The sequence below is a fragment of the Trichosurus vulpecula genome, chromosome 4 (assembly GCF_011100635.1).
Source record: "Trichosurus vulpecula isolate mTriVul1 chromosome 4, mTriVul1.pri, whole genome shotgun sequence".
In the NCBI taxonomy this organism is placed as follows: Eukaryota; Metazoa; Chordata; class Mammalia; order Diprotodontia; family Phalangeridae; genus Trichosurus; species Trichosurus vulpecula.
The window spans coordinates 308,908,529-308,980,617 of record NC_050576.1 but is presented as its reverse complement, the minus strand read 5'-3'; positions in this window follow the sequence as shown (position 1 = coordinate 308,980,617).

The following is a 72,089-nucleotide window of genomic DNA, read 5'->3' as shown; positions in this document are numbered from 1 at the left end:
TCTTGGGCTATACTGCTGGTAAAATTTGAGTTTGAGACACAAACTCAGGGGTTCTGATGTCAACACCAGTACTTTTGTACTACATCATCCTGTGTTTTGTTTTGTTTTAGAAGACACAATCCCTTATTTAAAGGAATTTGCAGTTTAAGAAGGTTTGAAATATTGAACCGAAAATTTATGCAAAATAAACATGAAGGAACATTGAGAAGGCTTATGTTATTGGGCTAGAATAATGAGTAAGGTTATTCCAGAACAGCTTCCCAGAAAATAAAAATCTTAATCTAATTATTCATATTGGTGGTGATATTATTAATAAGAAAATCAAATCATATTCATATGGGACTTTAGGGTTTACAAAGTGCTTTTACCCACGATAGAGTTGTGAGGTAAGAAATGCAAGCATTGCTATGTTCATGTTAAAAGGGATACAGAAAAGATGGAAAGTCAAAGGGACTTATCTTTCCCAGCACCTGGGGTGTCATTCTTAATTGTATGAGGAGAGTTATTCTGTGCACACTGAGATTGCAGATGGAGACAAACCAAGTAACTTCTTAAGTACCTCCAGAACAAACTGTGGCCAATGGACATTAGGATGAGTTACAGCAGCAGATGGAAGGTGAGCAGACATTTGGTGTCATCACCTGGTTCTTTATGTCAATGTCCATAAAAACAGTGTTTCAGTAAATTCCTGTGGATCTCTGGAAAATTATCTTGTATTCACCTTGCTGCTCCCATTGGATATGTGGGCAAAGAAAGTATCAGTGGGAAGAAAAAAATTCCATAGGTGATATTTTCACAACACCTTGTAAGCTAAGTAGAGGACAGTCTCCTAGACACTGTGGGCTCTAACTCCAGCTCAGAGTATTCAGGTACCTTGGGCATTGTATGAGAATGAAGAAATAGTGGAAAACATCTTCCTCGTATGTGCATGCTCTCTCTCTCTCTCTCTCTCTCTCTCTCTCTCTCTCTCTCTCTCTCTCTCTCTCCAAAAAAAAAAATGCTGGCACATGATTTTAAAATATAAAATCTATTCAAGGTCATCCCTTGGGAATTAAGAGAAGAATGTCTCCCCTAGGAAATCTGAGATCTTCTAATCACACTGCAGAAGGCATTCTGCCAAAATGTGTGCTCCTAGCATTTCTTTGCCTGAATTTTATTCCCATTTACAAATGAATGTTTCAAAGTGATTTATCAGCAGTCCCTTAATACTGAGTCCAATCCGAGCTGATAAGCCAGGTACCATGAATTTATGAGGACTCCCAAGGTATTTCCTACTTTAGCCTGGCTTTTAGTCAAGGTTTTATTATGGGTTATTTCTCTCTCTCTCTCTCTCTCTCTCTCTCTCTCTCTCTCTCTCTCTCTCTCTCTCTCTCTCTCTCTCTTCCAATGCATAGAGACCACAGCAGCCCCTTTTGTCTATTGTTTGTATCCCCTTTAAGATGAATATCATATGTGCTTGATTCTTTTCTCCCAGCACAATTTTTTTCACCCTCTAGCATTATTTTTCTCTCTTCAAAACATCATTGTAAATGTGTGAATACATTTGGTCAATTGCATACACATCTGGACAGTTATGAGCACATCTGCTGACCTGCCCCAGAAAGAAGTCAGTATTTGCATATCAACAAAAGGTTAGCTGGAGTCAACTAAACATCCTGCTGTGCAGGGCTCCTATCAGCCACCTGTCCACTCTTACAAGCTACACCTCCACTTTGAGTCCTGATTTCCTATGTTGCAGCATGGGTGCCATCATGTAGAATCTGAACACTGCTTTTGAATCTTTACTTCTCTTTGAATGTTAATGGAGTAAATAAACAAATATATGTTTGTGTGTATGTATGTATGTATATATGTGTGTATATTTCATGTGTATTATATACACACACATAGAAATGTGTGTGTGTGTGTATGTGTACAGACATTATAATTGGCATTCCTTCTCTTAAACATCTTGCCTAAAATCAATCTCTAATCTGGAGTGCTCGTCACAGAGAATATGACATTGACCTTAATTGAATTAAAACAGAATTTTGAGACAACTCATGTACATAACTCTCTGTGATTAGGAATTTGTATGTTAGTTAAAGCTCCATTAACTTGGAACTGAACTCTAGTCCTTTGAAAATGCCAGCCCCACAGAGGCCACAGACATAGCTGAGTTGCTTGTTTTTTATTCATTAGTATATGTAAAGTCACTGGACAGCCTTGGATTCCTGTCAAAGGGCAAGCTAATGAGTCCTGGCACATTTCATATACATAGATATATATGTGTACATATCTGCAAATATGTGTATGTACATATGCATATATGTGTATATGTACATATGTGTGTATATATGTATATACACATATGTGCATATTTCATTCAATATCAAAAGAAAACTGCTGCTGGAGAAATCATAACTGATTGTCACACATATGTCATGGCAACACACCTCTTTTTGAAAAGAATATGAATAATCTATTAAGCAGCTACTTCCCGCTATAAAGAAATGCCTGTCTTTTTTTTAAAGCCTTCCTTGAAATCCGTTGGGTTGATATGTGATCTCCCAAAAGGAGTGCTTTCACTAATCTCTATCCAAAACCTGTTCTTGCATTTGTGTAAATCTCCTTTGTTACCCTAATGAGAGAGGCACGTGATGCCCTGAAAGGTAATAGTGAATCAGAAATGCTTGCCTAAAGCTGAAAGTATTAGCATCTTTGAATTTCAGAAAGCATGGACAGATTTTCAATTAAATTCACTGATTTGGAGGTACTGGAGAATTGTACGTGGTTTTACCTACATATTAGCTAATAGTTTGGAAGGCAAGAAAACAAAGAAATAGGACAGGCTTAGGGAGAGAAGGGAAAGATGATAAATCAGGGGAGACTGGGGACCTAAATTAGTTGAGGAAAAAGGTACAGTAGGCATACTAAAAATGAAACTAAAAAATTATTAAAAAATTTTCCTGAGATTCCTAGCACTTCCTTTTTCTGAAGTCTGAAACACCACGAAAGCTGTCTTGTGCTATTTATGCTTCTGTTCTCAGCAGGAAATCAAGGGCACACACACCTGAAAGTTCATCATTTAAAACTGAAACAGAAGTTAACCAAACTTCACCCAGTACTGCAAAGCAGTCTGGTTTCAAATTAGAATTCACTCTAACCAGCTTGATCATTTCAATTGTTGAGGTTAATTTGTGTCTCACGTTTTTTCTCTCTTTATTCTTTTCCCTTTCCTTTTCCCTCCCGCCCTTTGCAAAAAAATAAATAACTAAATTCTATCTCACTTTTGAAGAGTGATAATTATGTTTCTTTCGCTTGTGTGAAAGACCTTGGTAACTCACTCATGCCTGAGGCTTTTTGAGTTATGGGTCTTTCACCTCTATGACAGAAACATAATAACCATGCTTCACAGGTGAGATACTCAGAGATTGTGAATGGGAAGATGGAGTTTCATTTCGTTTCCTTTTTGCAAAGTACCTGCTGCTGGAGATTGAAAGAATCAGCTTTGAATTTCACTTCCCTCTCAAGGGTGCTGATGCCTCAGATGAGTTTCCAATTATATAGGGATATATTTGTCCAGGTAGCAGCTTGGGGCTCAGGAGATGGGAAATAGAGCTGTGTATCTATAACACACACACATTTTAGAATTGTTCATGTGCTAAGAAAGCAGCAGAAACATCCGGAGAGTTATGTTGAAATATATACCCTTTAAGAAAAGATGGACACAAGTTAATGGTAGAAGATAGCTAGGGAGAAGGGAAATATTTATATGGACAAATTTGAGTAAAAATGAATATTTTTAAAATACTTGTTTCTGACCTTTTTTAGCTGCATCATAAATTAAAGATGATAGGATATAGCAACCGAGTTGTTGCTTGGGCAAATTAGAGTTCTCACATTGCTCCATCTACCAATTAATATTCATTTATCCTAATAGTAATACCCATTTTCTTTCTCCTATCCCCCTTGCCTAACTCTCAAGAAAGAGGAAGAAAAACATGCCATCTAACTTAAATCAGAAGTCCTTCTTCATTCCAGAGAATGGGCTGGGAAAGGCTCTTTGCAGACTTGGGGATTTTGACTGAGACTCCTGAGACTCAAAGGAGCCAGGGAAGCCAGAAGGGAGAAGTGATGAGTAAAAGCATTCCAGGCATACTAGGGGCAGCTATGGAAAACACATCCAGCCAGGAGATGGAATATTGTGCGCAAAGAGGTCAGTGTTACTGAATCACAGAATCTGTGGAGAGAAGGAAAGTATGAGGCTTTGGTACTGACTGGCCTCAGTCTCACAACTGGCCTCACTCTCTCTCCCCCTAATCTCCACGTAGTAATAAATACAGCATCTTTATATGACACTTTTCATCCAAAGAATCAAAACAGCTCACGTTAACTCTTTCGGAACACCTGTAAGGTAAAGGAGCAAAATAGGCTTCCCATCTTGTGGACACAGAAGCCATTAAAAAAAAAAACTAAAAAAAAACCTAAGGTCATAACAGATGTCGATGACAGAGCAAGGCCTGCTTCTCTGGTATCCACATCAATAGCATCAGCAGGAGAAGAATCAGCTGCAACTACTAGGAATGGAAAACAAATGAGTGGCATCCACTAAGCTGGGCACTGGGCAGCAGCCACTCTAGTTAAGACGGCTCCAGCTGCTCAAGCCAGGAATACACAATTGCTCCGCTCCTCGATGACACCACCAGGGTGTTTAGGTGAAGCAGGATCACACTTGAAAAAAACAATTCCCTTTACATAATGACTGCATAGAGCTAGGTAACAAGAGACCACGGAAGAGCAAGAAAAGCTTTGTTTCACACTTATTCTTATCAACAAAACAAAAATAATAATAGCATTTACATCACATCCAAGGTTTTTACTTCTCACAACAATCCCAGGAAGTCTTTAGCCCAGGATGAATAGCACACTGGCCATGAAGGGAATATGCATTAATGTAGTGCCTACTACGTGCCAGAACTATGCTAAGTGCATTAAATGTATCTATATCTATATATGTATATACACACACATATATATATGCACATATATCCTATCATATTTTATATATATATGTATATATATATATGTGTGTGTGTGTGTGTGTGTGTGTGTGTGTGTGTGTGTGTGTATGTATGTAAAGTTTAATTCCCTGCAACCACTCCGTGAGGTAGATGTTATTATCTCTGTTTTACAGTTGAGGAAATCAAAGCAAACAGAGGTAAAGTGACTTGCCCAAAGTCACACAACTACGAAGTGTGTGAGCCAGGAGGAAAGTCTATATGTGCTTCACTTGATGGGACTTGGCCTGCTGGTGGGGAGTGCAGTTTGGGGTGCGGGGAATTAGAGGAATACACACAGTAGGAAAGCAATCAGTAAGCTTTTGCTATGTACCTACTGCATTCCTCATATTATGTTAGCTGCTAGGGTTACAAAAACAAAAATAAAATTATTTCTGCTCACAGAGAAATTATATTCTATTAAGGGGGACCTACATACATATAAGTCCGTGGAAAACATAGACAAAACAAATACAAAATAATTTTGGACAGCGGTAACAACTGCGGGGATCAGGAATTGTGTAGGAGGTGGAACCTGAGCTGAACTTGGAAGAAAATGAGAGATTCAAAGAACCCAGATTCCTGACTTAAAGCAAGTTGTCTTTTCTTTTTAGACAAATACTAAAACTTAAATACATAATAAGAAAAAGAAACATAATAAATGTAAATATTAAACATAAATATAAAAGAAAACAGAAAAAAACATCATGCATAGTGGAACATAGGAGAGGATTCAGAATATATAAGCAATAACTTATCATTTCAAGAAAGCCTACATATTAAATATTGTACCTTATGGTGAAAGCTGTCCATCTTTTTTTTTTTGACTCCTTGTAGGTTTTCTTTTGTTCTCTGCTTATACTTTTTACGTTGTTCTTTTTTTTCCCCTTCCTCCCTGCTACCCACCATCCCAAGGTTACAATTGAGAATGGATATATTTATATATAGGTATTGATATATATGTATACATATATTCACATATATGTATACATGTATAAATATATTCACATATATGTATACATGTATAAATATATACTTTCCCTAAAAGATTTTACTCCTCATCTTGTTTTATGTTTGTGAATATCTCTTTTATCCTATCTCTCCTAACTCCTCTACTTTACTTCTACCTGCTACTTTGGCCTCCTAATACTTAACCTACCCCCACTCCAGCAACCCCTTCCTTATTCTCCCATTCCCCTAAATCTAAATACCCTTCTATATCCTCCATTAAACCTATTCTCTCACCCTCCCTCTAAAGATCAATCCTTTATCTTCTCCCCCTCCCTATCCTTTTAGAGTTTTTCTTTCCTAAATTTAGGAGACTTTAATTCTCTTCTAGATGTATATGTATTTTCCCACCTTAAACCCATTCCCAATGAAAATTGGTTTCCAGAACTAATGGTCCCCCTCCCCCATCTAATTCCATTGTATTAGTTCTTCCTCTTGCACTTCATTTGTATAAGATTATTTCTCTTTTAGCTGTTCTTGAACATTTTTACTTTTTGAAAGCCATATCATACTCAGGTCTACTCCAGTCCTTCCTATAAGCTATCTAATTACTAGTAACAGTCTTACACATGGGTTTTATATTTACCATACATAAAAGGTAAACATTCTATCCTTATTTGGTCCCTTGTAATTGGTCATTGGTAGGTACCTTATATTTCTCTTGGCTCCTGTATGTCGAATCTTCTATTGAGTTCAGGGTTTTGTTTTGTTTTTTATAACAGAGTCCTGAAAGTCTGACAGTTGATGAAATGTCCATTTTTTTTTCATTCAGAATTATGCTTAGCTTTGCTGGGTATGATATTTTTGGCTGGAGGCCCAGTTCTTTTGCTCTTCAATATATAGTGTTCCAAGACTTATAATCTTTCAGTATTGCCAACACTAGGTCTTGTGTGATTCTAATTGTGGGACCCTCACATGTAAATTGTTTCTTTCTTGTTGTGCGTAATATCTTGTCCTTGATCTAGGGGTTTCAGAATTTAACTATAATATTTCTGTCAGTTCTCCTCATAGGATCCCTTTCAGGTAGTGATCCATGGGTTTTTTTCTATTTCTACTTTCTCCTCTTGTTCTAATGTTTCAGGACAATTATCTTTAATTATTTCTTGTATTATAGTATCAAGATTTTTTTTTAATCAGAACTTTCAGGTAGTCCAATTATTCTTATGTTTCCTCTTTTTGATCTATTCTCTAAATCTGTTGTTTTTGTGATGAGATGTTTCACATTCTCTTCTATTTGTTCACCCCTTATGTTTTGTTGTATTTCTTTAAAATTTCTTCATCTCTTATAACTTTGCTGGCTTCCCCTTGCCCAATTCTGATTTTCAAGGAGTCATTTTCTTCCTTAAGATTTTGGATCTCCTTTTATAATTGATTGACTTTCTTGTCATAATCTTCTGGTTTTTTGTATCGTTCTTATTTTTCTTTTAAAAATTTCCCCCATCTCTGTCATTTGATTTTTAAACTCTTTTTTTAAGTTCTTTAATGAATTCTTTTTGGGCAGGTGACCGTTTGACATTACTCTTTGGGGCAGAATGGAATTTCTTTGTTTCAGAGTCCTCCTGTGAAGACGAACCCTGGTCTTCTCTATTCCCATAGTAGCTCTCAATGGTTGGATTCTTTCTCCTTTGCCTGTGCATTTTTTCTTGTAATAATTTAGTTTTTATAATGACCTCTAATCCTGGGGTATGGGGCTTGGTGCCTCTGGTCTTTGATCCTCTTCATTTCTCCCCTCTGTCCTTGAACTCAAATCAAGACCTCTAGTCTCCTGTAAATGCTCACAGCCAGGGGCTGTCTGCCCCAATGCTTCTGCACTCACCAGGCTTGTGCTGGTTCCTTCTTGCCCTGCTGCTCCCCTCAGCACAGCTGGGTCTGGAATTCCCTGTCAACAGAGGTTCCCTAGATCCTCCCCAGGTCAGATGCCCAACTTCCATCACTGTCCCAAGGGGTAAAAAGTTCTTGTGGCTGGGGCTGAGGCAGCCTCTCAAACCAACTAATCCCAGGGTTTGCTGCTTGTTTAAGCAACTTGCCTGTAGTTGTTAAAGGGGACCTAGCCTGGAGGTCTTTACTCTTCACAGGGAAGAAATCTCCCAGCATTTTTCTTGAGGAGTTCTCCAAATTGTCCCAGGAGAACCCCTGTTCTGCCCCTACTCTTATTTCTTTCACTGCTCTATGTTTGCCCAGAAGTGCTATTTTATCTCTTTTGGGAAGGAAAATCTTGAGAGCTTGAAATTTTCTGACCAATCCCTACATCTTCCCAGAATCCTCTTGGCAAGTTTTCTTTAAAGGGCAACCACTGAACCAAGGCTCATGGATGGGGATCTGACTTTTGTGCATTCCTGAAATTCAGGCATTCCTGAAATATCATCAAGGGAAGTGATCACAAGACTATGGGAATCAGGGAGATTCACACCCATCGTGTTTGATATCATTTTCCTCCAGTTCATTCCTGGGAGCCATTATTGCTTCTGCTAATCTTGTCCATATGGACTTGGGTAATGTGAGAAATGGTGGGAAGAGTTTTATTTTCACAGGATAGTGATAGCAGATTGTAAGTCAGGTGACTTGTTCTAATCAGAGCTGTGATCTAGAAGAGACTAGGCTTCTGATCAAGTGAAAGGTTAGAAGCTTGTACACATGCTTAACCGGTCATTTGAGGAGGGCATGATGCAGGCAGTCAAGGGGTTGCATCTGGCCAATGAAAAGCCAGTGGGGAGATTTGAATTGGGAGTCAATAAAAGGACTGGTGTTGTCTGAGTCCTTGTACTCTCCTGTACTCCTTTCAGGGGATGTACCCATTTATTCAGAATGAATAAATGTAAAATATAATTAAAACCTTCCTGGCTTTCAGAGTATTGTTTATTCCTAGACAGCGTAAGAATATTTATGACAGGTGAGGAGAGCACTCTTTTGTCTTTAGGTTTCCTAAGAGAGAAGAAAACTTGGATTAAAACCTCCAAAGTCTCTGTATTTCCATGGATATGTAGAATTAACCTAGAAAGGTCTCCTAAGAGATAGAAAGGGGTAGAGTCAGCACGGGACTGTCCCAGGGTATTGATATCTGGAGGATATGGAGGGCTTCATCTGCACAGCAGTCTATAATTTTCTTGCATTTTGCCTTGCAGATACCACAATCTTTATTCTTTGGTGTACCCCACAGGCCTAAGGCATGACAACCCTTGAAACCTTGTAATCTTCAGAATCAACAATAAAATTCTGAGATGTGGCTCTTTAAGTACTTCATAACCTAGCTCCTTCCTACATTTCATCCACTTTACTTTTCTCCACATGTTCTGTGATAAAGTGATACTGGGGTCTTTGCTTTTCCTCAGACCAAAAATTTCACTTTCTGACTCTGGGCATTTAAACTGATTGTCCTCCCTTCCTGGAATTCTCTCTGTCCTCATCTCTGTCCTTCAAGTCTCAGCTAAAATCTTCCCTTCTGCACGGTCCTTCCTGTTCTGCCTTTAAGTTACCACCACCCCTCTGTGAGTAACCTCCAATTTATCCCATACATACCTTGTTTGTAGATCATTGTTTTCATATTGTGTCTCCCATTAGACTGTTAGCTCCTTGAGAGCAGATACTATAATCACCCTTTTATTTTTTGGCTTTATATTTCTTGCTCTTACCATAGTACCTAGCACATAGTAGGAATTTAATAAATATTTGTTGCTTTGCTCATTGACCTTGTTTAGCCCTACTTCTAGATTCCTTTTGTTATAAAGTCCTCTCCTTGAACAGTTTTCTCTATTCCTAAACCCCATAGGCACTGCAAATAGGTCCCTCTGGAGGACTGGTTTAGACCATTTCCTAACTATTTCCTACACATATGAGGCTGAACTATCTTCTGTGCTGCCATTGCCAACCTTCTGCACCTTTCTCCCCAGCCTACCCCAGGGGGAGTTGGGGCGAGGGAGCAGAATTGCTAGTTATGTATACAGTAAAATTAGGCACAGCTACTGTTAGAAAAGACCTACCACACATTAGGCATTAGGTTAATCTGTCCTTCATATGAGAGTCTTAGATAACATCTGTTGTCTTCTATCTCTACTTTATCAGTATAGTTCCTATGGAAGAAGAAAGCATTCTTACAGGGTATTAAAACACACACACACACACACACACACACACACGCACACAAACAAACCCACACCTCATTAAAAAAACAAGATTATGGGCAAACGAATCTTTATATAAAAATACAAAGACATACTCCAAAACTTTGACCCTCAAATTCTCTAGGATTCTTTTTCCCATTGCCATAAACAGTGGTAAAATGTAATATGATCTAGTATACATTTGTTTGACCAATTAAAATATATGCCAGCCAGATCCTTAATTTCCATGATTGAATGACTACAAGGAGCTAGGTTCTTTCTATTTCATTTGTCTGGAAGTACACAGTGACATTCCTTTTCACATAGAATAATCTCCAGGAATAACAGAGAATATTATTACTCATCCCCCTCATCTTAGCAATAGTCTGCTTTCCAAGAAGAGTCATAAAATGTTAGATCTAACATCTAGTCCAATGTCCCTATTTTCCAAGTAAGAAAAATAAGATACAGGGAGTTAAAAAGACTCTATGAGTTGTTCCTTATTCTGACTTGACTATCTCCTACTCCTTCCCTAGAATTTAAATTAAATCTCCTTGGTTGAAAGGGTACTAGTGTTCTTCAGGAAGCAATGAGGTCTGTTTCCTCTAAGAATTTTAAAAAAGCAAAACATTATAGAATCATTAAGACTGTTACTGGTTCAGCCAGTAAATGGAATATAAACATACATGGGTTCCTAGAAAATCAGTTACACTGAAGACAAACAGGCATTCAAAAACAAAACAACAACAACAAAGATGACAACCACAATAACAAAAGATATCCAGCCGACAAGTAAGAAAATATGCATTACGTTTTGCTTGTTTAAGCTTCGGGATGAGCCCTGAGCTCGTCTAGCTCAGGGACCAATTTCTCCCTGCCCTAGCTGCCCTGCAAATGACATCCTTACCAGGCCATTAAGAAAACTACAGTGACTTCCAGCAAGACCACCTGCTAGGTTTTAGTCCTGGGACAATTAGATCCATTGGAAATAATGACCCATAACTAGAATAAAAAGCATTAATAACATCACATTTACTGAGGATAACAGCCCAATAATGCATAACACCATTTCGTATTGCAGGGACCCAGTTAATCAACAGAATTGGTACAAAAAGCAAGAGCAAATAACAGGGACAGAGTGGATAATTAATGTAAAGGAAACATGTTAGAGATGGCTGCATTTCCCTTTAGAACCAAAAGAAGACAATGGAAAGTAACAGATAAACACTTGGCTGAGTTTTAGGAAGAGTGAATTCTATTTTGTTTACACTGATAACTCATGGTAGACAGGAAAGTGGCAGAGTAGTGAGTATTAGGGTAGGACAGGTCTAGAAGAGGCAAAGTGATATGAGAGAGAACTTGGCTTGGTATTGATTAAAATCCCACCTATCTAACTTACTAGTTGTGTGACCATGTACAAACAGATTAACCTCTATTTGTCTCAGGACTTGAAGATGGTGCACTGGAAGGGCATTGGACCAGAAGTCAGAAGGCCTTCATTCTGATCCTTTAGTAGTAAGGGAATGAAAGTGAGAATTACAAAAACATGGAACTAAATTATCATCACCTACCTACCCTTAGCTTGGCTGGGAGTAGGGAAGACATGAATTCAAATCTAGCCTCAGACACTTAGACATTTAATAGTTGTGTGACCCAGGGCAAGTCAATTGACCTCTGTTTGCCTCAGTTTCCCCTGTGTAAGATGGGATCAATAACAGCACCTACCTTTCAGTTTTATTGTGAGGATTAAATGAGATAATATTTGTAAAGCACTTAGGACAGTGCCTTGCTTGTTGTATGTGCTTAAAAATGTTTGTTCCCTTCCCTTATCCTTGATGACCATTATTCCAAATGGAATGAAAAATCATTTATTGAGGTTTTATTATGTGCTAAGCACTGTGATAAGCAAAAGTAATATAAATGAAAAAGCAAAATCGTCCCTAGTCTCAAAGAGAACACATTTTAATTGAGGGAGACAAGACATATAGGAGAATTCAGAGGCAGGACAAATGGTAAGACCTAGTCCTCCATCTTGCTAGACTAATTATAGTTAATGACTTCTTGCTCACTTAAGTAGTATGAGAAGCCACAATCAGCTCCTTAGCTGGATAACTAAAGTGTCCTGGGCCCATGATGTCAGGAAATGCATGAGTTAATCCTTCATGGGTTCTGCGCAAAAAACAGGCTGGGGCTTGGAGGAAGGAGTCTTGAGCCCTCTGCTGCCGAGCAGTGAGTTCTGGCTGACTGGAGTCCAGTTGCATTAGAATCCACACTATTTAACGCTCCTCATACTGAAGAGCAAGCTCAGAAACTTTTTGTAGGGTTCAAAAACCCATTAACCTGGAATCAAGAGATCTGATTGTGGTCTTGCCTCTTTCACTCCCTATATAAAGTATGTCCATACCTAACTACTTAGGCAAATCAACCTTGTATACTTCATTCAAAAATAAAAGGCAACAAATACTAAAACAAATTTGACAATCAAAAGCACTCTATAAATGCAAAGTAGAGCTATTTGGAGGTTTTTACTTTTGTTAGCTCTTTTCTTGGGAACTCTCATATTTTTACAAATTTTATTACCCTTATTATAGCCCCCAGCAAGCATCTAGTTACTGACTAATATTATATAGGGACAGAAGATCTGGCAGTTAGCAAAGATAAGGTCAAATTCCACATGAACAACTTCCTTGATTTGGAACTTGAATCAATTTATTTCTGGTTTTATTTTATACCTAATAAATAACCACCTCCCAAACCAATGGGAGAAGAAAATGACTGTAAAATCGGTTGCAAACTCCAGGTCTTATAGAACAGTTGTCATTTGCATAAATTTCCATTTAAGTAATCGATTCCAGTATTTTCCGTTTAAAAAATATGATATTTAAATGATTAATTTGGAACTGAGCCTGTGAGTTAATATTAGGGGCAATATGGTAATGTTCTTAAAGGACCACATGTACTTATGTAGTGCTTTAAGGTTTATAAAGGCGTCTTTTGAAATCATCCCATGTGATTCTTAAAGAAACCCTGTGAAGTATTATTGTCCCCATTTTAGAGATGAAGAAACTGAGGGTCAGAGAACTAGCCCATGGTCGTAAAGCTAATGAGCATCAGGAAGATTTGAACTTGTCCCCTGAAAGGGCAACTGGGTGGAACAGCAGAGTCAAGAAGAGTCATCTTCCTAAGTTCAAATCGGGTCTCAATAGGGGCAGCTAGGTGGCGAAGTAGAGCAGCAGCCCTGGAGTGAGGAGGACCTGACTTCAAATGCGGCCTCAGACACTTGACACACTTACTAGCTATGTGACCTTGGGCAAGTCACTTAACCCCAATTGCCCTGCCTTCCCCCCTCAAAAGAAAAAACAATTCTGGTCTCAAACACTTACTAGCTATATGACCCTAGGCAAGTCATTTATCCCTGTTTGCCTTAGTTTTCTTATCTGTAAAATGATCTGGAGAAGGAAATGGCAAACTACTCCAGTATCTTTGCCAATAAAACCCCAAATGGGGTCACAAAGAGTTAGACACAACTAAAACTACTGAACAACAACAACAACAAGAACTCCTGACAAGTCTGGCAGAATGTTGAGTGGGAAGAGAATTGGTGATGAGTACAACTAACAAGCAGTGTGAGTATAAGCAAGTCAATTCACTTCCCTGGTGTCAATTTTCTCAATTATAAAAGGAAGGGAATTGTTGAATCTGAGTAGAACATTTGCCTGATTTCCAGGAATTTTGTGAAATGTAATTTGTGCTGCACTTCCACGATCTTTAAAAATACAGTTAGAAAAGCCCAAGACAAGTATGGGGGGTAGAAAGCTCTATGAAGATCATAGGTCAGTGGATCTTATGGGGAGTTAATTGTCAAGAGGATGGAGGTAGATACCAAACATGCTGATGTTAGTGAACAGCACAGATTTCTAACACCTGCACACCAAAAAGTTTTCAGGTAAAGTCCACCTTGGGCATAAGCAGGTGCATAGGATTCTTCCATCTCTGATTCTGTGCAAATGTGCACACATGGTTGTATATGGTTTCTGAAGTCACAGATCAGGATGGATTTAATATGTTCACAATATTATGAGATGCAGTGAGGGACAGTATTAGAGGAACAGAAAACTTGCAGACACACTTAAAACCACATCCCACAGCAAGAGACGTTGTCTTATTACAGCAACAATGTAGCCAAAAAATAAATATTTTTAAGATCTATTTTTCCAAGGACTCAAACAGGGAATCTCCCTAATGGGAAAAATCCCCTAATGCAAGTGAACACTTCATTTAATGTAACTATAACTGGATGACAAATATCCAATGGTTTTATCCAGTAGATAAGGAAATAAATAAGCCATTAGCTAAGTTTTCTAAACTGGCCCTGCCATCAGTACTGGGTTCCGGTGCTGTTTGTTTGCATGAGTTAACTTTCACTTTGTTTAAAAGAAATACGTTTGGTCCCCCTGAGTCCTATTAAAAATAAGGCGATCAGAATCCACTGAGAGGCAAATTTTCCAAAAACCACAGTACATAAGAGTTAGGGCTTAGAAGCCTTGCATCTCCTTCCTATTCTGCTCCCCTCTTCTGCTAGTCTGGTTGCTCAGATACTATATATATGCATACTCATTATCATTATTTTGAAGGGAAAAAAATCCATGATGACCCATTTGTTTTAATCAAGATATGAGGTATTGAGTTAATTTTCAAGAGGATGATGGTGGGTACTAAATGTGCTGATGTTAGTGAACAGCACACGTTCTTGACACCTGCACACCAAACTCTCTGGAGCCCCGTAGATTCTAATCTCTTTACATGTTGTGGTTTCCATTTTAGTATCAAAATTTTATTTAAATCAAATTGGAGATTAGTCCACTTGAAGGACAATTTAACAAAAGTTTGTTTTTCTTATTCCAGCAAATTCCAGTAGCAACCTCAACACCTGGAGCCCTGAGAATTACATGTTACATATTCCCAAAGTGAAATAAAATATCCAAACCAACTGATATTTTGTTTTGTTTCATTTTGTCTTCTGGAAGGAAGGAAACAAGGAAGGAAGGAAGGAAGGAAGGAGGGAAGGAAGGAAGAAAGGAGGGAAGGAAGGAAGAAAGGAGGGAAGGAAGGAAGGAAAGAAGGAAGGAAGGAAGGAAGGAAGGAAGGAAGGAAGGAAGGAAGGAAGGAAGGAAGGAAGGAAACAGGGAGGGAGGAGAGCATAGGAAGGAATAAGTGAATACAGAAAGAAAAAATAGTTTCTGATCTATAAACTGAGGGAGTTGCATAGAGCATCTCTAATATATGTTACAGATCTAAATCTATGATACTATTAGTATGGTATTGGAATCATACATGGAATATGCACATCTAGTCAATACAATATATGTTCTTTGAGGGCAGGGAATGCTTCCTTTTTGTCTTTGTACTCGCAGTACCTGACACAGTGCCTGATATGTAGTAAGTAATAAATGCCTGTTGATTAATGAAAAAAGCAATGTAAAGAAGAAAAGACAAAAACCATGCATTCACACTAACAACTTTCAGTCAGGTCAAATTTTAGACCAGTATAATTGGAAATGGACCATACATTAAGCATCCTCCCCATCGACTCCAACTGAAAGACAGAAGATAATGGAAAAGCTGATAGATTCTTGTAATGAAGGCAAATGTGATTGAAAATAGATGTAAAAATTAATGCTATCTGGCTGACACCATTTAAATAGACAATAGCTCTATCAATAAAAAGAAGCTTTAACAAATGTGCTTCCTGACAGAAATATATTAACCACTTTTCATCATCTGGAACCCTCATAAATCAATAATACATAATATTTACTCTATCCTGCTGGGGTGGCTTTTTATATTTCTAATAGAATTCATTTAATTCAGGTTGCCGTAGTTACAGCAGAGTTCTGGAATGAGTTTTGTTTCATTATAATTACTTCGTGTTAGTATATAAACAGCTGAACCCTACCTTCAACCCGCAGCATTCATTTGTGAAGAAAGACAACTCGTTCCCATAAGGAAATTGAACCAAAACTCAAAATACACCTTTGAGCTATCGTCCATCTCAAGAGAGTGGGCAAATGTTTTCTAGGCAAATGATGTTTCTTTAACATTCGTTTCTGAAAAAGTACATGAGTGGGAGTTCAATTGTTGACTAAATATAATAAGAAGTTTCATGCTTTAAGGATGATAGTGATAATAATAAGAAGAAGAACTGAAATTTATATGTTATTTGAGCTTTGTAAAGTTCTTTTCATGCATCATCTCATTTGAACCTCACAATGACAATATAAGGAAGGTACACAAACCCCATTTTAAGAATGGCAAAAGTAAGATTCACAGAAATTAAGTGAATTGCTTATGGTCACAGTGCTAGTAAATTTCAGAGACCTTCTTTACTCCAAATCCAGAATTATATCCACTGGAAACCCATGAAAAGTGCTCTCGGTTTAAACACAGGAGGTCCTGGGTTTGAATCCTTGCTCTGCCAGCTAAGTGATGTGGGGACAAGCTATTCACCCTCCACCAGTGAAATGAGATGGTTGGACTAAATTATCTCTAGGTTACAATAGAGATCTAAATTTATGTTCTTAATAGTATAGTATTGAAAATCAACTAGGAATGTGTCTACAAAACCACCAGTTGATCCAATCAATTCACTGAGCAGTTAATTAGACACAGCTGAAAACAGAGAAAGAGAGCAAATGGAATTTTTCCCCTTCTCTCTTCTATAAGAATAGAAATAAAAGGAATAGTAATTCAAGCCCAAAAACAGGATAAAGATAATGATAATATTCCTATAGTGCTTACTGCATGCCAGGCACTGTGCTAAACACTTTACAGTTATCATCTTCAGAGATAGGTGCTATTATCTCCATTTTACAGATAAGAAAATTGAGACAGAAATTAAGTGACTTGTCCAAGTTATACAGCTAGTAAGTGTCTGAGGACAGATTTGAACTCTTGACTCTTTGCCTAGCATTCTATCTACTAGCTGCAATGGCGGGGCAAAAATGTTAAGAAAGCAAAAAGTAGAAATATATTCTTATTGCAAAAAAAAATCTCCAAATTATCTTTGAACCAGATTCTCAAAGGGGAAAAAATATAAATTGACCAAGCCACCATGAGTGCGCTACCAATTTGGGCACAAATAATAATAGCTGACATTCATAAGATGTTTTTAAGGTGTGCAATGGGTTTTGTAGAACATCATCTCATTTGATCTTCAACCAAATTGTGATGTTTGCAACACAAATCTTTTTTGTCTCCATTGTATACATGAGGACACAAGGGTTCTGAGAGAATGAATAACTTGTCCAATGTCACTTGCTAAATCGAGCAGGAAGCTGGGACTTGTGCCTGACTCTTCTGATACCAAGTCCAGCCCACTTTGCACTCTAATATACCAGCTTCTCAGCATACATAACAACTCACATTTATATAACGTTTTACAATTAATAAGGCATCCTCTTTAAAACGTCATGGGAATAGGATTCTTTCGATTAAAAAAAAAGCTGTTGGTCCCTGTGTCAGTTAAGTAAGAATTTGTCCCTTTTCAAAATGTCACGATGCTATGAGTGAAAGGCAAAAATAAAGACAATATGTCATCTTGCAATATGGAAAGACAAGAAACTAATGCCAACTAAACTTCAGACTCCTGAACGGCAGCGATTGGATGGATCAGTGAATTTCAGGGAGCTAGCGGTCATATAAGCATGTTGCTCTTTTTTGACTGAATTTTTATAACTGCAGATGACTTAAGTTAGCAATGAAAAATAGAAAGGAATATTTAACTTAGTAATTTATTACTCTTTCCGGCTAAAAAGGTCCTCTTTCAGTCAGCAACATTTTAAAATCTCCCTTTGAAACTTTTGCTTCAGTACAAGATAATGGATATGGAGCTAGAAAGGACCTTAGATGCCATAAAGTTCAATGCCAACATTTCACCAATGGAGAGACTGAGGGACCAAAAGATTAAATGCTTTATCCCAGGTCAGACAGTTAATATGTATCTGAGTGACTTTTTAAAAAGTGAGGAATTGAGGTTTGATGAGACTGATGTAATTTCTGCTTTAGTTATTAGCTGTGTGGTTGTAAGGGGTCATTTTATTTTTCTGTGCTTTAATGCACCATTTTAAAAATAGGGTTGATAATACCTTACAACACAAAGTTGTTCTGGGATCAAATGAGATGATGTACATAATTACACATGAATAACAACTATTATTCTTAGTTGTATGAATCTACTACCTTTTCTAATTGCCTTTCTCCACCCTACTATGGTCCCATATATTTCCAATCCCAACACAAAACTTGCATTCTAATAAACCATTCTATCATTCCCTACATATACCATTTGCTCTCTCAACTCCTTGTCTCCTAAATAGACCATTCGTACTCTCCATTCTATGCCATTATTTCACACTGTCCCCTCTTTCCTCTCTACCTGAAATTCCCTTTCTCCTCTCCAACAGATCCTACGCTTGCTTCAAAGACCAACCCAACTTTTACCCTCCCAAAAGAATTGCCTGTTTACTCTAACCCAGTTCATGTTAATCTTTTGCTTCTCATCATCTCTTTGAATCTATATATATCATTGCATACTTTGGTGTGTTTTTGTTTTAAAAATTATTAATGATGTTAATTATTTCCCTAAGTTTGAACCATCATTCAATCCTTTGATCCTACAACTCTTTAATGTGGGTATTATTCTTTCTCCCATCCTACAGAGGAGACAGAAGTCAACATGGTCATACTGAATATTCTTTTTAGGTATATTGTCGTATTTTCTTTTTGAGGATTTTATTTCAAAATGTTGATACATTACTATTTAGGGATGTTGTTTTATAAATCTCTTTCTTTCTTTGCCTTAGACATTAGAATTGTATGCCTATTCATAAAAAGGAATTTGGTAAAGTTCTTTCTCATTTTTGAGAAGAATATACAATATGTAATATAAATAATGAAGCTAAAAATTTCATTTTCTGAAATTTTGTAGTTAGTTCTCCTCTTTGAAAAAAATTCTCAGTTTTGTTGGCAAATAACTGTTATATACTAAGTTCTGACAGTTCTTAATTTTTCTTTGTTGCGATTTTGACTCATTTATTTTTAATGAGTTTGACAATTTGATGATCCTTCCTCTTTTCATTTGTTACTCAAATATTTTATATTCATTAGTCTTCTCAAAGAATCAGAATTTAGTTTCATCAATCATGTAGTTTTCTTTTTTAATGTATCTATTTCTCTTCAAGATTTTAAGATTTTCTGCAAGATGGCAGCTGGAAAGCAGCGACTAGTGTGAGCTCCCTGCCGAGTCCCTCCAAAAACCTATAAAAAATGTCTCTGAACCAATTCTAGAACTGCAGAACCCACAAAACAGCAGAGCGAAGCAGGGCTCCAGCCCAGGACAGCCTAGATGGTCTCTGGGAGCTGGGAGCTGGGAGCAGAGCAGAGCCCAGCTAGAGCGGCTCCGACCAACCAGACCAGGAGCCGAGCAGAGCGTGCCCTAGCACCCCGAATCAGTGAGCTGCGGCAGTTACCAGACTTTTCAACACACAAACACTAAAGACAACAGAGAAGGTTAGTGGGAAAAGCTGCGGGAGTGGAAGGAGTTCGAGGTTCGGCCACTGCCCCCGGGGCAGCAGAGGTGGGCAGCTACAGCTACTGTTGCATCCAGCCCCAGGCCCACCTGGTGGGAGGAATTAAGTGGCGGATCAGAGCAGGAGTGCACAGCCTGCTGAAGATCTAAGCCCAGTCCAGGTTGGGGGGTTCTTGGGGAAGGAGGAGTGCTGGTGTGGCAGAGCTGGCGCATCCCCCCCCCCAAACGTAGAACATAGAACTCTTTAGTCTACAAGCAGTCATACCCCACTGAAAAACTCAAGGGTCAAGTTAGTTGGTTGGAAATATGGCCAGGCAGTGAAAACACACCCAGATTCAGTCTCAAACTTTGGATTTTTTCTTTGGTGACAAAGAAGACCAAAACATACAGCCTAAAGAAGTCAACAAAGTGCAAGAGTCTACACCAAAAGCCTCCAAGAAAAACATGAGCTGGTTCCAGGCCATGAAAGAGCTCAAAAAGGATTCGGAAAAGCAACTTAGAAAAGTAGAGGAAAAATTGGGAAGAGAAATGAGAAGGATGAGAGAAAACCATGAAAAACAAGTCAATGACTTGGAGACCCAAAAAAATACTGAAAAATACACTGAAGAAAACAACACCTTAAAAAATAGACTAACTCAAATGTCAAAAGAGCTCCAAAAAGCCAATGAGGAGAAGAATGCCTTGAAAGGCAGAATTAGCCAAATGGAAAAGGAGGTCCAAAAGACCACTGAAGAAAATACCACCTTAAAAATTAGATTGGAAGGGACAGAGCTAAGATGGCCATATGAAGGCAGTGCCTTACTGGAGCTCTCTCACAAGGTCTGTCAGATTCCTACGAAAACGTGAATTTGAGCAGATTTGAGAGAGTCAGAAACCGCGAGCAGTCTGCATGGGGCAAATTTCTGAGCCCAAAGAGTCTGAAAGGCCGAAGGCACAGATCTATAGGCTCAAAGAGGGCTTGACGTGAGGAGCTGCTCCAGACCAAAGCAGAAGCCGGCTGGGAAATCCACGTGAGAGACAGGCTGGTAGAAAGCTGGGCACCCTAAACTGGTGGAGATCCCCAGGCCTCCCAAAACAGGACCGCAGTCTGTGGAAGCGAGGAGAGGCAGCACAACACCACTGGCTGGGAAAATACCTACTCCTGAGGCTTGCAGTCCGAAGGAATGAAATTCGGCTTCCAGGAGACATAATGGCCAGGTAAACGGCTCTAATCCCTCTCCCCCCTCACCTGGAGAATTCCTCGGGGCAAAAAAAAAAAGAAAGCTGGAACAGAGGAGAAAGAAGTGGGGCTTCAGTGGTCAAATAGTAGAAGTTCATTAGTCTCAGAGGGGCAGAGTCGGCAGGGGTCAACACCAGGAGCCCAGACGTAATCTTCCTCCCCCGCGGGAAGTGCCAGAGATCAGCTCAAACAACAAACAGCTGAGACCATCGCTGAAGAGCAACAGTGCTTGAGAGCACCCATAGGGAGTGGGATGTCAGGGAGCCAGACCCCTCCCCCACAACTCAGGAAAATGAAGGCTATAATTCTAGACTCACAATCCCCAGAATAAGAAAGCTGGGACAGAGAGCAATGAGCCCCAAAGGCAGAAATTTTTTGTAAAGCCAGGAAAAGGCAAACCAACAAACATGAAGAACAAAAAAACCGAGGACAATAGATTCTTTTTATGGAGACAGGCAGGATCAAAATACCAATATGGATGAGGACAGCAATGACACTGTAGATACATCAGATACCTCAAAAGGTAATGTGAACTGGTCTCCAGCCCAAAAAGCACTTCTGGAGGAGCTAAAGGAGGATTTTAAAAACCAAATTAGGAAGCTAAAAGAAAATATGGCAAAAAAGATTGGCAAAATGGCTACGGAGATTCAGAATCTAGAGAGAGAAAATGACGCCCTGAGAGGCAAAATCAACCAATTGGAAAAGGAGACTCAAAAGCAAAATAAAAAAACTAACTCATTAAAAATTAGAGTTGAGCAAGTGGAAGCTATTGAATCTATGAGGCATCAAGAAACAAAACATAAAGAATGAAAAAATAGAAAAAAATGTGAAATATCTGATTGGCAAAACAACTGTCCTGGAAAATAGATCCAGGAGAGACAATTTAAAAGTTATTGGTCTGCCAGAAATCCGCGATGAAAAAAAGAGCCTTGACAGTATCTTCGAAGAAATTATCAAAGACAACTGCTCAGAGGTCCTAGAACCAGAGGGCAAAATAGTCATTGAAAGAATTCACCGATCACCCCCTTAAAGAGATCCCAAACTGAAAACACCAAGAAATATTATAGCCAAATTTCAGAACTATAAACTAAAGGAGAAAATACTGCAAGCAGCCAAAAAGAAGCAATTCAAATATCATGGAACTACAGTCAGGATCACGCAGGATCTCTCAGCTTCCACATTAAAAGACAGGAGAAAGTGGAATATAATATTCCGAAGGGCAAAAGAGCTGGGACTACAACCAAGGATCAACTACCCAGCAAAACTAAGCATAATTTTCCAGGCAAGGTGATGGACATTCAATGAAATAAGGGAATTCCAGACCTTCCTGATGAATAGGCCAGAACTCAATGGAAAATTTGATCTCCAAATACAAAACTCAAGAGAGACGTTAAAAGGTAACCGGGGGGAAACCCTCACAAACCTTATTAACCAATAAGGGCAGGTTGTCTTCATCTTTATGTGGGAGTATATCATCATATGTATGTTTTATATATATATATACATATATATGTCAGTCTTGAGAATGGTACAGTTATTATGACAATTGAAAGGGATACACATAGATTGTGAATGCCTGTATAAATTAACTGATGTAAAGCTAAAAAACGTAAGTAGGAGATGTAAAGGGAGGGCTATGAGAGAAGAGGTAAGGAGGTAGTAGAAAAGGGTAAATTACACCAAATGAAGAGGCACAAAAACATATTATAGTAGAGGGAAAGAAGGGAGGGAGAAGAGCAGTATTTGAGCATCACTGTCATCTGATCTGGTTCAAGAAGGGAATAACATACCCTGCTAAGTTTAGAAATCTAACTTGACCTACAGGAAGTAGAAGGGGAAGGGGAGGGGGAAGGAGGGGGCTGGTCAGAAGGGAGGGGAGAAGTAGCAAGTGGGAAACAGTAAGATAAGGGAGGGGAATAAAGAGGGAGGGTAAACTGAGGAAGGCGGCAGTCAAAAGCAAAACTTTGTTGAGGACGAGAAGGGGAAAGGGAGAAATAAAAACATAAACAGAGGGAAATAGGATGGAGAAAAAGACACAGTTAGAAATCATAACTCTGAATGTGAAGGGGATGAACTCTCTCATAAAACAGAAGTGGATAGCAGAATGGATTAAAAACCATAATCCTACAATATGCTGTTTACAAGAAACACATTTGAAACAGGGGGATACACACAGGGTAAAGGTAAAAGACTGGAGTAAAATACATTGTGCCTCAGCTAAAGTAAAAAAAGTAGATGTAGCAATCCTAATCTCAGACAAAGCAAAAGTAAAGATAGATTTAATTAAAAGAGATAAGGAAGGGCATTATATCCTGCTAAAAGGCACCATAAACAATGAAGCAATATCATTGTTTAACATATATGCATCAAGTGGTAAGGCATACAAATTCTTAGAGGAGAGGTTAAGGGAGTTACAGGAAGAAATAGACAGCAAAACTACAATATTGGGAGTCCTCAACCTCCCCCTTTCTGAACTTGATAAATCTAACCTCAAAATAAATAAGAAAAAAGTTAAGGAGGTAAACAGAATTTTAGAAAAGGCAGATATGATAGACCTCTGGAGAAAACTGAATGGGGATAAAAAAGCATATACTTTCTTCTCAGCGGTACATGGCACATACTCAAAAATTGACCATGTACTAGGGCATAAAAACCTCACAATCCAGTGCAGAAAGGCAGAAGTAGTCAAAGAATCCTTTTCAGATCATGACGCAATAAGAATTATTTTTAATAAAAAACCATGGAAAAATAAGCTAAAAACTAATTGGAAACTAAATAATCTAATTCTAAAGAATGAGTGGGCCAAAGAACAAATCAGAGAAACAATTAATAACTTCATTCAAGAGAATGACAATAATGAAACAACATACCAAAACTTATGGGATACAGCAAAAGCAGTTCTTAGGGGAAGTTTTATATCCCTAAACGCTTACATGAATAAAATAGGGAAAAAGGAGATAAATGATCTGGGCATACAGCTGAAAAAGCTAGAAAAAGAGCAAACTGAAAATCCCCAATTAAATACCAAATTAGAAATTCTGAAAATCAAAGAAGAGATTAATAAAATTGAAACCAAGAAAACTATTGAATTAATAAATAAAACAAAGAGCTGATTTTATGAAAAAACCAATAAAATTGATAAACCTTTGGTCAATTTAATTAAAAAAAAGAAAGAAGATAATCAAATCACCAGTATCAAAAATGAAAAGAGTGAGTTCACCTCTAATGAAAAGGAAATCAAAACAATAATTAGGAATTATTTTGTCCAATTTTATGCCCATAAATTTGACAATCTGAGAGATATGGATGAATATCTACAAAAACATAAACTGCCCAGGCTAACAGAAAAGGAAGTAAAATTTCTAAATAACCCCATCTCAGAAACAGAAATTGAGCATGCCATCAATGAATACCCTAGGAAAAAATCTCCAGGGCCAGATGGCTTTGCATGTGAATTCTATCAAACATTTAAAGAACAACTAATTCCAATACTTTGTAGACTATTTGGGAAAATAGGTGAAGAAGGAGTCCTACCAAATTCTTTTTATGATACAAATATGGTACTAATACCCAAACCAGGTAGAGTCAAAACAGAGAAAGAAAATTATAAAGCAATTTCCCTAATGAATATTGATGCAAATTTTTAAATAAAATATTAGCAAAAAGATTGCAGCAACTCATCACAAGAATAATACACTATGACCAGGTAGGATTTATTCCAGGAATGCAAGGCTGGTTCAATATTAGGAAAACTATTAGCATAATTGACCATATCAACAACAAAACTAGCAGAAACCATATGATCATCTCAATAGACGCAGAAAAAGCCTTTGACAAAATACAACACCCATTCCTATTAAAAACACTAGAAAGCATAGGAATAAATGAAACCTTCCTTAAAAATATAAATAGCATCTGCCTAAAACCATCAACAAGCATTATTTGTAATGGGGATAGGCTAGATGCATTCCCAATAAGATCAGGGGTGAAACAAGGATGTCCATTATCACCCCTACTATTCAATTTGGTACTAGAAATGTTAGCTGTAGCAATAAGAAAAGAAAAAGAAGTTGAAGGAATTAGAATAGGAAAAGAAGAAACTAAATTATCACTTTTTGCAGATGATATGATGATTTATTTAGAGAATCCTAGAGAATCAGTAAAAAACTACTTGAAATAATAAACAACTTTAGCAAAGTTGCAGGATATAAAATAAACCCACATAAATCCTCAGCATCCCTATACATTACTGACAAAGCCCAACAGCAAGAGATAGAAAGAGAAATTCCATTCAAAGTTACTGCAGACACTATAAAATATTTGGGAGTCTATTTGCCAAGGCAAACCCAGGGCCTATATGAACACAACTATGAAACACTTTTCACGCGAATAAAGTCAGATCTGAATAAATGGAAAAATATCAGTTGCTCATGGTTAGGCCAAGCTAATATAATAAAAATGTCAATTTTACCTAAATTAATCTATCTATTCAGTGCCATACCAACCAAACTACAAAAAAATATTTTACAGAGCTGGACAAAATTATAACAAAATTCATCTGGAAAAACAAGAGGTCTAGAATATCTAAGGTATTAATGAAAAGAAATGTTAGAAAAGGTGGCCTAGCCATACCAGATATTAAACTGTACTACAGAGCAGCAGTCATCAAAACTACCTGGTACTGGCTAAGAAACAGAGTCATGGATCACTGGAATAGGAAGGAATACAAGATGGAGAAGTCAACAACTATAGCAATCTACTCTTTGATAAACCCAAAGAGGCCAGCTTCTGGGCTAATAATTCACTATTCCACAAAAATTGTTGGGAAAATTGGAAAATGGTAGGACAAAAACTGGGCATAGACCAATATCTTACACCATATACCAAAATAAAGTCAAAATGGGTTCATGATTTAGGAGTAAAGGTTGATACTATAAGTAATTTGGGAGAGCAAGGAATAGTTTACTTATCAGATTTATGGAAAAGAAAAGAATTCATGACCCAACAAGAGATAGGGAGCATTACAAAATGCAAAATGGATAATTTTGATTATGTTAAATTGAAATGTTTTTGTACAAAAAAAGCCAATGCAACAAAAATTAGGAGGGAAGCAGAAAATTGGGAGAAAATCTTTACAACTAGTATCTCTGATAAAGGCCTCATTTCTAAAATATACAGGGAACTGAGTCAAATATGTAGGAATACAAGCCATTCCCCAACTGAGAAATGGTCAAAGGATATGAACAGGCAGTTTTCAGAGGAAGAAATTAAAGCTATCTATAGGCATATGAAAAAAATGCTCTAAATCACTACTGATTAGAGAAATGCAAATCAAAACAACTATTAAATACCACATCTCTCCTGTCAGATTTGCTAAAATAACAAAACAGGAAAATGATAAATGCTGGAGAAGATGTGGGAAAAGGAACATTGTTGCATTGCTGGTGGAGTTGTGAGCTGATCCAGCCATTTTGGAGAGTAATTTGGAACTATGCCCAAAGGGACACAGGGATGTTCATACCCTTTGACCCAGCAATACCATTTCTAGGGTCGTATCCCAAAGAAATCACACAAGGGGGAAAAGGACCCATATGTACAAGGATATTTATAGTGGCTCTTTTTGTGGTAGCCTAGAATTGGAAATCAAAGGATGCCCATCAATTGGGGAATGGCTGAACAAGCTGTGGTATATGAAGGTAATGGAATACTATTGTGCCATAAGAAATGGGGATGATACGGACTTCATAACAACCTGGAAAAACCTACACGACATAATGCTGAGTGAGCGGAGCAGAGCCAGGAGAACACTGTACACAACCAAAGATATATGGATTCCGTGAGGACCAACCCTGATGGATTTCGCTCTTCTCAGCAACACAAGGTCCAGGCACACCTCCAAAGGACTCACAATGGAGAATGCTATCTACATCCAGAGAAAGAACTATGAAGTTTGAATGTAGAATGAGGCATACTTCATGCTTGCCTTTTTCTCTTCTCTTTTGTTTTTGTTTTTGGGTTGTTGTTTTTTTTTTTGTTTGTTTTGGTTCTGTTTCTTCTTTCTCATGACTCATTCCATTGGTCATAATTCTCCTCCGCAACCTGACTAGTGTATAAATTAATTCAATGCGAAAAAAAAATAGATTGGAGCAAGTGGAAGCTAGTGACTTTATGAGAAACCAAGATATTATAAAACAGAACTAAAGGAATGAAAAAATGGTAGACAATGTGAAATATCTCATTGGAAAAACCACTGCCTGGAAAATAGATCCAGGAGAGATAATTTAAAAATTATTGGAAAATTATAGAAAGATGATGTGTATGATTCATGAGACCTCAACATCATAGTAGCTGAAAGGAATATGTATATATATATATATATATATATATATATATATATATATATATAGAGAGAGAGAGAGAGAGAGAGAGAGAGAGAGTGGGCACAGGGTGAGTTGAAGATGAAGGGAAGATATCTAAAAGAAATAAAATCAAATTAAGGGATGAGAGAGGAATATATTGAGAGAGGGAGATAGGGAGAGATAGAATGGGGTGGATTTTCTCGCATAAAGGTGGCAAGAGGAAGCAGTTCTGTGGGAGGAGGGAAGAGGGCAGGTGAGGGGGGAATGAGTGAGTCTTGCTCTCATCAAATTTGGCCTGAGGAGGGAATACCATACATACTCAATTGGGTATCTTACCCCACAGGAAAGAAGAGGGAAGAAGATAAAAAAGGGGGGGGATGATGGAGGGGAGGGAAGATGGGGGTGGAGGTAATCAAAAACAAACACTTTCGAAAGGGGACAGGGTCAAGGGAGAAAATTCAGTAAAGGGGGATGGGTTGGGAAGGAGCAAAATATAGTTAGTCTTTCACAACTTGAGTATTGCGGAAGGGTTATACATAATGATACACATGTGGCCTATGCTGAATTGCTTGACTTCTTAGGGAGGGTGGGTGGGAAGGGAAGAGGGAAGAGAATTTGGAACTCAAAGTTTTAAAAACATACATTCAAAATCAAACAAAAAAAAGTTTTTGCATGCAACTAGGAAATAAGATACACAGGCAATGGGGAGTAGAAATTAATCTTGCCCTACAAGAAAGGAAGGGAAAAGGGGATGGGAGGGGAGTGGGGTGATAGAAGGGAGGGCTGAATGGGGAACAGGGCAACCAGAATATACGCCGTCTTGGAGTGGGGGGGAGGGTAGAAATGGGGAGAAAATTTGTAATTCAAACTCTTGTGAAAATCAATGCTGAAAACTAAATATGTTAAATAAATAAATTATAAAAAAGATTTTAAGATTTTCTGCTTTTGTACTTATTTTCAGCAATTACAAATGTATACATATATGTATGCATGCATGCATGTATATCAGAGTAATGCTTTTTGGACCTAGAATCAGAAAGATCTGACTTCTGTCTCAGGTACTCTCTTAATTTCTTCATTTGTAAGATGGGAGGAAGAATAATACCCACATTAAGCAGTTGTTGTGAAGGTCCATGAAATAATAAACATATCATATGTTTTATAAACATTAAACTGATATACAAACATTAGCTATTATTATTGCCTTTCTAATGGTTATTAATTATGTCTATGATTTATTCTTGAATGAACTCATTCTGGATTTCATTTTAAAGTCTCCGTTTAGGGCTGATTTCCTGTGCTTCTGTTCCTTTTATTAACTACTATTTTTACTGTTATAGTTTTAAAGTATATTTATAATTTCTACTTTTTAATATTTATTTATCATTCCCCTGTATCCTCACAAATGGTGTATTCTTGTAAAAGTACCATGTGGTGCTGACAAATATGTGTAGTTGTTAATGTTTCCTTTCAGAATATGCCATGACTTAGGCTCTAAATTCTTCAACACTTGTCTCATTTCTATATTTTCCTTTATTATATATATATATATTTCGGTTACATTTTATCCATCTTTGGGAGAAAAATCTTAAAGTCTCTATAGTGATTTGCATGTTATGTGGGACAAACAGTTTTCAGATTTTCTCACTTTATGACAGTAATAATCATGCCTGATTCCCCCTAGTAGTATTAGCATGACTCAGAATGTCTAATCTTTACCAGATGAAATAGGATTGAGCTACTTTCCTCACTTGTAGTGAGTTCTCTGTAAGGTAAGGATTCAATTTTGTGCAATACACATGTTTGTTTCAATTTTTTGTTGTTATGCTTTTAACTCTGTCATTTTTAAGAATTGACACTCGTCCAAGGAAACATGTGAAACTCATTGATTTTATAAAGCACACTTTTATTAGAGACAAAGTAACTGGTGTGTGGAAAAGTTGGATTGTTTGGTTTTAAAGGTTATGCTGAGGCATGGTGAAGTTGAAGAAGAATATGATAGTGAGGTCTTCCTGACATTACTGTAAGTGGATGACATCATACTTATTATATCAGTCTCCTTTAATGACCCCCAACTTCTCACAAAACAAAGGGCAATCTTTTTAAATACTATTATTCTACCTGTGTTTGTTTTATGGGTGTCAACTGCTAAACCCATACTTCTTAAACAAATATTTATTAAGTGCTAATATTTAGAAGGCACTATTCCAGGCTCCTGGGATATAAAATAAAATATGAAACAGTTCCTGCTTTCAAGTAGCTTATTTTTTTTCAAATCAGGGAAGGATATACAATGAGAAAAAGAGACAGAGACATGGAGACAGAGAGAAACAGAGTGAGAGAGACAAGAGACAGAGAGACAGAGGGACAGAGAGACACACACACACAGCAAAAAAATGAAGAATTAGAGTAGAAAATCATCAAAGAACAGTGTAATCCAAAAAAAGGTATGATGGTTAAATGGTGAGAGTAAAGAATAACTGGGAGACAGCCCATGGAATCTATTGGCATTCTTGTGACGTCCAGAGAAAACAAGGAAGGCCCCATCGTCTTTGACTGACTATGGTAACAGTATGAAAAAATATGGATGGGTTCTGATTTATATCATTACAAGGAGCATCCATTTGAGCAAAATCAAATAAACTGGGTGTGTTGGGGGATGGCTTAAATTCCTCCCCCCAACAAGTTTCAAGGGCAATATTTAAAAGTTACTAAACACAACCATTGTTCATCTTTACACTGAGTGCTGATGGGTTTGAAAGAAGTATTTAATAAGAGATGAAACTGGAAAGATAAGTGACCAGAACCTCACATGTGTAACAGAAGCTGCAATTCAGGTCAGGGCCTCATCTGTTGAACTAAATTGTCTTAGTGTGTGAAATGCCATTTAGAAATTTACTGCTTCAATACTTTAAATAAAATGCTAGAAGCTTGAAGGAGTTAATGATGATTCAAAGGGGTCTAACATCCCCTCAGGGCATAGCTATTCAACAGCTGAGACCCAGTCCTGCTGGACTATCTATCACAAATGTGATAAGAGGTTTCCAAGACCAAACTCATCATTTTGCCCTCAAAACCTACTTCTCCTGACTCCCTGCTTCTGTGAATGTCACAGATTCTTCTAGTCGCCCAGGCTTGAATCTTTCATATTCATCTTTAATTCCTCATTGCCTCTTTGCTCCCAAAGCCAATCAGTCATTCAGCACTAAAGAAGCTACCTCTGTAGTCTATCTCCTTTCCATTACTACTACCCCTACCCTAATTTAGTCTCTTAATACCTATCTATTGGATTTTTGAAAGTAAAAGGCAGAGTGGTATTTTTTTAAATTATTTATTTTTACATTTCAACATTCACTTTTATAAGATTTTTAGTTCTAAATTCCCCCTCTCCCTTCCCTCCCCCCTCCCCAACATGGCATGTGTTCTGATATAGGCCGTACATGTGCAATTATCTTACACGTATTTCTATATTAGTCATGTTGTGAAAGAAGAATCAGAACAAAAGGGAAAAGCCATGCGAAAGAAAAAAAAGAGAGAAAATAATATGCTTTGATCTGCATTCAGACTCCATAGTTCTTTCTCTGGATGTTGATAGCATTTCCCATCATGTGTCTATTGGAGTTTCTTAGATCCTTGTATTGCTGAGATGAGCTAAGTCTATCAAAGTTGGTCATCGCACAATGTTGCTGTTAAAGTGTACGATGTTCTCTTGATTCTGCTCACTTCACTCAGCATCAGTTCATGTAAGTCTTTCCAGGTTTTTCTGAAATCCACCTACTCATCATTTCTTATGGAACAGTAGTATTCCATTACATTCATATACCACAACTTGCTCAGACATTCTCTAATTGAGGGGCATCCCCTCAATTTCCAATTCTTTGCCACCACAAAAAAGCTGCTATAAATATTTTTGTACACATGGGTCATTTTCCCTTTTTCATGATCTTTTGGGGATACACACCTTGTAGGGGTATTGGTGGAAGAAAGGGTATGCACAGTCTTACAGCCCTTTGGGCATAGTTCCAAACAGCTCTCCAAAATGGTTGGATCAGTTCACAACTCCATCAACAATGCATTAGTGTTCCAATTTTCCCACATCTCCAACATTTACCATTTTCCTATTTTGTCATATTAATCAATCTGATAGGTGTGATGTGGTACCTCAGAGTTGTTTAAATTTGCATTTCTCTAATCAATAGTGATTTAGAGCATTCTTTCATGATTATAGCTAGTTTTAATTTCTTCATTTAAAAACTGCCTATTCATATCCTTTCACCATTTATCGATTGGTAATGACTTGTAATCTTATAAATTTGACACAGTTCTCTATATATTTTAGAAATGAGGCCTTTATCAGAGACAAGGGTTGTAAAAATCGTTCCCCAGCTTTCTGCTTCCCTTCTAATCTTAGTTGCAGTTGCTTAGTTTTGCCAAAACTTTTTAATTTAATGTAATCAAAATTATCAATTTTGCATTTCATAATGTTTTCTACCTCTTGTTTGGTTATAAATTTTTCCCTTCTCCATAGAGCTTATAGGTAAACTATTCCTTGCTCTCCTAGTTTGCTTATAGCATCACCCTGTATGTCCAAATCGTGTATCAATTTTGACATTTTCTTGTTATACGGTGTAAGATGTTGGTCTATGGTTGGGGGGCAGAGCCAAGATGGTGGCTGGAAAGCAGGGACTTGCTTAAGGTCTCCCGCAAATCCCTCCAAACACCTGTAAAAATGGCTCTGAAAAATTATAGAGCTGCGGAACCCACGAAATAGCAGAGGGAAACAGCCCAGGAGAGCCTGGATGGTCACCAGGAAGGGTCTATCTCACAGTGCTGAGAGTGGAGGGCAGCTCAGCATGGGCTGCACCAGAACAGACCAGACCCAGAGTCAACTAGCACAAACAGCCCTTGGGGCCATGAATCAGTGAGCTATGGCAGTTACCAGACTTCTCAACCCACAAATGCCAAAGAGCAAATTAGAGGGAAACTGTGGAATCGAGTTCAGAGCAGTCCTGCCACCAGCCCGGGGTGGGGAGGCGGGGTGAAGGTGGTGCAGCGGTGGCAGTGGCAGCAGCAGGAAGCTCCTGAGGCTGCTTCCTGAGTCCCTGGCTCACATGGTGAGAGGAATCTAGCAGCAGATCAGAGTGGGAGTGCAAGGAGCACTTTGTGGGCAGAAAGGCAGACTTTCTTGTTGTGCCCTGCTTGGATCTGTATTGCTGTCCTAGTTGGTGGTTCTTGGGGGAGGAGGAGCACTGCTAGGACAGAGCCTGCAGTGACAGTGGAGTAGAAGTAGCTCTGAAAACAGCAGTGCTTGGACCCTAAATGTTGGGACAAAGTACTCTCTAATCTACAACAGTCATATCCTGACAAAAAGCTCAAGGGTCAAGTAGTTGGCTGGGAACATGAACAGGCAGTGAAAACAAACTGAGACATAAACTCAGACTCAAACTCAAACACTAGATTCCTTTGGTGACAAAAATGATCAAAATGTACAGCCAGGAAAAGTCAACAAAGTCAAAGAGCCTACATCAAAAGCCTCCAAGAAAAATATGAATTGGTCTCAGACCATGGAAGAGCTCAAAAAGGATTTGGAAAAGCAAGTAAGAGAAGTAGAGGAAAAATTGGGACAAGAAATGAGAGTGATGCGAGAAAACCATGAAAAACAAGTCAATGACTTGCTAAAGGAGACCCAAAAAATACTGAAAAAATAACACCTTATAGAACAGACTAACCCAAATGGCAAAAGAACTCCAAAAAGCCAATAAGGAGAAGAATGGCTTGAAAGGCAGAATTAGCCAAATGGAATAGGAGGTCCAAAAGACCACTGAAGAAAATGCCACCATAAAAATTAGATTGGAGCAAGTGGAAGCAGTGACTTTATGAGAAACCAAGATATTCTAAAACAGAAACAAAGGAATGAAAATATGGAAGACATTATGAAATATCTCATTGGGAAAACCACTGACCTGGAGAATAGATCCAGGAGAGATAATTTAAAAATTATTGGACTACCTGAAATCCATGATCAAAAAAAGAGCCTAGACATCAACTTTCAAGACATTATCAAGGAAAACTGCCCTGATATTCTAGAGCCAGAGGGTACAATAGAAATTGAAAGAATCCACTGATCACCTCTTGAAAAAGATCCCAAAAAGAAAACTCCTAGGAATATTGTTGCCAAATTCCAGAGCCCCCAGATCAAGGAGAAAATACTGCAAGCAGCCAGAAAGAAACAATTTGAGTATTGTGGAAACACAATCAGGATAATACAAGATCTAGCAGCTTTTACATTAAGGGATCAAAGGGCTTGGAATATGATATTCCGGACATCAATGGAGCTAGGATTAAAACCAAGAATCACCTCCCCAGCAAAAATGAGTATAATGCTCCATGGCAAAATATGGATTTTCAATAAAATAGAGGACTTTCAAGCTTTCTCAATGAAAAGACCCGAGCTGAATAGAAAATTCAACTTTCAAATATCAGAATCAAGAGAAGTATAAAAAGGTAAAGAAGAAAGATAATTCATAAGTGACTTACTAAAGTTGAACTGTTATGTTTACCTTCCTATGTGATGTGTGTAATTCACGAGATCTTTCTCAGTATTAGGGGATTTGAAGGGAATATAGACAGAGGGCACAGGATGAGTTGAACATGAAGGGATGTTATCTTAAAAATGAAATAAATTTAAGGGGTGAGAGAGGAATATATTGAGAGAGGGAGAAAGGGAGAGATAGAATGGGGTAAATTATCACACATAAAAGTGACAAGAAAAGGCAGTTCTGTTGGAAGGGAAGAGGGAGCAGGTGAAGGGGGAATGAGTGAATCATACTCTCATCAGATCCAACTTGAAGAGGGAATAACATACACAATCCATTGGGTATCTTACTGCACAGGAAAGTAAAGGGAAGGGAATAAAAAAGGGGGGATGATAGAAGGGAGGGCAGATAGGGGGAGGAGGCAATCAAAAGCACACAGCTTTGAAAAGGGTCAAGGGAGAAAATTGAATAAAGGGGGACAGGATAGGATGGAAGGAAATATAGTTAGACTTTCATGTTGTGGAAGTGTTTTACATAATGATACATGTGTGATCTATGTTGAATTGCTTGCCTTCCTAGGGAGAGTGGGTGGGAAGGGAAGAGGGGAGAGAATTTGGAACTCAAAGTTTTAAAAGCAGATGCTTAAAAAAATTTTTAAAATGTTGCTTTTTGCATGCAGCTGGGAAACTATATAGAGAATGGGGCATAGAAATCTATCCTTCCCTACAAGAAAGTAAAGGGAAAGGGGATCGGGGGGTAGTGGGGTGAAAGAGGGGAGGGCTGACTGGGGAATGAGGCAATCAGAATATAAGCCATCTTGGAATGGGGTGGGAGAGTAGAAATCGGGAGGAAACTTGTAACTCAAAATCTTGTGGAAATCAATATTGAAAACTAAAATATTAAATTAAAATAAATAAATATATAAGATGTTTGTGTATGCCTAGTTTCTGCAATAATATTGTCCAGTTTTCCCGGTAGTTACTGTCAAATAGTGAGTTTTCCCAGAAGTTGGAGCCTTTACCAAACAGTAGATTATTATAGTCATTGACTACTGTGTCTTGTGTACTTAACCTATTCCACTGTTCCACCATTCTATTTCTTAGCCAGTACCAAGTAGTTTTGATGATTGACCTTTTAGAATACAGTTTCAGATCTGGTATGGCTAGGCCACCTTGTCTTGTATTTTTTTCATTAATTTCCTTAAAGTCTGGACCTTTTGTTCTTCCAGATGAATTTTATTTTTTTTCTAGCTCTGTACAATAATTTTTTGGTAGTTTGATTGGTATGGCACTGAATAAGTAAATTTATTTAGATAGAATAGTCATATTTATTATATTAGTTCAGCCTACCCATAAGCAACTGATGTTTTTCCAATTATTTAGATCTGACTTAATTTGTGTGAAAAAATGTTATATATATATATATATGTATATGTATATATGTGTGTGTGTGTATATATATATATATATATATATATATATATATATATATATATATATAGTTCCTGGGTTTGTCTTGGCAGGTAAACTCCCAAATATTTTATATTGTCTATATTGTCTACAGTTACTTTAAATGGAATTTGTCTTTCTACCTCTTGCTGCTGGACTTTGTTAGTAATATATAGAATTGTCAATGGTTTTGTGCATTTATTTTATATTCTGCAACTTTGCTAAAGTTGTCAATTACTTCAAGTGGTTTTTTAGTTGATTCTCTGAGTATACCATGATATCATCTGCAAAGAGTGATAGTTTTGTTTCTTCATTGCCTTTTCTAATTCTTCCAATTTTTTTCTTCTCTAATTGCTAAAGCTAGTATTTCTAGTACAATATTGAATAATAGTGGTGATAATGGATATCCTTATTTCATCCCTGATCTTATTGGAAAAGCTTCTAGCTTATCACCATTAGAGTGATGTTTCTTAAAGAGCACTAGTTTGGGACTCAGGTACCCTAGGTCTAAATACTAAGTTTGAATACCCTAGACACTTTGAATACCTTTTAAGCTTCAATTTCATCGTCTATAAAGTAGGGATAATAATTCTTGCCTTATCTAACACTGAATCATTGTGAAGAAAGTGCTTTATAAACCTTACAAAGAGTTGTGAGTGGGATCTGTTCCTATTAACTCTTAAACTGGTTTTCCAGTCTCTCCACCCATGAATCCATTCTTTACACAGATGTCAAATGATTCCTCCTAAGTACAGTCTGTTTTTATTCTTTAATTAAAAAAATTTTTAGGGGTTTCCCTTTCGCCTGACAATTAAGTTGAAAATTCTCCACCACCTGGCTCCAGCCTTCCAGTCTTATCTCATGCTACTTTTATAAAATTTGTATGCCAATAAAACTGCACAAACTTGCCATTGCCCAAATAAGTACTTAACTTTCCTCCCTCCAGTCATTTGCTTCTACTGGTCCCTATGACTAGAAAACCGTCCTTCCCCATTGTTACCCATTTCAGATGTTATTCATCTTTCAAGGCCCAGCCAGGTGCTACTTTGTCCATGGACATTTCCATGATTCTTTCAGCCAGAAGTCTTTCCCTCCTATGATCCTCATGGCAATTTTTTTCTTCTTATGTAACAATCCCACTCTACAATCTTTTATACTTAATTGTATATATGGCTACCTCCTCTGGTAGAATGCAAAATACTTGAGGACTAGAGCTCTGATTTATTTCTGTGTGAGATCCTTAACTGTTATATACCTTACAATGTGCAATAAATGTTTGTTGAATTAAAGGTAAATTGAACTAATGGCCACTAAGTACCTAATTTTTACATCCGGCCCCTATTTATACTTATTTCTCTTTTCCCCCTCTATCCTCTAAGCAATGAACACTCATAGTGACACTTTGGTAGAAGGTCAACCAAAGTTATCAGGAAGTACACTAGATTATGATAGATTCCTGATACTATATATATATATATATAGAAAACCCCTACCACAGATCACCACCTTCTGTCATGTATCTCCATTCATGCCTTTATATCTTCTCTGATTCATGTTTATTTCCTTCCATAAATCCTCTATAGAAGATGACATCAGAGGCATTATTCTCTGTATTTTAATAGTTGTGGTGTTTGTTTGTTTGTTATTAGCTCATTTGGACTGTCTGTATATGTTCCTTAACTCTTGCTTTGTGGCAATCTCACCTCCTTTTCTGATCATATTTATCCTTAATGATTTGTTTTATTCCACTTTTCGCATTCTAGTCATCATTGGAAAAAAAAAGATCTCCTCAGACTCTTCCCCTTTCCTCTCCCCCCTCCCCTCCCCTTCTCTCTTTTCTTCCCTTCCCACTCCCATCCCCTTCCTTCCTTCCATCCTTTCTCCTTCCTCCCTTCCTGGGCTGGTGCATTGGTGGAGATGGCTGAGGAGGCCAGGGAGCCCTCTGAGGCAGACATCATGGGGCTGTTCCAGGAGTGTTCTTCAAAATGACCACATACTTGACAGGCAAGCTGACAGCTACCAGAGAAGACTATAGATATCTGGAAAACATGAACAAACTGACTAGCTTGAAGTGTCTATAAATGAAAGATTTTGCAAGTAAATATAAGTAGAAACCTAAAGGACTTAAAACAGAAATAGGCAGCACTTCAGCCTTATCTGGATCAGATCACTTTAACTGGGAGCAAGTAGCAGCTCTTGAGCAGGCATCCTACAAGTTGGATGCATATTCAAAGAAACAAGAAGCAAAGTACAAGTTAGAGGAGTTGAAATAATTCTTTAGCACAAAGACTTTAAGTACAAGAATGTTTCATAAGAGCTGAAATAAGTGGGGTGGAACTTATCACTATGGTGCAGTTCCTAAAAGGAAGCAGTGCTGCTGATTAAAGAGAATCCCAGCCCCCACCTTTGGTTTGATGTGTAACTTTGGCCCCTGCTCGATGTCTTCCTAAACCTGTACTCCCTGGAACTTATTGTGTGCTTCATTGTGTGCCCTGGACCAAGACTCAGAAATCAGGATCAACCCTATCTAGAGCAAACAGGGATGAGGCTCTGGTTTCCCTGTCTCCACCCCCTCCCCAGGCTCCCCGCACCCCTGTTCTTGAACTTAAATAATAAATGCCGATTTATGACCCAAAAAAGGAAGAAAGAGAGGGAGGGAGGGAGAGGGAGAAGGAGAGGGAGAAGGAGAGGGAGACGGAGAGAAAGCGAGAGAGAGAGAGAGAGAGAGAGAGAGAGAGAGAGAGAGAGAGAGAGAGAGAGGGAGGGAGGAAGGGAGGGAGGGAAGAAAGGAAGAAAAAAGAAAAGAAAAAAAGAGAAAAACCACATCCTCCTGCTTACACCCACCTTGTATTTCTCCATTGTTTTTTGAATCATCTGTAATTTTGATTCTTCAGAGATCATGGTGTTACATGATTCATAGCCATAGAATACTACAGAAAGAATACTAGCATTGATGCAAGGCATTGCACAGTTTTCCAAATGAAATCTAGCCTGCTCCAGACTTACTATTCAGTATTGGACCAACATCAGTATCATATGCAACAAATATTTAATAAATATATACTGATCAACTAATTTTTGAATCAGTAAAAGTTGCCTAGATCCCTTTTCATATTTTCATCAGGAGTATCCTAAGTATATTCTTCTAAACACTTTACAGAGATACCAAATTACACATACAGATATGTATTTACGAATGGCATTATGACGATCTTTATGTAATAATATTAACCTATTATAGGTGATATTATCCATTCTTTTGGAATCTTTCTTCTTTGAGAACTCTTAATAAAATCCTTTTAAAATTATGCTACCTCCATATGAATTTTTCTGCTTATTTAGACAGACCTACCTAGCCACATTTTTAATGGAATACTTCATATCCTTTGTTATAAATATTTAATCATCAGATACGTATTACATATAGTAGCTCACTTAGAAATGTTTCACCTAACTAATCATTTCCTTTTTGTCAAGATTAGTCAATATAATTTTATGGCGTTGCCTAAAGATCACCATGTTCAGGGTCCTCTGACTAGGCGTGTGCTGTAACCAGCTAAAACTGGCTCACAAAAGCCACCTCTTAAATTTTTCAGAATGAGAATTTACACTTTGGAAATTGGCAAGTGCTCCAAATCAGAGCTTGACTTATTGTTTTGTTGATTGTCTAGAGTTTGGAAAGTGATGGAGAAAATGTTAATTAAACAGAGTAAACATAAAAGTGTGTCATGCATACATTTTTCCCCTAGAGAGGTGGTTGTTAAACATTTACCAGCATACCACTATTTCTGACTCTTTTCTTTAGGAAATTATTTATGATATATAGCTTGCAACTTCATCTAAAGTCTCTATTTCTGTTCATCATAAGAAATGCAACATGAGATGGCTAAATGTCCCATCATCTATTGTTTCATGCTTAGGACAGATCTTGGGAAATAGTTGGTATTGAATAAACACTCATTGATTGATTCATTATTATCTTAGGGAACATGATAAAACAATTCTCCCCACTCAGGTATTTGCCAAGAAGAATTTGTGAACTGAACTTCCATTCAGCTGAAAATTATTGATAGAGTCTATTTCATTTGTAGCCGTAATGTCATTTTGCATAGGCTATTATGTCCTAAATTGAGGTCATGTTAATGATCAAGTCTCTCTGCACTTATAGTTGGTCCTAAGACATCAGGTTAAGTCTGTTGCTGCATAAGTGTGTTCAGGGAAGCATGATACCTCTGGAGAGGGCTGCTAAGTCCTTTTCAGGGTTGTTTTCCACCTTTGGTGTCCACCTGATCCAGCCAAATCTCTCCTGTGGCTCCAAGAAGCTGTAGCATGCACAGATACCACACCCCAGTAAACCATTTTGGCAGATGAGCTAAATCAGGTTGAGGGTAACTAAGGGATCCCAAACCCATCAGTGAGTTAGGGTGGTGTCTAGGCAAGCATGCGAAGACTTCCATCAGCAGAATGAGTGGATGAAAACAATTTGTTTTCACAGCCATGAAGGCAGTTGAAGCAAGCATGGTGGAGTGCTTAGAGCTTGTTTAGACATTGAAGACCCCAAGATCATTAACTGTATCCCAGGCCAAAGCCAGTCATCTTGACTTTTGCCTTGCCATTGGACTCCAATGACTCTAGAAGAGAGAATAAGGCTAATGACTTTGTGCAAATCTGCCTCGCTTCAATCCAATTTATGCGCAAAAGTATCACCCAAACTATTTTATCATTTTTACATACATCAAAGTCCTGTGGAGACAGGCAAGTGACAGAGTAGTAGGTCTGGATACACTGAGAGTTGTAGTCACAACCCTATACACAGGCAGCCCAGGCTCAAACTAATCTAGTCAACAAACCTAGGGTCATCTTCTCATTGTACTGAAGCAGTCTGGGATTCAGCAGCCCCTGGGCGTCTGAGCAGCATTTTCTTTTATTTTTCTTTTTTTTAAACCTACTTTTAGTCTTTTTACTCTTTGATGCTTATTTAAAATACTTTTTATATGATGCTTAACACATTTTTTGGGTCTCCTTTAGCAAGTCATTGACTTGTTTTTCACAGTTTTCTTGCATCATTCTCATTTCTCATCCCAATTTTTCCTCTACTTCTCTAACTTGCTTTTCCAAATCCTTTTTGAGCTCTTTCATGGCCTGAGACCAGTTCATGTTTTTCTTGGAGGCTTTTGAAGTAGGCTCTTTGACTTTGTTGACTTCTTCTGGCTGTATGTTTTGGTCTTCTTTGTCACCAAAGAAAGATTCCAAAGTCTGAGACTGAATGTGGGTGCATTTTCTCTGCCTGGCCATGTTCCCAGCCAACTTACTTCACCCTTGAGTTTTTCAGCGTGGTATGACTGCTTGTAGAGTAAAGAGTACTTTGTTCCAAGCTTGAGGGGATGCACTGTTGTTTTCAGAGATATTTATATACAGCCAGCTCTGCCACACCAGCACTCCTCCTTCCCCAAGAACCACTAGCCTGGACCTGACTCAGATCTTAAGCCGGCTCTACACTCCTGCTCTGATCCACCACTTAATTCCTCCCACCAGGTGGGCCTGGGGCCAGAAGCAAATGCAGCTGTAGTTCTGTAGCTGCCCCACCTCTGCTGCCCCCGGGGTGGGGGCGTGGCTGAACCAAGAACTCTTTTCACTCTGTCCCCCACAGCTTTTCCCACTGACCTTCTCTGTTGTCTTTGATGTTTGTGGGTTGAGAACTCTGGCAACTGCCACAGCTCACTGATTCAGGGTGCTAGGGCCTGTTCCACCCAGCTCCTGGTCTGGTTAGTCCTGCCGCCACCCACACTGGACTCTGCTCCACTCCACTCCCAGCTCCACGCAATAGACCTCTTCCAGCAACCATCCAGGCTGTCCTGGGCTGGAGCCCTGCTTCCCTCTGCTATTTTCTGGGATCTGCAGTTCTAGAATTGGTTCAGAGCCATTTTTATAGGTTTTTGGAGGGACCTGGCAGGGAGCTCACGCAAGTCCCTGCTTTCCAGCTGCCATCTTGGCTCTGCCCCCCTGAGCAGCATTTTCTTAAGACTACATTGCTTACCACCTGGTGTGAGGAAAGGACTAGAAAAGGTACTGTATGGGGTGGATAATTGTGAACACTTCACAGGGTATGTCTAATGGAAAGGTTTTGGGATCTGGCCTTGTAATTTTGGGAAGGCATGCCCTTCTCTCTCTCTCTCTCTCTCTCTCTCTCTCTCTCTCTCTCTCTCTCTCTCTCTCAGATGTTAGAAGATAATGAACTTTCTGTGACCTATTTGTTCTCTGCTCTGAGAAGGGTCTCTCCTTCCCCCATCCCATTTCTCCTCCTAGACTTTCAGCCACCACCTTGGCAGTTGAGTTCTGATAGGGAAAAACCTGAATGAACCGGATCAATCTTCGTCCTCTGTGTAGTTTTCGCACCTAGACTGTAAGCCCTCCTCTCAGCCAATGGTGAGAAGGGATAGAGGTGGGTGGGAATCTTCTTCATTAAGACTATAAATTAAAGCAGGTTCCCTTTTACCTCGCCTCCTCCATTACGGAGGTGTACCCGAGTCTTGCAAGGTTCGTAGAATAAATTTACTTTGTTTCTCTTCAAGATGTCTCTCCTATTATTTAAAAATTCTGTCCCATACAGTACCCTAAAAATAATCTCCTTAACCTAACATAACCCTGGCCTGCTTACCATGGCAGGCACAATTCCCACCCTACAGTCAAGACACACACACACACACGTTCAAAAACTTTTGCAAAGATGATTCCATTCACCATCAGTACATAGAATATGTCTGTTTGTGGTTGTGTGGTTTGTGACCTTAGTTTTCAAATAGAACCATGACATCAGGAAGATGATGCAATGGCTGACAATTGAATTGGATTTAAGTGAGGGAAGGCTGTGCAAAGTCATCAGCCTCACTTTCTCCTCCAGAGCCATCTGGATCCAGTGGCCAGATATAAATCAGGACCACTGGAGATGACCCAGGATCTAGTGGGAGACCTTGGCCTTTTTAAACTAAGATGTTTCCCAGTTCTCACTTAGACTGAGGCAATGCCCATTCAGTGATTAGGACTATTTAAGAAGTGAGTCAGGAGATAGCCCCTTTAATAAAAAAAAAATCAAACTGGGTGGGAAAAACCCTCAGGGTAGCTGGCTGAAAGAGAAACAATTACTATTCCAATTCACTCTGAGCTATCAGGGCCCAAAAAATAACCATTAAGTGTTGCTTGGGCAAGGACCTATTGTTGACCAATCAATGAGAGCCAGAGTGAATTGGGTTTAATGCATGATCTTTAAGAAAGAAATCTAGCTGGCAAACCCCAAGATAACTAGGTAGGCTTCAGCCACCAAAATTTACCTTCCTTTGGGCAGAATACCTTCAGATGAGGACATGATATCCCATGTCGTGGTGGGGAGGAGAAGAGAAGAGAGGGGAGAGGAGAGAAGAGGAGAGGAGAGTGCATGCTTATGGACAACACAAAATCCAGTAGATATGAAAGACTAACATCTCGTGTTGTGAGAAAACTCAGCAGATATTACACCCAAATAGCAGCCCTGAATCAAACTAGGCCAGCTTACCAAAGTCCGAGCTGGCTACGTTTTTCTGGAGTAGCCACAGTGATGGACGGTGCTATGAAGCTGGTATAGGTTTTGCAAACAAAACTAATCTAGTCGACACACTTGTATGCCTCCCAAGGAGGAGTGATCAAACACTAATGAAGTCAAAGAAAAATTTTATGAAGACCTAGAGACCCTCATCATCAATGTGCCAAAAAAAAGACAAAAACAATTCTTGATGTCTTTAATGCAAGAGTAGACACAGACTACTAGACATTGTGGGCAGTTGTTGGGAGGAATGGAGGCAGAAACAGCAACAGCAATGGTCACTGAAGTGACTGAATGTGACTTCTCATAACATGTGCATCTCATGTGCATCTCGTAACATTCTTTCTCATCACCAGCACTGTTTTCTGTTTACCTAAATGAAATAAAAAATCATGGATGAACCCTTCTTCCTGGAAACACTGGCACTTAATACACTATGTCACTGTAAGGAGAAGAGATAGACACAACATGAGAGTGACAAAGGTTATGTGTGATGCAGAGTGATGGACTGATCATAGACATCTTCTCCAAACTAAGCATTTCCCTCCTCCTCCCTGAGATCCATCCCATATGTCAAACAGTACTGAACTAATCAGAGACTTATTCTTTCCAGGCTAACCATTCCCATTCAACAAAATTGCTGGCCCCAAAGCAAGATGACTACAAGAAAACTTAATGTCAACAGATTAGAGCACTTACCATTGAGTAAATAGCTTGTTGCTAACTTAGAAGGAAAGCTGAGCCAAAACATAGTTGGAAACCATGGAGCAGAAAGAAGATTAGGCAGCTTTCAGAGACATACTATACAACACTGCATATACTCATCTGATCCAGAATGCTCACAGACATCAAGACTGATTTGATGAAAATGATGGGGAAATTCAGAAACTGCTAAATGAAAAATGAGAACTCCACAGGGTTTACCAGCAAGATAGTTTGTCCATCTCTAAGAAGGTAGGATTTAACTCCAGAACTTAGAGAGATGCAGTATTCTTGGCTTAGTAAAGACATAATTTCACACTGACAGTAACTATCCAAAGCACTTGTATGATGCCCTGAAGGCTATTTATGAGTCAAAGACCTATGGTGCATCTCAACTATTGGAGCATTAATGGAGCCACATTGATTAACAATAAGGACATGATCCTGGGGAGATAGGTTGAACACTTCCATAGTATTCTCAACAGACTATAATCAATCAATGCTGAAGCCACTAACTATATACCTCAGGTTGAAATCAATTCCTCTAGCTGAACTTCCAATTGAAGAAGAGATTTTGAATGCCATTAAGCTCCTCTCACATGGCAAAGTGTCTGAAGCTGATTCTATTCCAGCTTAGATTTATAAGACAAGGGGTCCATTGCTCATACAAAAACTGGCTAAAATCTTCCAGAGAATCTGGCAAGAGGAGGCTATCCCCCACCTCCCCCTCCCATCCGCCACCTCCCCTCCCCCCCCGCCCCCCCCCCTCTGAGTTCAAGGATGTCTCCATTGTGCATTTCTATAAAGGTAAAGGAAATAGGTTGTCCTGTGACAATCACAGGATGGTCTCTTAGTCATTGCTGGCAAGATTCTTACCAAAATCCTGCTTAATTGGCTGATCAAGTGTGGCTTCAGAAAGGGCTGAAGAATGGTCAATGTGGTGTTTGCTCACGACTCATTCTGGGAGCGGAGCAGACATCTTTATACAATGTTATCAATCTACCAAGGCCTTTGGCATTATCAGTCATGAGAGCTTGTGGAAAATTATGCCAAAATTCGGTTGCCCAGAGAAATTCATCCATATTGTATATCAGTTTCATGATGCATGTTTGCCCAGGTTCTGGATAATGGACAATGTTCTGGTGCTTTCCCAGTCACCAGTGAAGTGAAGCAAGGCTGTGCTTGCCCCAACGCTTTTAAGCATGTTGGTAGATACCTTCAAGGAGGATGAAAAATGGTATAAAGGTCAGCTACCGCACACATAGTAAATTAACTTGAAGAGACTACAAGCCAAGACTAAATGTAATGAGTGTTAGTGCATGTTTCCTTTTTGTTCTCAGATGATTGTGCACTCAATGCAGCCTTTGAGGCTGCAATGCAACAAACTATGGATCAAGTCTCTGCTGCTCGTGCTTATTTTGGCCTAACAATTAACACCAAGAAAACACAGATTCTCTAGTGCCACACCATCCTTATGTGTAACCACTGGTTATAGCAAATGGAGAAATACTGAATGCTGTGGATGAGTTCACTCACCTTGGCACTATACTTTCCAGGGATGCAGACATAGATGATGAGATTGAAGCATACATTGCCAGAGCTAACTCAGTGTTGGGAGTCTTTGAAGGAAAGTGTGGGAAAGAAGAGGAATTAACTACTTACCAAACTGAAGGGCTACAGAGACATTTTATTGACCTCATTGCTGCATGCCTGTGAAACCTGGGCATTACACCAGCACCATGCCAGGAAACTAAATCACTTCCATTTGAATTGTCTTAGGAAAATTCTGAAGATCACTGGAAAGATAAGGTACTGGACACTTAGGTACTTTCTAGACTAAACTGCCAAGCATTCAAACTCTACTGTGAAGAGCACAACTCCGATGTGCTGGTCATGTTGTTCAAATGCCAGATACACATTTGCCTAGAAGAATATTTTACAGAGAACTCATGCAAGGGAAGTGCTCACATGGAGGTCAGAAGAAGCAATAAAAGAACACTCTCAAGGTCTCTCTGAAGAACTTTGGAATCAATTGGGTGACATGGAAGACAATGGCAAAGGACCACCCAGCATGGCATGCCCCCATCAAACAAAGGTTTGTGCTTTATGAATGAAGCAGAATTGCAGTAGCTCAAAAGAAACATAAGACATGCAAATTTAGAAACATCTCTGCTCTGAATGTTCATGTGGGCTACTTGTACCTGACCTATGGTACGGTAGAGCCTTCTGAGATCATATTGGTTTGATCAGCCACAGTTGGACGTACTGTACCTTGACCCCAACATGGAGATGTCATTTTGGTCCTCTTTGAGAACAAAGTACAACCACCACCACCAACTTGAAACCATTCTTGCTTGTTAAAACTTATCCAATCATACGCACCAATAGCATAGCCTGCAATAAACCCTGGGCCCATTCTTCCTCTGATGAGGCATTGGAATATGACCTAAGTTCAGAGAGGCACCAAACTATAAGTAAATCAGTTCATCTAAATTTCACCACTGTCATATCTTGAGACCTCAAAACACTTTCAGCATGTTACCTTTTAGACTTTTAGGAAGACAGCAGTATGTGTTCCCCCCGTATTCTTTCTGGACTTTTAAGTCTTTCATTAAAATAGATATCATTACAAATAATGTATAGAGTTTCCAGTTACCACTGTAACATGAATTGCTCTACTTGGAAGAGCATTATCAGAAAGGAAAGCTTTTTAAGGGAAAAAAGGGCACGTGCTTTCTGGGTTCTGTGATGTGCTTTGCATATGAGGGAGTTCATTAAATATGATTTGATCATTATGATGATGAAGATTCGCAGTACAGTAACCAAGCCTGAAAGATATTTTAGTGTAATCTCAAAGCAACGGAGCAAAAGGATTCTATTTCTAGTCCAGCCAAAAGAAACTATGATAAGTCTTTCTGAGGATTATGAAAAGGTTGTATGGTCATTATATCTAATTAAAACATAATACACTGAGACTAATTCAACCCACCACAGAGGGTGGGAGACAGCCTTCAAAATTCTGTACCAGATGGCAAATGTTAGGTTTTGAAAAAATAACCACAACAACCTCCCTGCCTTCCAACCCCATGTGCAGGGGCAGAGCAATATTTTCCACCTATGCTCTTTCCTTGTTTGTCCTGGGTTATATAACCCCATCCTAACAAGAGATAAAGCCAGTAATATTCAAAAAGATTATTTTCCCACCTTACTTAAGTGATTTATATGGCCACTGTCTCTTTTCCATCTCTGAAACCTAAATAAATCGGCATGCAATACACTCCTTAGAAGTTAGATTCATACCTAGGGTTCTTGTTTCTATAATATATGTTGCTTCTACCAGATGGAAGAAATACTTTTTGGATTGTTTATCCAGGCTATCACCAGTTGTCCTCACTTATGTCTTGCCACTGGACCCTGTTGACTCTGGAAGAGAGAGTGAGGCTGATGACTTTGCACAGAGCTGACTCACTTAAATCCAAGTCATTTGCAAGTCAAGTCATGATGTCATTGGTCTTGGAGAGCAAAGGATGAACAACAATTACAATTTATCCAGGCAATAAGTTTGTCACGCTAAGTACAGCCAATGTATTTCGGAGATAAAAATCACACATTTCTGGTTACTTAGTTTTTAAAATCAGAATACATATACTAATTAAAATAATCTAAATATTGATTAAATGTACAGAGCTCATATAATCTTGTTAAATTCAAGAGTGCATGCATATCATTTGGAACAAGTTTTAAAGAAACATAAAATATTAAACATAATCTGGTACCTAGATTGGTTTAAAATTCTAGGACTTCAACAGTTGTCAGGTGCAGTGGGACAAGATAATCTCTAAACTCACCTTTTACTCTAAAAGTATATGTTTCTATTTCACTACCCACAGAAATTGAAGGGCTGTATTATTTAGGGGAAATCTTTTTAGAGTCAGAAAAAAAGCTGGGTTCAAATCGTGCATCTGTCAGTAGGTATATGACCACAGGCAAGTCATTTAATCTTTCAGTGCACCAGGAATTCCTCTAACATTATAAATCACAGAAAAATTGTTGATCTGTATTAGTGGGAAAGATGGGTTCCACACTACAAGTTTCCAATACTGAAGGTATCTATCAAAGATCAAAACATGACCCTTCCAATATTTTTTTAAATTCTTACTCTGCTTCTCTACTCAAATGGAACAAACCTATTTTTTCCAGGCCTCTAAACTAGGCCAGGTTTTCCACATTGGCCCCTAAATGAATTGGTATTGAGAAGCTTAAAATGAGAAATATTAGCATGAATTCAGCTACCTTAAGAGGATAAAGTTAGACTAGATCTTAGAAGTCATTAAACACAACCTTGTATGTTCTCATTTGAGAAACCTGAGGTCCTCAGAGGATGCTTAGGGTCATACAACTAGTAAGCAATGGTGTTGAGATTTGAACAGAGGTCTTTCTGACTCCAAGTTTATCCTTGAAGTCTTTAGGTCTACTTAAGAACTATTCTTAAATTTTATGGCTCCCCATCCCAGCTCATTCCCTGGTTACATCTTTAGATATGGGAGGTAAGCCCCTCTTTTCTTTACTCTCCATAGGATTATTTACAACAATAACAACTCATATTTGTAAAGTGCTTTAAGATTATTCTGTTGACGTAAAAAAGCAGTTCTCCAAATATAAAGGCCAAGCAGCTAGACCTGTTCCCTCAGTTTTGAAATTTTTTCTCCCCAATCAGAAGAAATGCATCACACTTATTGTTCATCAGTTTTCCAAACCTCACTGGCTAATCACCCTTTCCTATAGTTACAGGGATTGTTTTTTGGGGGGGTAGGGAGTGAGGCAATCGGGGTTAAGTGACTTGTCCAGGGTCACACAGCTAGTAAGTATCAATTGTCTGAGCCATATTTGGACTCAGGTCCTCCTGACTCCAGGGCTGGTGCTCTATCCACTGCACCACCTAGCCGCACAGTGATTTCTAATATCCAATATCATCTAAATAGCAATTACTTTCTGTCAGTTCATCTGTTTATTATATGGCCTGAATTTTTAAAGAAGTCACAACTTTTGGAAATTTTTAGATATATCAATATGTAGAAGTCACAAAACCTTTTTTTTAAAGCATACACAATGTAATCCTGAAGGATCCTTCCTATTCTGACATTCTGATTTCAATTTCTTCACAAGAGTTGATATGCATAACTATTTAATTCATCTATTTTTTTTAATGTAGGTGAACCATCACCACTGGTATACCTCATTTTTAATTTGGTTATTTGAAATGTTTTTGAGAGTACCTGGATAGATATGCCCCTGAGTATATAATCAAGTGAGAAGATCTTCCCTGGTTTCCATATCCAAGAGAAAGAAAGTATAGGTACATTTGGCTTAAGGTAAATTGGTATCTTCAAATTACATATCCATTCTTTCATTTGTAAACATTTATTGAATACCTGTTGTATGTGTAGGACACTTGTAAGTACTAGGGCAGATTGACTTACTTAAGATCAAATATGGTTCTGTTTTCATACAATTCACTCAAATAGATAACATGCAACTATATATAACAATTATTTATCATATGGAGGGCATTAGAATTTTGCAAAACTAAATGTTAAGTGAGACATGATAAATTGCTACCACATTAAGGGGAGAGTAGATGTTGAGGAAAGACTCTATGTCCTGTATTCAGCTGGTACCAGTGAGAATTGAGAAAAGGAGGCAGAAGTCACAGGATTTGGTAATTGGATAGATATGAAAGAAAGAGAAGATTCAACTATAAAACCAATGTTTCAAATGTGGTAGACTTCAATAGCTGTATAAACAGACAAAAACAGTAATGCCAGAAGGAACAGTAGGTTTAAAGGGAAGGATAAAAAGATAGTTTGGGGCATATTAAATTTGAGGTGCCGATAGAACATCCAAGTGACACTCTAAAGGTAACTATAGATGCAGGTCAAGAAGTCCTAAAAAAAGGTGAAGATTAACTATAACAACCCGGGAGCTGTATCTGCCTGTAGGTAATAGCTGAAGTCATGAGAGTAAATGCATTTGTCATGGAGCAACTATATAGGGAGAAGAGAAGAGAGCCAAAAGTAGGCCTTTTGGGAATACTCACATTAAATGGCCAGGAAGAGAATGAGCAGCTAACAAGGAATGATTAGAGATAAGGAGACCTAAGTAACAGAAGCACAGAATCTCAGAGCTGTAAAGGATCATGTAGGTCATCTAATCCAACCCATATTTGACTAGAAAAGCCCTTTACAACATCCCAGACAAGTGGTTATCTAGCCTCTTGAAGTTTTCCAGTGATGGAGAACTTACTATATTTCAGGGAGCCAATTCTACCATTAAGTACCTTTAAAAAATCAGTAGGCTTCTTTGGATACAACAGTCTTCACACAAAAAATAATAATACGACAAAAAGTTTTTTTTAAAACATCCCAACAATGCTAAAAGCCTGGTGATCTATTATTAAGAGATAAAAGAGGCATGTCTCTTAATATTGGCAGTATGATAATAGATTACTACAAAATGATAACTATGGCTGAGTGACTAGTGTTTTGCCCCAGGGCAACAATATACTGAGAGTCAAGGGACACACTTACACCCTGAAGTCATCACAGTGCTTTCCAGTAAGAGAGGGTATGCCCAGGAATGAGATCCCTGAGGAAAAGGATATAAGCGAGGTTTAATTTTTCCCCCGCTTTCCTTTCATATTTACAAAATGAGATCCAAAAGAGTTGGACCAATTCACCAGTCCATCAACAGTGTACTAGTATACTTGTATTCCTATAGACTTTTTCAACATTGATTTTCCATTTTTTGGCATCATCTTTGCAAATTTTCAAAGTGATAGGTAAAACCTCAGTGTTGTTTTAATTTCCACTAATTTATCATTGAGAAATAGCTCTTGGGTGCTATATTTCCACTAACTCCCTTTCTATTGGGAGTATAGCCCTTTTTTATCAGTCATATTTGGTTTGAATATTTTCCTACTTCAAAGATCATCTTATTCTATCTTAATTGCTTATGTTTGTGCAAAGACTTTTAATTTTATATAATTTAAATTGTGCTTTTAGCTTTTAAGATCACATATCTTTTAGTTACTAATTTTCCCTCTAGCAACAGCCGTGAAAGTTATCTGGTCCTATTCTCCTTTTCGGTAAATGATGTGACCTTCTATATTCAGCTTTCATATCAATTTAGAGATTACTATAGTATACAGTATTAAAGAATGCTTTAGGCCTAATCTCTATGAAAATGCTCTCCAATTTTCCATCAAATTTTGTCAAAAAGAGAGTTCTTCACTAGCATTTTCTGTTCTTGGAGTACTGTTTACAATTGCTACTTGTTTCTTCTTATCTAGTTTGTCTCGATGATTCACTTATAAATTGGCATTTATAAACTGAGGACTAGTGTTGATAATTACTTCTTGATTGCTTACTTTAAGATTTGATAATGGCATGTCCTCTTTAAGTTGTGCTTTTTTCATTTTTTCCATTGAGACCTAGACGTTTTGTTCATCCAATAAATATTATTTTTTTCTAGTTCTATAAGATATTCCTTGGATAACTTGATTGGCATAGTACTAAATCTATAAATTAGTTTTAGTTATATCATGATTTTTATTAGATTGACATAGCCCAACCACAAAACTGAATCCTTCTCTACAAGTTCACATATATGTTTTCCTCCTTTTTAATAGAAATGGTCAGTGTAGTTTCTTCTGCTGACACCAATGTGATCCAGACCTCTTTCCACCAACAGTCTCCCTTCTATTATCTTTCCTAACCCTGTGTCCCTAATTCCTAACCTAAATCCCTAATCCCTAATTTCTGGAATTTGTTTTTACTTTTTTCAGCTGTTTGCAAATACCTAGCTATGAATAAATGCTTTATGCATTGATTGACTTTTTGCCTGCCCCTTACCTGCTTGTATTTGCTCTCCTTCAGTTCCTCCTTCTCATTTTGGTTTACTTTTCTCATTCTAACCCTAAGAAAAGTGGTACCAAGATACATGTCTTCAAGGAGAAGAAATGCTGAGAAGTCTCTTCATCTTCTATAAATCAGACAATTATAGAGAAACTAAATACGTTCCAAGATTCTGATTAGAATAATACACAAGCGCATCTTTATAATTTGATACTGAGGTGAAGTTCCTTCAGTTGATTACATTGGAAAGGTGCATATTATTTTTGACAAAAATTATATCAACTCTTATAATTTAAAAACATTAATTGAGTGCTTACTTCAATGGATAGTGCTCTGCTTGGTTCCATGAGAAAAAGAGAAAGGTATGAAGAACATCTCCTTTACTCAAGGAACCTATTGGGGTGGAGGGGCAGTCAGCATACTTCCTGGGGGTGTAGGATGCAGAAGAAGGAAGCAAGTTCTCCCATATCAGCTCTTGGGACAAAGTTCTACTTATTCCATGCTACTTACAGCTCCATCTGCAATAGAGTTTTGTATTAGAGAAGTAACATACAGTCAATGGGAGAGTGATCACTAGTGACCAAAAATTTAAGCCAGGTTACTTACAACTTGTAGTCACCAAGTGAAAGAATAAAAAAAGTGTCATGAAAAGTACTAGAACTGTGAAGCACAGGAGATGTAAATACGAACAAGACAATTTCTGCCTTCAAGAAACTTCCATTCTAATAATGTGTCACCCAAATTATTAAAGAACTTTAGAAATCTTATTGCAATCTTATTAACAACAGTAGCAGTAATGATAATGCTGCTGCTAATGATAATGATAATACACAACTCTTTCAAAGTCTACCTCATTGACCTTTCTTAAAATGGTTGGTTGCTATCCTTCATTCCTGAAGAGGACCAAAATGACATCACTGTGTCAGAGTGAAGTCACAATGCATCCAACTGTGGCTGATCAGACCAACAATACTCAGTCTGGCATAGGTCGGGCACAAATAGTCCATGTGAACATTTGGGGTGGATTCTCTAAATTTGTGCATCTTGCATTTTCTTTTTGAGCTGCTTCAATTCTGCTTTGCTCATAGAGCACAGCACCTTCTCTGATGAGAGCATGCCATTCTGGGTGCTCCTGTGCCAGTGTCTCCCATGTCACACAATCAATTCCAAAGTTCTTAAGAGAGACATTGAGAATATCTTTGTATTGCTTCTTCTGACCACCATGTGAGTACTTGCCCTGTGTGTGTTCGCCACAAAATAGTCTTTTAGGCAATTGTATGTTTGGAACAACATAGCCAGCCCATGATAGCTGTGCTCTCTGCAGTAGAGTTTGAATGCTTGGCAGTTTAGTTCAAGAAAGGGCATCAGTATCCGGTATCTTATCCTGCCAGATGATCTTCAGAATCTTCATAAGGTAATTAAAATGAAAGTGATTCAGTTTCCTGGTATGGCACTAGTCTACTGTCCAGGATTCACAGGCCACAACAATGAGGACAGCACAATGGCTCTGTAGATCTTCGGTTTGGTAGTTAGTCTAATTCGTCTTCTCTCCCATACTTTTCTTTGGAGCCTGCCAAACACTGAGCTAGCTCTGGAGAGGTGTGCATCAACCTCATTATCAATGTTTACATCCCTAGAAAGTATACTGCCAAGGTAAATGAACTTACCTATAGCATTCAAAACTTCTCCATTTGCTGTAACTCATGGTTTCACATATGGTTGGTGTGGTGCTGGCTGATGGAGTACATGTTTTCTTGGTGTTAATTGTTAGGCCAAATGTTAAAATGACAAAGTTAGGGAATGCCAGCCAGGATGATATATCACAATGTGCCCTGAGACTACATCCGTAATGGTGTAGTTCTGGCAGGAACATTGAAATTCTGGAAAATTGGACTTGGATGATACCACTGATTGTCTTAACACTCCTATCAGTGTGATGAAATTTTTGCCAAGAATAAAAGAAATAGATGAGGGGGCATGGGGTTGAAAACTGGTCCTACCAGAAAATATTGGCCTGATCATCTGGACAAAGAAGATAACAGCAAATTGCATTCCGTGAGTTAGTACTTCAAGAAGGCATAGCACAATGAAACAGACAGTCCAAAATTACTTATTAAATACCTACTATGTGACTGGTATTACGTCAAATGATGGGATACAAATCCTTGAGGAGCTCACAAATTACCTCACCTTGCAGAAATGCTTCAGTGACGATGGCACTGATTGCTAAGGCCAGAAGACATGATTGTGTGTGAAATGGACTGAAGGCATAAATACTTTGACTATGCCCTAGGATAATTTCATAATAAATATGTTTCACCAATCATAGTCAAAGGCTTCATACTACTTTCTGTCAATGGCACCATCAATTCCACAACTATTGTTGACCGGGGCAGGTCAAGTGTAAGAAAGAACTTCATTCTTAAAATCAGGATTAGACAAAATAAAAGAGAAATTCAGGAAGCTACTCAAATTTGAGGAAGAAAAAGTTGAAGGACTTGACATAATTGAAAATCTTCACAATTAAAAATCCAGAAATTATACCTACCAGTATGAATGCCTCAATTTATTTTCAGATAGGCACACTTAAACTAGAAATTTCAAAAAAAAAAACAAGCTCTTAAGTTTGATGCCATGAATCCAACTAACAAAGAAATTGTACCAAAACAGTAATTTAAAAAGATGGCATAGAATATGATGTTTTCAAAATATAAATTCATAACAGAAGAAATCCAAATAATATAGGGACATGAAAAGCCATAGGTCATTCCCATTTTGTTTGTAACTGGAATTATACTAAGGATGCTTTTGGTGAGCCTATAGAAGATGAGTTTACATCCTAGTATTTTCATTCCAATAAAACATAGTTATTTTATCAACATGTAGAATAGTACATAGGATATTAAATATTAAAGAATACTAACAGGGTGGAAATTTGTACACAATACTTTCTCTCTGAGTTCCACTGACCAAGAAAGGAAGACTATTTTTCCAATAATTAACAATAACTACAATGCATATAGAGAGAGGTTTATGATGATAAAAGCAAGAATTTATTAAGCCCTTCACACATGCTAACACCTGTACCGAGAAAGTGGACACAAAGAAAGGCAAAAAACCCTCATCCTAAAGTCTCTTATGTTCTAATGGAGGAGACAACATGTAAATAAATTGGAATATGCAAGATATATACAAAGTAGCTGGAATGTAACCTTGGAGGGAAAGGCATTGCTATCTGGGAGCCTGGAAAATGTCTCCTCTGGAAGGCAGCATTTGAGCTGAATGTTGAGGAAGCCAGGGGCTTCAACAGGTAGAGAAGAAGAAGGACAATATTTCAGATATTGGTAATGGTCAATTAAACCCATCGAGGTAGAGACTGAGTGTCATGTGTGAGGAGAAATAAGTAGGAAAATACAACTAAATTGTAGAGGACATGGAAGGAAGGAAGGTAAGAGAACATTGGAAAGGTCAGAAGGGACCAGAACTTAAAGAGCTTAAGTGACAAATAAAGCCATTATATTTGATCCTGGGTATAACAGGATGTTTTTTTCTCTTGCTTTTGTTTTGTAATTAGAGAGCTGAGATATTTGCTTTAGATAACTTTGGAAGCTGTGTGAAGGATAGATTGGAGAAGGGAGAGGCTTAAAGTGGGGCAACCAATTAGCAGGGTCTTGTTTTCCAAGCAGGAAGTGATAAGGTTCCAAACTAAGGTGGTGATAGACCGAGTGGAGAGATTGGGAAATACAGAAGAGATGTGGAGATAGAAATGATACGATTTGGCATCTGTTTAAATATGTGGAGTAAATCAGCACTTTAAGTCAAGGATGGCATGGAAGTAGCGAACTTAGATGATTAGGAGCATGGTGGTCCCCTTGACAGTAACAGGGAAGTTCAGTAGAGGGAGGACAAAGATAATTGTGTATTAGACAAGTACCTTGACAGAACCATAGGACATCCAGTTAAAAATGCCTAAAAAGCAGTCAGTGATGTGGTATTGAAGCTCAAGAGTGACTAGATATATAGAATTGGAAAATGTCTTCATAGATATGATCATTAGATCCATAAGAACTGATTAGGTCTCGAACTGAGAGAAGAAGAAGAAGATGACGATGACAACGATGACGAGCATGGAGTCCCATTTACTGGATATATCAATTCACAAAATTAAATAAACAAATAGCTGAACACATAAATAAATAAAAGAGCTCTGTTTTTTAAAATCTATCACCATATCAAACAATAATAACCACCAAGATAAATGGAATAAAATTCTCAAAATGTAAAGATCTGGTAAAAGAAATCAACTGCATGCAAAAAAAGGAATCCATATTGTCCTCATCATCTTATCTGCTATTAGTGTTGTCCAGAAAACCTTTTCAGTAACTCTACTGAAGATGAGCCTATATGCCAACATTTTTTCTAATTCTAAAAAAAGATCATTTTATCTACTTGCACAATCATAGATGGATAACTGAACAGAATAGTAGTAGGATGGCAATATGTCCCAGGGCCATTTTTATCTGAACCCCATTGAATATAAGAAGGAGACAATACTAGTTGTAATAATAGCTGACATTTACATGTTGTTTTAATGCTTGCCACATCCTCTTCATCTGTTTCCTCATTTCATCCTCACAATAATCCTGCAAGATAGGTTATACAGGTATTATTAACCTCATATTGTAAATAATCATAAAAAGACTGAGTTAGATAATTATATTTTTCTTATGTTGGTCACGCCCCTCACCTAGGAAAATCACTTTAATTTTCTATGTGTTATCTTTCACCATCCCAAGCACTCCAGTGATGACTTTTCCTTACAGCTGCCAGATGTTAGCTCCTCTCTTAAACCTAATATGAACTCTAAACACTGTTAGAAAAGAAATGACTGGCTTGTTGTATGTTTTTTTTTCTCTAAAGCAAAGATTCTTCACCTGGGGTACATGGACCCCCAAACAGTCTATGAATAGGTTTCAGAATTTCCCTGAACTTGGATAGACCAACAACAACAAATTACAGACTGCCAAAGGAAAAAAAAAAGTTAAGGACCCCTGTTCTACAGAGAGCAGAGCTTCGGGAGAAACATTAAAGTTCATGAATCTTCTTATCCCAGGAATCACACTGAGATCCAAATCAGCTAATCAGCACTTATTGAGGTCCTACTGTGTGCTGTTAAGTGAGCATTGTACTAAGTGCTATGGGAGAAATAGAAAAAAAATCTAAAATCCTTCAGGACTGGGAAGACACAACACACCATTACTAGAAGGACTAAGAAAAATCATCGTACTGTTTGTGAAAAGAGCATTGGGTTGGATGTTGGAAAAGCTAGCTTCATAACCTGCTCTCTTATTTACTGTGTGACTTTGTTCTAGGTACTATACATCTCTGAAACTGTTCATTTATAAAGTGAGAGTAATGGTCTAGATGATATCTGATGTCCCTTCCAGAACTAAATCTGTGAATCCATTTACAAAGTGACATAAAACAGCAACAACAGTCAACAGATGGGACCAAGGTACCAATCAGAAGCATAACAAGGAAGGTATATCTCTTCCTGTGCAATCTTTCACAGGGTTTATACTTGCCTGACATACTCATACTGCCATTTCTGTATTGAGAGTTTTCTTGGAAGGTATTTTTCTTCTCAAGTATTGTCAACAACATGTGTCAAATACATACTGGGTAGAGAGCCCTGGAACTGGTAGTTATGGTGGGTTGGTAAGGAAGTGCAACAAAAGAAGCAGAAGATTCAGGTCCTAGAGTTCTCGCTCTGCTCTCCCACTCAACAGCCATTCTCCAGGCCTGATGCTGTGCTACCATCTGTCTGGTCTCTATGTGTCTGAAGGAATAGGGAAGGGAGGTTTTTACAAGCTTTGATAGGTAGCTGTTCACTGGCTGCAGAGAGCTATAGGGAAGGAAGAAAATTAAGAGGACTTCCCAACTGGTGATCCAAGATAAGAGGGACGAATGTGCCTTCTAAACTGGGAGCTAGGCAGGCAGTGTTCATCTGGGCAAAAACAATGCCCTCTCTGGTTTTTACTTTCCCCCAAGCCTTCCTCTCCACCCACTGGCACCTAGAACTATAGAGTACTCACTCCTTAGATATTCAGGAAATACAATGTGATGACAATATTCTGGTGAGTCAGATTCCTTTACCAATTCTAGTGATGGTCATAGAAGGTCAGTGTGCTTGCAAAGACATTTGCCCTAGTGGATCTAGGTAAAAATTGTGTGTGTGTGTGTGTGTGTGTGTGTGTGTGTGTGTAGTGTGTGTATAAGCATGAGCAAAGTGGGTTTTTGCTAGTCTTTTTTGGAGTTTGGTTTTCCAGGATCCATGGCCATAACAATCTCTTGTTCTGAAGTGTTGGATATGAGTTCTATGGTTCAAAACATCTCCACTACGAAGATTGTAAGGAACAAGTGTCACCTGTTTAGATTGTAAAGGTCAGGACCCTGGAGAGGTAGAGTGTAAATATAAAGCAGATGGGCACCGATCAGTGAGTAGGGAACATTTAGGGTTGAAATGCACAAGCTAGGATGCTGTGTGTGCTTTGATTGGCCCCCATCAAGGCTTGGGGGGCGTCTGTATTTGCCTCAACTGGTCCCCATTGAGGCGTGAAGGGATTTAGAGGAATGCACAAGTTATGCCTGTTTCGATTGACCCCATCGAGACATATAGGGAGTTGTCCCCACCCCTTTTCTTGCCAGCCCCTTCGAGAAGGGTGATTAGGGAATGCTGTAGGAGTTGGTGCTCAGCAACCCTTGTGAAAAGATTAGATAGAATAAAGTCTGCATTGTTCAATTAAAGCAGAATTATTAAGCCTTTTGAAGCTGTCTTTCCTTTTTGAAAGCAAATCAAAGAACCTGTGCTAACAGGCCATCCTGGGTATGCTAAGGTGCTTGCTAATATAATGTGTATATAAAGAATCTGGCAAGCAAAGTACCAGGATAAGTTCTGTGAGGCAACTTGTAGGAGGAGGAAATGAGGGGAAGTGGTGAGTAGGTGCCACAGTAGGATAAGAGTGGATGCAGACTTCTGTGGTCTAGCACAACTGAGAGCCAGCAGAAGGCCAGCAGGAATGGGGACAGCAAGCCTGAGGAAAAAGTATGCTCCCCTACAATGTTGATACCCTGAGGAAAAGAAAACCATAGCCTTCCTTCCCTAGTTACAGCTCTATGTATAAAGAAACAGAATAGTGTACTATACAAAGAATGCTAGACTTGGAGTCATAATGGGACTAGATTGGAATTTTGTTTCTGATATTTACTGGGTTTCTGAGCAAGTCACTGGATCTCTTGGAGTGTCAGTTTTTGCTGTGGTGGTTGTGGCTGTTGTTTTTTTGTTTGTTTGTTTTGTAAAATGGAGATGAAAATTCTTCTGATACCTACCTTAAAGACTGGTTGTTAATATGCAATGAGATGATGAAAAAACTATTATGTACTATTAAATCAGAGAGCTTTGTTGACCAGGTGAGGTGAGATTTTGGTTTCAACCCAACAACTCAGCATTCAGTATGTGTTTCTTTGTATGACACTGATCTTCAATGTAGTTGATTTCTTTAGATAACATTTGGCACAGAAGTGGAAGGCATAAAAATAGACCTTTCACTTTTGAGGTCTACCCACTTGGTTAAAAATAAGGGAAAAAATTTGTAAATGGGAATACTTTCTGTGATTATATTGTGAGGTCTAATTCCTACAGTGCACCTCAGAACACAGGATTAGGAGGCAGAATTCCCTCCCTGGTTAGGGGTCTAAGAGTCTAGCTACATAATGAGAGGGCTAGTGTTTAGGCCCTTGCTAGTTGGTATAGAATTTTAGACCAAGAAGGACTCTAGATATCACCTGATCTCCCTCTTCTATCTTATAAATGAGCATACTGGAGCCCAAGGAAGTTAAATGACTTACTCCAGGAAAAAGGGTGTATGACCAAAACAATAAGGCTGGAACTTAGCTCTTCTGCTTCCTATTCCACTGTTCTACTATGCACCATAACCTTCATCTTAGTGACACGTAAGAATGGATATTGATCTCATCACCACCCATGAGTTTTCTACCACTATCACTGAAAATTTTGAAATTCCTCTGAACATAATCTCCTATCTTTCCACATTATTCTGTGCCTCACTCCTCCTAAAACTATTCTGCAGTTCTCTATGAAGTCATGTGGTCTCCCTTTAGAGTACCCAAGTAGCTTCAAAATAATGAGAGGCTTTGTATTTTTTGTGTATACTTACCTGTGTACATATTTATTATACCCAGTACGCAGACTCTATATTCTTGAAGGCAGAGACTAATTCTTTTTTTGTTTCAGTGTCTACCACAGTATTGACACATAGTAAATGCTCAATAATGACTGTGAAAATTGAATAAAATCGATAATTGTTATCAATTTGCATATTCCTTTGTAAATTATATGTATTCTTTCTCCCAAACTAAGTCCTTAAATGTTTGAAGGTGGAAGCCATCTTTTTTTTCTTTGGTGTGTATCTCCCTCCCTGCTCCCACAGTCCCCCCACCCCCGCCACACACACTTCTCTTTCTACACAGATATTTGGTCAATGCTATTGACCTAATGATATTGAATCAGCTTTTCCTAGCACTTAAACTGGAGGGTCTCTCAATGTCCCTTTGTTACAAGACATTCCTTTTAAAACCAAGGCCTTTTTAACCGGGGGTCAGTGTGATATCTCAATATAATTAGTTTATTTTATAATCCTATGAATTTTATGCATGTAACTTGTTTTTATTCTGAGAAAGGGCCCATGGTCCTTGCCAAACTGCCAAAAGGACTGGAACATACACACATACACAAAAGTTAAGAACCCCTGATTTAAAAGTTATATTAACTCAGTCAACTTAGGTACACCATAGTAAAACAGAAGAATAACTTAATTTCTCAATCCAATATCTCCCATTGTCCATATCCATTCCAGTAGTGAAATGGGTACCAAGAGATAGTTTAATTTTTTCAAGAAAAAAAAACAGGTAATCATTTCCTGCAGTGGTGAGTAAACCCAGGAATTGATGCCTTGGAATAGAATGTCAAATCGTATGGTCTGGCTACCACTTGGTTCAGTGTTTCTGTCGTTTTCTATCACTTGTCCCCATCATGTGAAACCACTCACTGTTGCATTGGGTCCCAGCCCTACTATTGCTGTCTCTATCTTCAATTCTTTTCTTAAAGGCTTATACCTCAAATCTACCCACCCCTTGCATCAGTGGTGGCAGTTACTTGAGTAGGACTAGCACCTAGCACAGTGCTTGGCACACAATACCGCCTAATAAATGCTTATTGACCGACCCACTGTGGGCATAGTTATGCAGAGCAAAGTTTGTCTTTGTCACCCTTAGTTTTCTTAGCTTTCCCTTTCACTCCAACCCTCCCCATCCTTTCCCCTTCCTAAACTGAGTACTTTGTTTCTCTCTCACTTCTACCTATTAAACCTTGCTCTCAGGAAGGAATTAGTCATGTAAATCTCAATATGAATGTTTGTAAAGATATTACCTAGCCTAGGGGTATTTCATATTTCTACTACTTTACCTCCATTATCTGAATTTTATTTACCCTGAAGTGGTGGTGAGAGGGGAGAACTTTTGGGGAGCCAATTAGCATAGGAGATGAGGATCAGAAGTCATCTCACATAAGGTAGAACTGCCTTTGTCAAACTAACTGGGATTCTAAATATTATTTCTTTAAAAAGTTTACATGTGTTTATAATCTATCCCTTCACATCCATTAAGCTAATAATCATAATAAAAATGATAACCTAAAACAAAATAAATCGTAAAACAAACACCCTCACCATAAACACATATAGTCTAGCAAAACAAATTCTCACATTAACCAAGTCAGAAAATGTATATCTCTCATGCATGTTTAGGTTCATCACCTCTCTGGCAGGAGGTGAGTGAACTTCAGCACTCTGGGTTCTGTTTTATCACTGCATTGTTCAGAGTTCTAAAGATAAAATACTATTTCCCAGATATCCCCATGCAGACTGTCCTTCCTCTCTCCTTTCCCTGCCCTGCCCCTACTACTCATAGTCTGCATCAGCTATATTGAAAGGTCATCTATGCCTGATTTACTATACCACTGCTCCCTCTGCTTTAATCCAAAAATGGCACCCTGGAGGAGTTAGTGCTCCTCCCTTAAAACGTAACTGAATGCTAAAGTGTGGTTTATGTTAGGTGTTGAGAACCTACTAAAATACACAGGATTCCCTGAAAGAGTTAATGTTGCTTCCAAGGATTTGCAGCTTAAACTGAAGGAATAGTTCACACATTAGGAGAATCCCTATCACTTCAAAATTAAGGAACACAGGTCTGCATGAAATGACCTGTCAGAAGAAAAGAGGGCGCCTTTAATGAGGTATTGAACCCGGGGCCTAAACTGCTTTTTCTTGCAATCCCAATGTGCAAATCACCTCACCCCAGGGAAGAGATGAGAAATTTTGAGGGCTATTGAACACTGAGCATTCCTAGAGTGGATAAGCAGAAAGTTTCTTAGCACATGTGTTCTAGTGATTATGGGGCATTGAGATGTTTGATGGCCCAGGAGTGCACTGTCACTGATGTGACAAGGCAAATGCATGCATTGTATCAATCCAACAAGACATGTGGAAACACATTCTACATACCAGGTTTACTGACACTCCTGGCAACAGCAGCAATCCCTCTACAGAGGGATCTCTCTAGATCGTAACCAACACTGTGGTCATTTATTAAGACTGCATATATAGCACCCGTTTATCAAAGCTGAAACAGATCTCTAAGGGAATGAGAAGGGTTGTCTTATTGTCAGGGATGCTTTTTTTAGACCCTGGTAATAAATAAGCTTTAAAATTAAACTGAGGTTAAATTTGGAAGCACTAAGTAGGATAGCAGAAAAGAAATATAAAAAGACTGGGTGTCAGAAGTCCTTACACCAGACCCCCCCCAACTTGGAAGGGTCATAAGATCATAGATTTAGAAATGGAGGGGACCTGAGAGGCAATTGATTCCAAATCCTTTATTTCACAAATTAGTAACTGAAGCCCAGAGAAATTAATGGCTTGCCAGAGGATCACACTGGTAGCAAGTAGTAGAAGTGAGATTTGGATCCTCTGACTCCAAATACACTACTCTCTACTCTATGCTGCCACCGAGTCATAGCATGGAACTATAATGCTATCATGGGGGCAGCTAGGTGGTGAAGTGAATAGAGCACTGGCCCTGGAGTCAAGAGGATCTGAGTTCAAATTTGGCCTCTGACACTTGACACTTACCAGCTGTGTGACCTTGGGCAAGTTACTTAACTCTGATTGCCTTGCCTCCCCCCTCCAAAAATGCTATCATGGTCAAGAGCAGGAGTTACATTTCTGGGCCAGAAGAATTTATACCCAGTGTACCCCTAATTCTTCTCTACATTGTTCTCCCTTAGCTTCCCACAGAGCAGAGTCCAGAGCACATTGGCTAAAAATATCCTGGGGCACAAAACTGACTTAGTTACATAAAAACACTACCAAACATTCAGCCATATGTGGGCTGAAGTGTACAGGATTAGGAGCTCTGCTTTGACTAACTGGGGATACTTCAGCAAATGTTGTGCAGGAAGGTTGAAATATATATGCGTAAAAATAATAGTAGTTCACATTTATATACTCCTTCATAGCTGCAAAGTATTTTACATATATTATCTAATTTGATTCTTAAGTCATGTCATCTTCAGTTAGAATATTGTCAAATTCCAGGAGGCAATTATAATCATGGATTTACCGAACATAAGAGCTAGAAGGAAAGTAAGAAATCATCTGTTCTAATTCCTTCATCTTACAAATGTGGAAACCGAGGCCCAGAGAGAGCAAATGTTTTGTATATAATATAATCAGAGTCCAAAACAGAACCTAGGTCTTCTATCTCTTGTCAAGGGCTATTTTGTAAACCCCAAAAAAGTAAAACTCACTTCAGTCAGTCACTTACCTAGCCTGGTAATATAATACATGGTGGAGGAATATGAAGATTAAAAAGAGAGGCTGGGATATGACAGGCTTTTGGTGACTGATACTTGTTAGGATATAGTCTAGAGCTCTAGAATCATTACTTTGAGGTCCTACTCACTCCAGGGTAGGGAACAAAAGAGGCAGAGAAAATAAAACCTGGTATGGGGGCTAACTATAGATCCAGAGCTAGATGGAACCTTAGTCTTCATCTAGTTCATCCTCTTCATTTTTACAACTGTAGCTTCTTGGGTACCACCTGCTAAACCTCCAAATCAGTGGGACTTTTATTGGCAATTGATTGATCATGCCATACTTGCTCCTACTCCGTCTGAAAACTGGGACTTTCTTTGTTAACTCAGATCTATAAATTCAGTTGATCACCATTCAGGAAAGGTACAACGTTGATAAAATATATGCATCCCGTTACAGAAATAAATGCTCAATCAATTAAAACAATATCATCTACATTACATGATAAGTAGAGGGTTTTCTCCTCCTAATGAAGCTTCACCAAACTTGTGGTTCTGTTAGTGAAGACATGAGATTAATGCCAGAGTTGTCACATCTGATGGTGTAATGGCAAGCAAAATGGGACTTTTCCCTTTTTTTTCTTTTGTAATGCTTCTCAGCACTAAGGCAATCAAGTGCCTTTGACTGAGTCTTGCCTTTGTTTCAATCAAGAGTCTTTGATTGAATCAAGAATCTTTGATGACCTGTTTAAGTCACAAGAATGACTAAGTTACTTGAGTTTGAGTCACATGGCTGTGACTCCCTCTGACCCTGAAGAAGTATATATTTATATATATATATATATGTTCTAAGGTTAGCATTTTGCTTTGGGGGCTTACTCATTGGAAGAGCGTTCCTGTGATTTGGCCAGATGAGACTCTAGGTAGCCATTAAGGAGCCCCCCAGACTTTGAAAGTCCAAATGTTAGTGCTTCTCTCTCTGGTAACTCTGTATGTATTGCTATGGACAGACAGAAGTCCTGTCTGCTGGTTTGTGTTATTTGCTCTGTTTATATAATTTCTGCTTGTAACTCCTGTTTGTGTTTTCTCTGAAGTTCAGGGTGCCGACTTTTTCCCTTCAGCTAAGTAAATGATATATGCATGTTTAGTTAAAGTGAGATTGTAAATGCCTTAAAGTTGCTTTCCTCAGAAAAGCAGATCAAAGAACCTGTGATAGTAGCCCACCTGTGTGCTGGTGTTATTGGCCTTATACCTCCACAGCAGCTGCTAATAACATTGTTGTTACAGATGGTCCTGAGACTAAAGGCTCCACAGAAGGGTCAAGTATATAGTGGGGGGAGGGGAGACTGAACAGGGGAAGGGAAGGTTGGATTGGAAGTTATTCCTGGAATAGGCTTGGGGATGGGTCCATATGAGCCCAGACCTATGATCATTTTTTTTAATTTAATTTATTTAATATTTTTAGTTTTCAGCATTGATTTTGTCCCCATTTCTACCCTCCCCCCACTCCAAGATGGCATATATTATGGTTGCACCATTCCCCAGTCAGCCCTCCATTCGGTCACCCCCCCCCCCCATTGCCTTTCCCTTACTTTCTTGTAGGGCAAGATAAATTTCTATGCCCCACTGCCTGTATGTCTTATTTCCTAGTTGCATGCAAAAACTTTTTTTTGAACATCTGTTTTTAAAACTTTGAGTTTCGAATTCTCTCCTCTCTTCCCTCCCCACCCACCCGCACTAAGAAGGCAAGCAATTCAACATAGGCCACGTGCATACTATTATGTAAAACCCTTCTACAATACTCATGTTGTGAAACACTAAATATATTTTGCTCCTTCTATCCCATCCCCCTTATTGAATTTTCTCCCTTGACGCTGTCCCTTTTTGAAAGTGTTTCTTTATGATTACCTCCTCCCCCTATGTGCCCTCCCTTCTATCATCCCCCCTTTTTATCTCCTTCCTCCTTCTTTCCTGTGGGGTAAGATACCCAATTGAGTGTTTATGTTATTCCCTCCTCAGGTCAAATCTGATGAGAGCAAGATTCACTCATTTCCCCTCACCTGCCCCCTCTTCCCTTCCTACAGAACTGCTTTTGCTTGCCACTTTTATGTGAGATAATTTACCCCATTCTATCTCTCCCTTGCTCCCTCTCTCAATATATCCCTCTCTCATCCCTTAATTTGATTTTATTATTTTAGCTATCATCCCTTCATATTCAACTTACCCTGTGCCCTCTGCCTATATATATATAAATAAAACCTAAATATATATATATATATATATATATATATATATATATATATATATATACATATACATATACATATACATATTTCCATGTAGGAATGTAAATAAAACAGTTCAACTTTAGTAAGTCCCTTATGATTTCTCTTTCTTGTTATTATATATATATATGTGTGTGTGTGTGTGTGTGTGTGTGTGTGTGTGTGTGTGTGCGCCCTCTGCCTATATATATATAAAACCTAAATATATATATATACATATATATATATAAATATATATACATATATATATATTTCCATGTAGGAATGTAAATAAAACAGTTCAACTTTAGTAAGTCCCTTAGGATTTCTCTTTCCTGTTTACTTTTTCATACTTCTCTTGATTCCTGTGTTTGAAAGTCAAATTTTCTATTCAGCTCTGGTCTTTTCACTGAGAAAGCTTGAAAGCCTCTATTTGATTGAAAATCCATACGTTGCCTTGGAGAATGATACTCATTTTTGCTGGGTAGGTGATTCTTGGTTTTAATCCTAGCTCCATTGATGTCCGGAATATCATATTCCAAGCCCTTCTATTCCTTAATGTAGAAGGTGCTAGATCTTGTGTTATCCTGATTATGTTTCCACAATACTCAAATTGTTTCTTTCTGGCTGCTTGCAGTATTTTCTCCTTGATCTGGAAGCTCTGGAATTTGGTGACAATATTCCTAGGAGTTTTCTTTTTGGGATCTATTTGAGGAGGCAATCAGTGGATTCTTTCAATTTCTATTTTGCCCTGTGGCTCTAGAATATCAGGGCAGTTCTCCTTGATAATTTCTTGAAAGATGATAGGTAGGCTCTTTTTTTGATCATGGCTTTCAGGTAGTCCAATAATTTTTAAATTATCTCTCCTGGATCTTTTTTCCAGGTCAGTGGTTTTTCCAGTGAGATATTTCACATTGCCTTCCATTTTTGCATTCCTTTGGTTCTGTTTTATAATATCTTGATTTCTCATAAAGTCACTAGCTTCCACTTGCTCCAATCTAATTTTTAAGGTAATATTTTCTTCAGTGGTCTTTTGGACCTCCTTTTCCATTTGGCTAATTCTGCCTTTCAAGACATTCTTCTCCTCATTGGCTTTTTGGAGCTCTTTTGCCATTTGAGTTAGTCTATTTTTTAAGGTGTTATTTTCTTCAGTATTTTTTGGTCTCCTTTAGCCAGTCAGTGACTTGTTTTTCATGCTTTTCTCGCATCACTCTCATTTCTCTTCCCAATTTTTCCTCTACTTCTCTTACTTGCTTTTCCAAATCCTTCTTGAGCCCTGTTTTTCTTGGAGGCTTTTGATGTAGGCTCTTTGACTTTGTTGACTTCTTCTGGTTGTATGTTTTAGTCTTCTTTGTCACCAAAGACAGATTCCAAAGTCTGAGTCTGAATCTGAGTCCATTTTTGCTGCCTGGACACGTTCCCAGCCAACTTACTTGACCCTTGAGTTTTTCGTCGGGGTATGATGGCTTGTAGAGTATAGAGTATTTTGTCCCAAGCTTGAGGGGTTGCTCTGTTGTTTTCAGTGCTATTTCTACACAGCAAGCTCTGCCACACCAGCACTTCTCCTCCCCCAAGAACCATCAACCTGGACTGGAGTCAGATCTAAGCTGGCTCTGCACTCCAGCTTGGATCTGCCACTGAATTTCTCCCACCAGGTGGGCCTGGGGCCAGAAGCAACTGCAGCTGTGGTTCTGTAGCTGCACCACCTCTGCTACCCCTGGGGTGGTGGCCAAACCACAAACTCCTTTTACTCCATCCCAGCAGCTTTTCCCACTAACCTTCTCTGTTGTCTTTGGTGTTTGTGGGTTGAGAAGTCTGGTAACTGCCACAGCTCACTGATTCAGGGCACTAGGGCCTGTTCCACCCAGGTCCCGGTCTGGTTGGTCTGCACAGCTTATGCTGGTCTCTGCTCTGCTCCCAGTTCAGTTCAATAGACCTTTCCACATGACCATCCAGGCCCGTCCTGGGCTGGAGCCCTGCTTCCCTCTGCTATTTTGTGGGTTCTGCAGTTCTATAATTTGTTCAAAGCCATTTTTTAGGTATTTGGAGGGACTATGATGGGAGCTCCCACAATTCCCTGCTTTCCTGCTGCCATCTTGGCTCCGCCCCTATGATCTTTTAGTGGGCAGGATGGACCAGTCCCCCAGGCTGTCAGTTTTTACATATGCAAATCAGATGCCATTCTTTCCCTTCTAGTCTTATTACAGGCACCCCATCTACAATTCATTTCTCTCTTCATTGCTCTTGATAGTTGCTTTCACCATATAAATCCTTGTTTGTCTCACCTCTGCCTTGTCACTTCAGGTGTTATAAACTGCATTCCCTTGTCCAGAACTAAAACAAAAAGCAGTCTTTCTCTAGACTTCTAACCAAAAGAAAAAAATTCTCTGTCCTTGGCCATAGTGGGAAAATTTCTCCAACCTTCTTACTGTAAGAACATCTTTTCTCAAAAAGGTAAAAATTGGGTTAGTTAGGGTTAAGGTAGAAATCTGCCTTTTCAAGAGTATGGTGTACAGAGATTAGGAATGATGAGGGAAGGCTGGAACATGGACAGGGAAGGGAGTTGGAGCTGAACATAGGCTGGCCTCACTTACCAGATAACCACCAGCTGCAAAAATGAGGAACAGATACTTGGAAAGATGAACTCAGCAGCCCAATGTCCAAAAGGCAATATGTTACAGAACCAGAATTAAGCCCAACTCTTCTGACTCAAAATTTAGTGCTCTCTTCACTCTAAAGCATTTGTTTGCAAATCTCCCCCTACCCTTTGGCAAAATTAGGGAGAAGCAATCATTTAAAGATGGCCCCTCACAATTCTTCTCCTTTCCTCTCCTCGCCTATGTAAGATAGGGCTTGTCAAAAGATAACAAGTTCTTCTGAAAAGTAGGGGATATTCCATTTAAAGTACTGAACAAAGGAAAAGAGCCCAAAACCTTTTGTTTTAAGTTAATCTGAAATTAAAGACAACTCTCCATTGAGGACTTCTGCATTTTCATGCAATTCTTATAACCAAAAGAGCCATGGATTTTGAGTCAGGAAGACCTGGGTTAAAATCTCCTCTCTAACACTTACTAGCTATATGATCCTCTGGAAATCTTTTAACCTCTCTGAGCCTCAGTTTGATCATCTGTAAAATGGGGATAATAATATCTACCTCACAAGATTGCTGGATCAAAGGAGATAATGTTTGAAACATTTTGCAAACTTTAAAGTTCTATGTAAATATTGGTTCTTGGAAATTATTATAATTGGTATTATAAACATTGTTATTATTATTACTATGATTGTAGTTGTTGTTTTATTTGGCTAATTTGATCTCCTTCCATTTACCCCTATCATCTCCAGAGCCTCCCTTTCTTCAAGTGACCTAGCATTTCCCCTCCATTTCCTCTGCCAGCATCTTCCTTCTTGGCAATACCACCATCCCGTGACCAGGCTCCAGAAGAGGGAGATAGTCTTTTTGAAAGAAGAATGCTTAGGGGCAGCAGAGTAAGTTTTCCAGATCAAATGTACTATCTACACACCCTACGTGTGTGTGTGTGTGTGTGTGTATACACACATAATATATACACATATATACATATGTATGTATATATGTGTGTATACACATATATATATACATATGTATGTATATATGTGTGTATACACATATATATAGATTGACATATATATATATATCAAATGTCAAAGTCAAGTTATAGGTACCACCCCAAAAAAATCTCGATTTAAGTGGTCCCGATGATTATTTTCTTAAGCATCTTTGAACAGTGTCAATTCAGAGATTTTAAAGGAATCATTTCTACATAGTTTCATTTCTCCTTTCTTAGAAATCAGGAGATTAATTCCTCTATTCCAAACCCATCAGCAATAGGACTGAGTAGAAGGATTGCTTGATAAAGAGTCAGGAGGACATGGTTTCCAAAATTCAAATTAACCAACATTTCCTAAGCATCTGCTATATATAAGGTACCATGCTAGGAGAAGAGGATATGAAAATAAAAGAGCACTTAAATTCTTGCCCTCAAGGAGCTTACATTCCATATTTTCATCCATGAGAATAATATTTGTGCTCCCTACCTTATGGGCTTTTCTCCCCAGTGATCGAGTATCTATTTTTTTTCTCCTTCTTACCTCTCTCTATCCACTGGAAAAAAATGCACCAAATCACTATTAGTGAAATATCTCTTGTACTGTGAGAAAAAGTGAAATATAAAATAAAATTCCTATTGTTATGATAAATATTTTGTCTTAAAAAAAGGATTACCCTTAGTTCATGTGCTTTGCATATACTGAATTCAATTTAAAAAGCACATGCTAAAAGCTTCTATGTGAAAGCCCCCATCCTAAACATTACAGATACAAAGACAAAAAAAAAAAGAAAGAAAAGAACAGTCCCTACCCTCTAGGAGCATACCTTCTGAACACATTCAGAATTATTAACTCATAATAATGATCATGCGAGTAGGACAAAGACTATCTATCCTAATTCTTTGTTTTAAACTAAACAGAATGTTTTCTTTGTTATTTCCATCCTGTGTTCCCTCTATTTTTCCCCACAAACATTTTTAAATGTGTGAGCTTGTCAAAGGGAAGAAGACAATCATTTCTCACTCTTAGAAAGGAACAGCAGCCAGCACTCTCATAAGTTCACACCCCATTCAACAGACAAAGACGAAAAAAAAATATACAGGCTCACAAGATAGGCCTTTTAGCTCTGGGCTAAGAATCAATGTTTGAAAGAGCTGGAGCAAGGTGCTGTGAAACAACTCAATCAGGGCTCAACTTGCAGCAGAGTTAAATTAGTACAATGCTTATCTTTGAAAGTGCTCTACTGGGAGTGCTCAAATTTTGATGCATTTTAGTTGGGTACTAATTAGCAACTGGCTGACTGCTAAATGGACTGTCAACTTCCCTGTTTGACAGTCTATGGGAAATTAGCCACCTTTACCCAGGGGTGGGGGAGAAAGGTTTGGGAAGGGTGGGGGGAAGGGACAGGGTATCTTTCATTGCTCAATATTATAATCGAGGTTTTTCAGTGCTCAGCTTATATTTAAGTACTTCAGCAAATGCAAAAGAGGGGGAAAAGGTTGAGAAAGACCGACAGTGAGCTCTGCTCAGCTGGAGTCCAACTAAGTACTAGGTGTATAAATGGACTGAGAGCTTTTTAAATGTTAATAAGCCTCTGCAATGAAAGAGGTTTTGTGCATAGTTTCTATGGTATCAAACACTGACCCATTTTGAGGTTGCTCAGGTGAATTGGATGTTTAAATTGCTGCCAATATAAGGTGGGAAAAAGCCCAAAAGAGGCATTTAAATTTAATACAAAAATGTTACAGCTTGCAAATTAAATGAACAAGGATGGGTATTTTATTTCTTGCACATCTGTTTCTTGGTTAGTGGTGTTTCAATATGGAATGGAATTCAATATATCATACCAGATTGACAATGCCTTAGTGATATAAACCATAAGTAGAGAAAGCAATGCAAACTTGCACTAAGACACTTATACGGTGCTTTACAAAACCTTTGATAAAGCACTCTATATATCTAATCTTACTTGTTCTTCAAGGTAAGGCTGTGAAAGAGGGCAAAAATCAGTGTGTCCATTTTACAGGTTTGAAAATTGAGGTGAGAGAGTACAGCTAGTAACACAAAGATATAATGCTAGAATCTCTGACTTCTGGTCCAATGTACTTTCTTTTATCCTATTTGACATTTTTTTTTAAAACCTGACTTTGTCTGAGGCTGGAAATCATGGACCTTCAAGTTAAGAAACTGACTTTAGATAAAAAGAATGATATTACAGATCTCATTTGGGAAGTGGGAATCAGCATTTCTCTTGTTCTTACCTTTGTTACGATCTGGGAGATGAAACAATATCAAACCTGACTTTCAGTAGCTTAGATCACTCCCCTAAAAAAACAACTATCCAAATTATAAGAGGATGCAAGAAGTAATGGTAGTAGCGGGTTGCCATGACCCTGTGGGTTAAGTAGTGCCTGCTCAAAAAGAGTATTTCTATTTTGGATCCACTCAAATTTGGGTCAATTTCTTCTTCTGAGAACGATCAAAGACAGCTGCTTCCCAGGGAGACTACTAGGAGTTGGTCTCTAAGTCTGTGGAGTGGAAGACATGGTGCTATTGTATGGAGGAAGGGCTAGAGTAGGGTCCTGAAAAATAAATACATGGTATACTGAACTGCAGCAAGGAAGATCTGGGTTCAAATCCTGCTTCTGACTCTTATTAACTTGTGAACATATGCAAATTTGTTAACTTCCCTAAGCCCTCAGTTTAACCATCTGTAAAATGAGGGTATTGGACTCAATAGTCACACCCCCTACTCGATAAATTCCAATAGCTCCCTAAAATTTCCAATATTAAATATAAAAATC